A 72,089-nucleotide genomic window follows, 5' to 3' on the forward strand; every position below is an offset into this window, starting at 1 on the left:
GTCCTTGCAGTGTAATGTAAGTGTATCATATGTGTGTGAATGAGTGGGTACGTGGATATCTCCTCGGTGCTGATCTTTCTTCAGGGTGGTTGGCTCGCCATCTATCACAGCAGGAAGTTTGTCCTGAACCTCGAATTCTTCCGTCCTAAAAAAACCTGACCTGTAGACAGGTCACATAATTTACATTCAACACCGTCCATTCTCTGATGCATCATTAGGGATATCAAATGTCAAAAGATGTACACCATAACATCTAATTCTGACATAAATCTTCATCTCTATTCAAATCTTAAATCTCTATTTTAGTTGTACAACGTTCAGTCTTAAGTGTATCATTTATGAGAACTAAACATTAAAGTGCTCACACATTTACCTGTTCATGTGAACAGTGGTTCAATAATACTTATGGTAAGTAACCATTAACATTCAAAATATCATTTATAACTATATCAGAACCATGTGGAAAAAACATAACCGTACACATTTTGAGTTAGACACAGAGGTATTAAAGAAGTGTGCTTAATGTGCTCTTACACTATAGGCCTATTCATGTCAGAGAACTGCACCAAAAATTACCCTCTAGTTACCTTAAACTCAGTTGAAATAACATAACTTTTCAATAATTTGCATAATACAAAATAAAATATTCTTTTACATTCAGTACAACATGCCAAATTACTCTTTTCTCCTTTAAATTGACATGAGAAAAATTAAACACTTCCCTTTAATTACATACACATCAGCATAAAATAATAAACACAATGTGCATATAAAGTATTTCACCATTATTCACTTCAGTTTGCTCTTATAAACATAGTAGCACTACTGTTTTTTCAACATCCAGAAAACCAGAGGAAAATTGCACCATAGCATCTAAAAAGACACATTTCTCACCGTTGCTCTCCGTGTATCAAAGCGGAGCCTGCCGATGTCGGACCTCGCAGCGGCTCTCTGGATGAAAGGTTAGCAGTTAGCCTGTTAGGCACAGAGCTAGCATTAGCATGGACGATGGCGGTAAGCGCCAACAAGTTTTTTTTTTTCCCGCCGGATAATTGACTCGTCTTACCGACGTAACTCTCTCCTTCGTTCAGTCACTCGGCTCTGGACCTCCCGTGGGTGAGTACTCCGATTCTCTCTTTTCTCTTTTTTTTCACAGGTAAACTCTAGGTTTTTCTCCCGCTTTTCTCTTCCTCTTAGCAGGCAGCTACCCTCTCTCCTCTGGCTGAGATCGGAAAAAGACCGGAAGAGCAACGCACCTGCACTTTGCCTCTGAGCCGACAGGCTGAGCGTGGCCTGCGTAGCCTCTGATTGGCTGCTGAAAAACTAGGTACCCCTCGTGGGACCATGCGAGCTGAGCGGTGCATTCAAATGCAATAGGAAAATCGACACTCTGACGATGCAAAATAAATAAAGAAAATAAACAGTCTCTCCTTTTACTGTACTCTAATAAGTGTGTGTGTTTTACACCTGGCTACATACTACTATTATTACTATTACTACTACTGCTTTTACTATTACTACTACAACTACTACTACTACTATTATTACTATTACTATTACCACTACTACTACTACTACTACTACTACTACTACTACTACTACTATTACTACTACTGTTATTACTATTACTACTACAACTACTACTACTATTATTACTACTACTATTACTACTACTACTACTACTGTTATTACTATTACTACTACTACTTTTACTATTACTACTACAACTACTACTACTACTACTATTATTACTACTACTACTACTACTACTACTACTACTATTACTACTACTGTTATTACTATTACTACTACAACTACTACTACTATTATTACTACTACTATTACTACTACTACTACTACTGTTATTACTATTACTACTACTACTTTTACTATTACTACTACAACTACTACTACTACTACTATTATTACTACTACTATTACTACTACTACTACCATTACTATTACTACTACTACTACTACTATTATTACTATTACTACTACTACTACTACCACTGTTGTTACTATTATTACTACTACTAATACTGTTATTACTATTACCATTACTACTACTACTATTATTGTTACTATTACTACTACTACTACTACGACTACTACTATCATTACTATTACTATTACTGCTACTACTATTGCTACTACTCCTACTTCTATTACTACTACTATTATTACTATTACTACTACTACTACTTTTACTACTACTGCTACTACTATTATTACTATTACTACTATTATTATTATTACTACTACTACTACTACTACTACTACTTTTACTATTACTACTACTACTACTACTATTATTATTACTATTACTATAACTATTACTACTACTACTACTACTATTACTTGTATTACTACTACTACTTTTACTACTACTACTATTTTTAGTACTTTTACTACTACTACTACTCAAGGCTGGTGGTAGACATGGGCAGCAATTGTCTGTCTTGCCCACCCAATCAAAAGTTAAGGTAAACATTTATCCAATAGAAAATGTAACAGACTACACTACCACTGGGTCTTATTTGTGTTTGGGAGGTCAGCGTACAGCCGTCCTATTCCATCAGTGGTTGGTTGTCATCATTGTTTTGCATTTCTTAAGTGCTTCATTCACTCATACAGCAGCTTACTGTCTGTTGTCAGTTTCTGAGCTGTGGGGAAATAAACTTCCGTGGTCGCTGCTGCACCTGCTAAGGTCACTGCTGCACCTATCGAGATCACTGCCGCACCTATCGAGATCACTGCCGCACCTATCGAGGTCGCTGCCGCACCTATCGAGGTCGCTGCCGCACCTATCGAGGTCGCTGCCGCACCTGCTGAGGTCACTGCCGCACCTATCGAGGTCACTGCCGTACCTATCGAGGTCACTGCCGCACCTATCGAGGTCACTGCCGCACCTATCGAGGTCACTGCCGCACCTATTGAAGTCACTGCTGCACCCAACCTGCACCAAACTGGTCTGTTGGGGTGAAGAGGGAGCTAAGCCAAAAGGCGACGATCTTGATTTACCAGTCGATCTGCGTTCCGACCCTCACCTATGGTCATGAGCTCTGGGTAATGACTAAAAGAACGAGGTCACAGGTACAAGCGGCCGAAATGAGTTTCCTTCGCAGGGTGGGCGGGCTCAGCCTTAGAGATAGGGTGAGGAGTTCGGACATCTGGGAGGGACTCGGAGTAGAGCCGCTGCTCCTCCATGTCAAGAGGAGCCAGTTGAGGTGGTTGGGGCATTTAGTGTGGATGCCTCCTGGACGCCTCCCTGGGGAGGTGTTTCGGGCATGTCCGTCCAGGAGGAGACCTCAGGGCCAACCCAGGACACAGTGGAGGGAATAAACCTCTCGGCAGGCCAGGGTTTCTCCTGGAACATCTCGGGATTCTCCTGGAAGAGCAAGTGGAAGTGGCTAGGGAGAGGGCTGTCTGGGCTTCTGTGCTGAGGCTGCTGCCCCCAAGACCCAGACCCAGATAAAGCAGATGAAGACGAGTACGAGCACAAGTATTTTCTTTAGCCTTTTGGCCAAGTTTTAGTTGTTTGGGCAGTTGTTCTATTGTGCCACTTGTCAGTCTGAGTTTGAACTACAGTAGACTGCCTTCTTTTTGTATACATTCTGACCACAGTGAGAATAAGTTACTTTATTACTATTTAGTATGCATACTTTTATTTTTCAAGCTCATCCAATGAAAAGAAGTATGCATGAAGGACTTCTGAAATCATTTTTATTGTATATTAAAGAGTAAATGAACACAGATGAGCTGCCTGACAATTGAATTTCTCTTTGGGGATTAATAAAGGGATTCTTAAACTTAAATAAACCCCAAACCACTTCTTTTCAGTTCCGTCAGGACTGCAATTCAAATGATCAGCCTTCAGACCATTATTCAGCTTCACTATCACCTGGACACACCAACCAAGTAGACCACCTGTTATTTCAACCAGCCCACCATCATATGACCGGATAGAACCAGCCCTGCTACTACTACTACTACTACTACTACTACTACTACTACTACTACTACTACTGCTATTACTACTGCTACTACTACTACTACTACTACTGCTATTACTACTGCTACTACTACTACTACTGCTATTTCTACTGCTACTACTATTACTACTACTATTACTACTGCTACTACTACTGCTACTACTACGACTACTACTATTACTACTGCTACAACTACTACTATTACTACTACTATTACTACTACTACTACTACTGCTATTACTACTGCTACTACTACTACTACTACTACTTCTACTACTACTACTACTACTGCTACTACTACGACTACTACTATTACTACTGCTACAACTACTATTATTACTACTACTACTACTATTACTACTACTACTACTATTACTACTGCTACTACTACTACTATTATTACTACTACTACTATTACTACTGCTACTACTACTACTATTACTACGACTATTACTATTACTACTACTACTACTACTACCATTACTACTATTGATATTACTACTACTAATACTACTGCTACTATTACTATTACTACTACTACGAATACTATTACTATTACTACTACTACTATTACTACTACTACTACTACTACTACTACTACTACTACTACTACTATTACTATTACTACTACTACTACTATTACTACTACCATTACTACTGTTACTACTACCATTATTACTTTTACTACTACCATTACTACTACTACTACTACTACTACTACTAATAATAATAATAATAATAAAAATTAATAATAATACTAGTATGACTACTATTACTGTTATTACTACTACTACTACTACTACTACTACTACTACTATTACAATTGCTACTACTACTACTATTACTATTACTACTACTACTACTGTTATTACTATTACTACTACCATTACTACTATTACTACTACTATTACTACTACTTCTACTACTACTACTACTACTACCACTACTACTACTACTACTACTATTCCTACTACTACTACTACTACTACTACCATTACTACAACTACTACTACTACTACTACAATTGCTACTACTACTACTATTACTATTACTACTACCATTACTACTATTACTACTACTACTACTACTACTACTACTACCATTACTAGTACTACTACTACTACTAGTACTACTACTATTACTACTACTACCATTACTAGTACTACTACTACTACTACTTCTCCTACTACTAGTAGTACTACTACTATTACTACTCCTACTACTACTACTACCATTACTAGTACTACTACTATTACTACTACTATTACTACTACTACATTACTACTACTACTACTACTACTACTACTACTACTACTACTACTTCCCCTACTACTACTACCATTACTAGCACTACTACTACTAGTACTACTACTACTACTGCCACTACTACTACTACTACTTCTCCTACTACTACTACTACTACTACTACTACCATTACTAGTACTACTACTACTACTAGTACTACTACTACTACTGCCACTACTACTCCTACTACTCCTACTACCATTGCTACTACTACTACTACTACTAGTACTACTACTATTACTAATCCTACTACTACTACTACTATGGACATATAACTATCAGATGTATTTTAGTCTTTAAATCCCATGAACTGGTATCAATAATCCATTGTTGTGTTTGTGAGAACACTTTATCAGGTTGGAGAAGTTCAGTCTGTTGTAGAGGAAACAGGTGCATGTTCAGGGCTTTAGGAGAGGTCCTCATTAGGAAATAGTTAGGACCACAACCTATACCATATGTTGTTATTAAGAGCTCACCTCCAACCCAGAATGTGCATCTGTTTCTCCATCAGTTGCTCTAATTCTCTAACCTGCTGCTGTGTGAGGAACAGGATGTTTGACAGTACTGTACAGATGTGAGGCTTTTACTGCCTTGTTCAATGCTGTGTTTTTAGCATTAATACTCAGATTTAACATATTAGAAGATGATTAGATGTTTCAATACTTAACATCGTGTTGGTGACTATGTCGTATCATGGTGCTTGTCTAAATATCCTTATTTGTTGTACATATGTCTCATCTGTAGTATAGAGTTCGCTTTTGTATATTTCAGTAGTTTTACTAGCACTTTAGTGGTATATGTATATTTAATATTCTATCCTGTAGCTTTTTGCACATGCCTACATTTTTCAGTATTTTGTGTGATATTTTTATACCGTCTTCTTTGCACTTAGTGTTTTTGCTGCTAAACAGAACAAAGAGGCTGAAACTGATTTTCATTGTTCCTGTGACAATAAAGATCTATTCTATTCTATTCTATTCTATTCTATTCTATTCTATTCTATTCTATTCTATTCTACTCGATTCGATTCTACTCTATTTTATTCTATTCTATTCTATTTGATTGTATTCAATTCTACTCTATTTTATTCCATTCTATTTTATTTTGTTCTATTCTATTCTACTCAACTCTACTTTATTCTATGTGACTCTATTCTATTCTGTTCTATTCTACATTACTCTATTCTATTCTACTTTGTTCTATTCTATTCTACTCAACTCTACTGTACTCTATTCTATTCTACTGTACACTATTCTATTCTTTTCTGTTCTATTCTATTCTATTCTATTCTAAATGAGACTCAGCTCTTTCTTTCTGTATTTTCCTCCCAAACAGACCGTCTTATGCAGATGATGTTGAACTGTCTGTGTCCAGTCTTTCCACACCAGTCCTTCATAGACAGTTACCTGTGGAGTCAAACCTATGACAGTTTCTACATTTTGGCTGTCCACCAAAAAAAAAAAAAAAAAAAAAAAAAAAAAACAGCCAAACTGTCTTCCGCAGGCCTTCGTCTTCAGTTTAATGAGCTCCTGGACTGTCTGTCTCCTCCACACTGGAGCCTCACTGTCTCTTCCTGCCCTCTTTTTTCTGGATAAACTGTCTGCACAAGTTTCTTATGCTGGAAGTCTTCCTCTTGTCTGCCTAAACCGGACCGCTTTATGTTGTGGTTTAATTCAACAGTTTATTTGTGTGCATTTGTGTACGTGTGTGTGTGTGTGTGTGTGTGTGTGTGTGTGTGGCCAGTCTTTGGCCTAGTTTAAGTCTTTTATTCCCTCTGGGAGATGCACTGAAACTCCACATCATATTTATAAACTGCTCTCGTCCTCTCATCCTTCCCCCCTCCTCATCACTTCTCTCCAAATGTTTTCCTGTTTAGGCTGTGTTTGTGGTTTTGAACATTAGAGCAGATATTCTGATTTCATTCAAGCTGAACTCAACAGGCTTATATGTGGTGGTAAGTATCATTGGAGTGTTTAGAATAGGGGTGTCAAACTCATTTTAGTTCAGGGGCCATTTTCAGGTAAATTTGATCTCCAGTGGACCAAACCAGAAAAATAATAACATAATAACCTATAAATAATGACAACTCCAAATTTTTGTCTTTGTTTTAGTGTAAAAAAAAACAAAACAAAACATTAAATTGTGAAAATACTTACTTTTATAAACTATCAAAAAAAAAAAAAAAAAAAAGGAAAAAAAAAAAACCCTGAAAAAACTGAAATTTAAATTAAAAAACATAAGAAAATTTAGTGCAATTTTAACAATATTATTCCTCAACTTCTCATTTCTCCATGTGCATTATGGATCAGATCTACAAAGACACTAAACACTGAGGAACAGGCAGAAAAATTGTTAAAATTGGGCTGAATTTTCTTCAGACATTTCAGGTTCATATTTGTTCAGGTTGTTTACATTTTATTGTTACAGGATAGTTTGCAAATGTAAATATTTTCATAATTTAATGTTGTTTTTTTTGCACTAAAACAAAAAAAAAAAAGTTAAGTTGTTAATTCTAGATTTTTGGGGGGTTTAATTCAAGATTTTTTTACTTAATTGAAGATTTTTTGTTGTTGTTGCTTAATTCAAGTTTTTTTTTTTACTTAATTGAAGAATTTTTTGGCTTAGTTCAAGATTTTTTGCTAAATTTGAGATTTTTTTGGCTTAATTGAAGTTTTTTTTTTTTTACTTAATTGAAGATTTTTTTTTTTGGCTTAATTGAAGATTTTTTTTTTTTTTTCTTAATTGAAGATTTTTTTTGTTTGTTTGTTTTGTTTTGTTTTTGGCTTAATTCAAGATTTTTTCCTCAATTCAAGCTAATTTTTTTTTTTTTTTGTTGCTTAATTCAGTTCGAGACTGTGGAATTTTTCCACTTGTCAAAAACATCCCAGGGGCCAAACTGGACCCTTTGGCCTCTGGGCCACATGTTTGACACCCCTGGTTTAGAATGAAGATCTCTTAACCCATAAAGACCCAGTGCTACTTATGTGTCAGTTCCCAAATGGATTTTTCTCTTTGTTCAACCTTTGTTAAGTAATTTATGACCATTTATTATAATGTTATCCTTTGTATTTCACATTTTTCAGTGTAAATCAGGTATTTTCCCTAAATTTATTTACTGATCATGTAGATCAGCGTTTTTCAACCTTGGGGTCAGGACCCCACAAGGGGTCACCTGAAATTTCTTTTCAAGGCAAGTTTATTTGTATAGCATATTTCATGTATGGGACAATTCAAAGTGCTTTATATAAAACAAAAAGTCATCACAGGAGAGGCATAAAAATGCATTTAAGAGGAGAGAAAGTAAAATATAAAAACATTGACATTAAAATTAAAATAGACATTAAAATCATCAGTGATAAAATGTGATTTTAAAATTCATTTAAAAGACATTATTTAAGAGTTTCAGAGAAAGCTGCAGTAAACGATAATGTTTTCAGGCCTGATTTAAATCAGCTGACAGCTTGAGCAGACCTCAGGTTTTCAGGAAGTTTGTTCCACAGTTGAGGAGCAGAAGAGCTGAATGCTGCTTCACTTTGTTTGGTTCTGATTTTGGGAACACACAGTAAACCTGTCGCTGATGACCTCAGGGGTCTAGATGCTTCACAGGGAAATAACAAGTCTAGGATGTATTTCAGTCCAAGGCCATTCTAGTAATTGCTAAAAAAAAAAAAAATCCATCCAAAGACATACACTGATAACACTGGTCTACAATTTTTTTTAGAAATGATTTGCCTCAGACATTAAATGTGCTAAATGTTACGTATTTTAATAAGATTAATTGGAAAATAAATGACAAAAGTGCCGGTTTGCTGATGTTTTCAAGGTATATAATAAAGTGTTATTACACATATATATTGGTTTATGTACATTTATATAATAGTTTTATAAATCTTCCACTAAATAGAACCTATAAAGTGAATGTATTCTAATGTGCAGACAGTGTTTTGAAGTAGATCTTGTAGCTCTGAGACAAATATTCCTTTTGAGTCAAACCCATTCTCTCATTAATTCTTGAATTTCACATTTTGACCCAAGGCTGTATCTTGGAAAGTTCAGCCAACCAGCATTTTTTACTTGATTTTTCTTCATCAGTGACTCTCATGTGGTAAAATTTCATTACTTTTATTCTGGAAGCATTTTCCTTGCAGACCAGTGTAGGTTAATGCAGTGTTTTTCAACCTTGGGGTTGGGACCCCACAGGGGTCACTGGAAATTTCTAGAAATTGATGAAAATTAAAAATAAATAAATAAATAAATAAATAAATATGTAGTGAGTTGATACTGATAGAGACAATCCCAATCCATAAAAGACATGACAAACTGTGAAGCTGAAACTGAAGCACTGTGGTACTGTTTATCTCTCAAATGTTCATTGTGGTCAGTTTCAGATGCTGCAGCTCTTTCATAATTCATAGTTTGAATTCTTGTTTGTTCAGTATTAATTGTAAATCCAAGCTGGACTGACTGTACATATCCTGACCATGGAAAATCAAATTCTCACTTTGTGCAGTAATCTACACCTGGCTTTTCTGGCTCCGTCCATAATAATATACATTATATAGACTAAATGTCATCTTAAATTAACATTTATTTGCAACATAGTATAGCAAACTATTACATGATCAAAAACAAATTGATTTTAGCAAAAAAAAAAAAAAAAAAAAAGTCTCAATTTTGAATGTCTGGGGTTGCCAGAAATTTGTGACGTTAAAACGGGGTCACAAGCCAAAAAAGGTTGGGAACCAGTGGGTTAATGGGTTAATCTAAATCGCTCATAGGTGTGAATGTGAGAGTGACTGTTTGTCTGTATATGTTCAGCCCTGCAATGAGCTGGCGGCATGTCCAGGGTGTGCCCCGCCTTCACCCATAAGTAGCTGGGATAGGCTCCAGCGACCCTAGTGAGGATAAAGCAGGTTCAGAAAATGAATGAATGAATGATTAAAAAAAAAAAAAAAACAAACATTACCAATGAAAAATATATGGTGAGTTGAGAGAGACAATCCCAATACATAAGAAGAATATGTCATAATACTATAACATGTGTAAATAATGAGCTTTATACTTTATCCAGTGAGTGATACAGTTTGTGGATATATAGCGTTGATTGGTGGGTGGTTTTGGTAGTTATAAGTGTGTTCCCCCCGCTGTTGAGAGTTTTAAATATCAATATTACATTTATCTTGACAATGTTTGACAATAGAGTATAATGCAACTATTGACAACACAAACCGTACAGAAAACTGAGGTGATTGGTGTTTTTACTGTGACTGTTTTCTGTCTAAAAATAGAGCTAAGCTAACAGAGCTAAGCTAACAGAGCTATAATGTAAACAATCAGCTCATAGGTACACCATGTGAAGATTAGAAGACTCAATGTTATTTATACTACCTTTCAGAATGACCAGATATGAGTTGAAGATACCATACTACAGATGTGTGTATGGTATGAGCTTTATTATATATTTATTGTAGTGAGACACATTGATTTATTGGTTGTTTCGATAGTCCTGACTGTGTTCTGGTCCACAACTTCCCCCCGCCGTTGAGAGTTTTGAATATCAATATCACATTTATCTTGACTATATTTGACAATAGAGAGTATAATGTAATAACTACTGACAACACAAACCGTACAGAAAAGTGAAGTGATTTATGGTTTTACTGTGACTGTTTTCTGCCTAAATATAGACCTAAGCTAACAGAGCTAAGCTAACAGAGCTATAATGTAAACAATCAGCTCATAGGTACACCATGTGAAGATAAAAGACTCAATGTTATTTATACTGACTTTCAGAATGACCAGATATGAGTTGAAGATACCATACTACAGATGTGTGTATGGTATGAGCTTTATTATATGTTTATTATAGTGAGATACATTGATTTGTTGGTAGTTTCGATAGTCCTGACTGTGTTTTAGGACATGACTTTCCCTGCTGTTGAGAGTTTAGAATATCCATACTACATACCCCTCTAAAGTGATTTTTACTTTTATCCACTGATGAAGTTAAACTGACTCTTCTTCATCCTGACAGCAGATATGAGGTATACTAAGCCCGTTATTGTTTACTGACTCGATGAAACTGTCAGATTTTTAACCACCAGTCTGCTCCACTCTACCACAAAAAGTCCATCTGAGTCCAGGGACACAGAGAGGCGGCTGACTTCCTCCTCTTCCCTTTTTCTAAGTGTGTGTTGTGCCTACGGGCGAACACACAGCTCGCTAACCTCCACTGTCCTTCTATGACGAGGAGACACGGTGTTTGGTACGAGGGCAAAACAAGGCAGCTGTTGGTGTAAAAGGACAGCATCAAGCAACTGACAAGCAGAAAGAAGGAAAGAGAAGAAGTCAGAGAGGAGGTTATTTAGGTATTCATCAGCAGGGTGAGACTTTAAGGCTGGCCTGGTGTCCTCAAACCTGCCTGACATACCCAGGACACTGGGAGATTCAGGGCGCTGCGTTCACGGACAACCAGACAATCAGCTGATAATAGGGTTTTCAACATGAATGCGTTAACGTGGATTAATCCATCATCATGATTAATCTGATTAAAAATTTTAATGCAATTAGCCCATCTGCAGCACAAAATGACTCTGAACGTCTCTGCCAACACATTTGGGTCAGTTTGTCCAAGTAGAGTTAGCGTCGTGCATGTGCAGATGGGCGGTTGATCTGGTAGTGACAGGCAGCAGAACCAACCCATAAAGATGGAAGACACTAAACAGCACGTTGGCCCTGTGGATGGAAATATGAGGACAAAAAACCCCAAGACGGAACAGTTTCAGCACTGTAAAAAAAAAAAAATCCTGTTGTTTTTACAGAAAAAAAAACTGGCAGCTGTGGTTTCCAGAACAATACTGTAAAAAAAAAAAAACACATCCAACTGTAAATATATTTACAGAGTAACATGTAGATGTAACATTGGATTTCAATGGTAAATAGACTACACTTATTTAGTGTATTTCATACACCTTCATGGTGTCCAAAGCACTTTCCAAAGCCACTGGGAGAAATTTAGGCTTCAGTGTCTTCCATGGACACTTTGACATATGGACAGTTGGAGCCAGGATTTGAACCACTAACCCTTTGGTTGTTGGACGAGCCACTCTACCAACTCTACCAACCCATTATAATTTACAAATGTAAAATGTTAAGTTGTAAATGTTTACTTTTTTATAAAGAAAAAAAAGCCAATAGGCAGTTATTTCAAAATTATGGTCTTGCAATTTACACGGCACCACATTGTATTTCAATGTACAGTTTTATTTTCTAAAAACAATAGAAATACATCATTTCTACATACAAATCTAGTTTTGTTCACATACTCTTCCCGTAAGAACTACAGCTATATTTGATTTAATCGTTAACACAAAATTAAAAAAAAAAAAAAACAACAACTTTGCATTGTATTGTCACTTACAGTTTTTTTTATGTTGCAATTTTTACAACTTTTTAGTGTTAATTCTACAGTCATTTTTTAGTTTGAAGCTGTTATGTTGAAACTGTTGTTCAATAAACACGTTCAGTGCATATATATTCCCTTCTCTCTTGACTATTTGCTCATGCAAAATGAAACATGATTAATACAAATTAAAAATGAATGATAATCGTAATTAATCAAAATTAATCCACAGCAACCCTGTGATTACTCTAATTAAGCATGTGAATCATTTGACAGCACTAGTTGATGATGAATAGAGTTTGGACATGATTTGCTGTTTTTTTTTTTTTTTTTTTGACAGCGGGCAATCAGCAATACATACATTTTACACAATGTATTTATTATTTTTACAAATGTTTTTATTGTTGTGTACATTTGTCTTTTTTGTTGCCTTCTCTTTTGCACCATGTGGGGCAGTACTCCAGTTTAATTGTACCGTGTACGTAGTGTGATCGTACAATGACAATAAAGATTTATCTTATCTCTTATTTTTAGCCTCTTACTGGCTTTTCCCAACATATTACTATGACTTTTTCCTCAATCTATTAATTAAACAATTCCATTTTACTTTGCACATTACAGTTTATTGTGACACCTTAGTGTTTTTCTACCATTTCTGTTTTTTATACTTAGGATTTATTATCTATCTATCTATCTATCTATCTATCTATCTATCTATCTATCTATCTATCTATCTATCTATCTATCTATCTATCTATCTATCTATCTATCTATCTATCTATCTATCTATCTATCTATCTATCTATCTTCTGACAACTTTTTACTTGCTATACTTACTATACTGCATATGTTCATGGGGGATAGGAGTTTTAGGATCCTGAACATCACAGTATGTGACAAAAAAACAGAGGATGAAGTGATTTCCCATCATACCTAGTGCCTACAGTACAAACCTATGGGGGCAGTGTCATGATCTGGAGTTGATTCAGTTGGTCAGGTCTAGGATCAAGGAAGTTGTGTGTTCATAAAATGGTGAAAATAAATATTGTGACATTGCATAAACTTGTAAAAATATTTTTTTTATCTAAGTGTATTTTACATTTGTGTCAATCCACTTGGCCAAAACAGATAATAATGTCAAAAAATTATATTGGTTTTTGCATATCATTCAAATAAAACAAACACTATGCAGCAAGACAAAAACTAGAAGTCATCATTTTCAGCATATTTTTTTCAATAGTGTTTTTGTAGTTTTCTTCTTTTTTACCTTGTACATTTCCTATACTGCCTGTATATATCCTTATATGTTGTATTTCTTTGTAGTACAGAGTTGGATTTTGTGTATTTTAGTAGTGCTTTGGAGTTTTTTTGTATATTGCCAATACTTTTCAGTAGGCCTATATATTTTCAGTTTAATTTTATGTGATATTTTTATGCAGTCTCTTTGAAGATCTATTCTATTCTATTCTATTCTATTCTATTCTATTCTATTCTATTCTATTCTATTCTATTCTATTCCAGAAGTGTCCTACAAATGGCTGCTTTTTTTTAGTCTTCTACAATCACTTTTATATTACATAACTTTTTTTTTTTTTTTGACAGTATTAGTACTTCTGCTTCAGTAATCAAAGTACCATATGAACCACCGCTGTCTCTGTTAGGGATCCTTTAATGCCTAAGCCTACTGTGTTTTGACATAAAATCTAGTTCAATTATGAAGACAAAACTGCATGCCTGAGCAAAAAAAGTCAATCAATCAACAGACACATAAAATAGCGCTTTACTTAACTCTATCCTCCCCCTTCGGTGACCCTGAACGCAGCACTTAGAAAATGGATGCTCGGAGTGATGATGTTTCAGGCAGAAAACACCTTCAGCATGTTCCCCATCTGTTAGTCATGATCTATAGATGCTTGAGTGCCATTTTGGAGAAATCGTTACGTTATTGCTCCTGAAACAGCGACTCCAAGGTCAGTGGCAGATGCATTCTCAGTGTGAACACAGATAACCTCACGATGGTTCACAAATCTACTGTGTAACCACTGCCAGTGAGTTCCACCACCCGATCACTCACCTGATGTACACATAATCATAACAGATTGAAGCGTCTTGGACGCTGTAGTATGGGGGAGTTAAAGTCATTTTAGTTCAGGGGTCACATACAGTCCAATGTGACCTCAAATGGGCCAGACCAGTCAAATAATAACAGTGAAAAAGTAAAATTATATTATGAAAATGTTTACATCTACAAAGTTTCCTGAAATATGCAACCAATATCATGCCTCAGTTTATCATTTACACATGTGTATTACAACTTACAGATCACAGAGGATCTACAAATACACAAAACATTTAGTAACAAACAGAATATCAGTAAAATTGTCGTTACTTCTTTTAAGATATTTCACGTTGATATTTGTGCAAGTTATTTACATTGAACCTAATTGCACTGCTCTTCTAATCTTGTGTCTTAATCAAGTGTTTTAATATGTATATTTGGTATATATATATATATATATATATATATATATATATATATATATATATATATATATATATATATATATATATATATGTATATATATATATTAGGCCTGTAACGGTACACAAAATTTTTGGTTCGGTATGTTTTTGGTTTTGAAAGCCACAGTTTGTTTTTTTTTCTGCTCGGTATGGGAAGAAAGAAAGCCCCTCAAAGTGTCTTTAGTACATTTATGAATTTTTTAAACATTTTTCCCCCATTTTTTGGACACAATAGAATATAGAAAACAGGAATATAATTCTGCTGCTATAAATCAAAAATAAAATAAATTATTAATATTACTAAATGTATTTTAAACATTAGTATTGCACTTTTCTCTGACCGGTAGTTATGAACAAACAACAAAAATCAAATCACAGTTCTGTCAGTTCACATTCTGCATAAAAATACCAAAAAAATTCCACATGAAGTGCAACATTACCAAGAGGACAAACTGGTATTCTGTTTAAACAAACTGAAGAGCAACAATGACAACAAAAAATTAACCAAATTATTTATTTTAGGACAGAGAACAAACTGTTTAGGCCACTTTGTGTACATGCACGCGCGTGTGCAGAGTGCGATTTGTCTTTTTTTTTTTTTGGTCGGAGCCGGGGTGGGCGTGTCCATAACTAACATAACTAACGCTGTCATGAAACGAAAGTGAAACTTTATATACTTTCATCATCTAACTCCTGGGTTCTATTCAACTATAATACAGCGAATGGGAGAGAGAGAGAAACAGACAGACAGAGCTAGTGTAAGTGTTTTAGAACTACCGTAGTTCATAGGGGCCAAACAACGTCTGTCTTATCAGCGTTTCTTTCCTCGTTGTTGTCTTTCACCGGGACCTGAACTGATCCCAAACAGGACTGTAATGATGGCGGAGGGTCTTCAGCCTCTTCCTTCCAGGTTCACATCATATTCGTTCATTCATAGGTCAATGTGCGCGTCCTTCAATATGTCCGTGTGGAACTTGCGCAGATTTAAAGCTCTGCATCAAACGTCTTTCGTTCCTTTTTCTTTTTCTCAACAAACTGTGCTGTTTCGGTACAGCTGTGTACCGAACTGAACAGGTGTGTACCGTTACAGGCCTAATATATATATACATACATACATACATACATATATATATATATATATATATATATTATGGCATGCCGTTTAGGAAATTAATATATATATATTATGAAAGTCTGAATATATGGATTGAAAGTCTGAAATTCATTCAATATATATACACTTTCAATCCATATATTCAAACTTCATTCAATATATATCAGCTTTCATTCAAAATATTCAAACTTCATTCAATATATATCAGCTTTCATTCAAAATATTCAAACTTCATTCAATATATATCAGCTTTCATTCCATATATATCAGCTTTCATTCCATATATTCAAACTTCATTCAATATATATCAGCTTTCATTCAAAATATTCAAACTTCATTCCATATATATCAGCTTTCATTCAAAATATTCAAACTTCATTCAATATATATCAGCTTTCATTCCATATATATCAGCTTTCATTCCATATATATCAGCTTTCATTCCATATATATCAGCTTTCATTAAAAATATTCAAACTTCATTCAATATATATCAGCTTTCATTCCATATATATCAGCTTTCATTCCATATATATCAGCTTTCATTCCAAATATATCAGCTTTCATTCAATATATATCAGCTTTCATTCCATATATATCAGCTTTCATTCAATATATATCAGCTTTCATTCCATATATATCAGCTTTCATTCAATATATATCAGCTTTCATTCCATATATATCAGCTTTCATTCCAAATATATCAGCTTTCATTAAAAATATTCAAACTTCATTCAATATATATCAGCTTTCATTCCATATATATCAGCTTTCATTCCATATATATCAGCTTTCATTCCATATATATCAGCTTTCATTCAAAATATTCAAACATCATTCAATATATATCAGCTTTCATTCCATATATATCAGCTTTCATTCAATATATATCAGCTTTCATTCCATATATATCAGCTTTCATTCCAAATATATCAGCTTTCATTCAATATATATCAGCTTTCATTCCATATATATCAGCTTTCATTCCAAATATATCAGCTTTCATTCCATATATATCAGCTTTCATTCCAAATATATCAGCTTTCATTCCAAATATATCAGCTTTCATTCAATATATATCAGCTTTCATTCAATATATATCAGCTTTCATTCAAAATATTCAAACTTCATTCAATATATATCAGGTGATTTTTACGTGTGTCCGGTAGCAGGGAACTTTGAGCGCACTCCGTGCGCACTTGGCACGCTATTAAGCCCGAACCAGATCAAACGCGCATCGGATTTTCCTCATGGTGCTGACTGCAGAGTGGCCATTACTCAACCTTTCCGTTCTGTTCTTCTTGAGTGTTGTAAAAGCTCTATTTCCTTTGACCAGCAGAGGGCGCCTTGTGCATCAGTAGGTGTCGGTCGTACACACACGGTCAGTTCGGCCAGTACGTGACAAAGCTGAGAACCTGTCAACAAGTCCGCACCGGTTAGTAACCACATCTTGTGTTTTGCAGGTAAGCTGTTCTAATTGAACACAGACATAGAACCGTAGTATTTCTTCTGAACTACCCTCTGAGGGGACTCGTTGTGAAGCTAAAGCCCAGTTGTGTTCGGCTATGAGCTAATGTGGTGGACGCTGCTCAGTGGAACTCAGGTCCAAAAGAACATGTTGTATGTGTGTGATAGAAACTACCATGAACTAAAGGAAGAGTCACACATGGACAAGAGTTACAGAAGACACACACTCTGACCAAGACATGTCAAACATATGAGTGTTTATGAGTCTGATTACATGTGTGGACCTCGACCCATGCTAATGCAGTTGCTAAGCTAATACCGTAGTTGATGACCTTTAACATGTGCGTATTGGTTCAAACTAGACCAAGGAACTGTGTTACTAAAGGATAGATATCAGATCACTGTTAAATGGTATGGTATCAATACATTCAAATACAATGCTTTAAACTCACAGTTCAAAGGGTGTTTTAGAGACTAAAAATGGTAATTAAAACAGGGAAAAGACAGGCTAACAGCAATAGTGAGTGGTTTATTAAGTTCATTAATCATTTGTGTCAGAGTAAAGTGCAGAAAGTGATATTTGTCTATTTATAAGCTTGAAGTCATGTGTAGAAACTGTACTTGACCCTGTGATAAGTGTCTGTAGTTCATCTATGGTCTAGGTGTATTAGCCAGAACTAGTAGTGGATAGTAAAGGATGACAAACTGACACAACACCAGACACTCACTATGATGCCATCTCAATTAGAAGACTTTTGTGTTGGTATATCTGTGCCAAATTCACTATTTTAAAGTAATTATCACTCTGGGGATGAGTAAAGCATGTTGATTTTTTAACAGTATGGTTTGTCATTTAAATTCATTTTAAATTGACGCACTACTGCCCACTGACAATTGCAATGCTTTATTTGAACGCCGATGCTTTCCCCAAGGTAAACCAGCATATGAGATGGACCAGGCTCATCCAGACTTGGGCTCCAGCCTGTCTTTTGGGTAACTCTGAAGGGGCAGCCACATCGTCACACCAACATGTCCACAGACAACACAGATGTCATCTGACAGTGTCCAGGAGATGTGAAGATGAAGCCAGAGCTGCAGAGGAAGACCAGCGTGGGGGTTTTCACTAAAGGCAGATGACAACTTGATGCAAAAGACGTGGAAGAGACACATGTTATATCACACCTTAGAATCCATGCAGAAAGGGTAATGTGCAAGTTGTGTAGCAAGTACTGTTGGAGGACACCAGTCAGTTTGTTGCTTCCATGTGAGGGTGAGGTTACCTTTCTAAAATAGTTGATGTTTGTTGTATATTACTGAACATGTGCCCAAGTGTTGTTGTAAGGCCAGAGGACACATGCACTTGTTGAGTGATTGAATAAAAAAAAAAAAAAAAAATCTCCTGCAAACTGCAGTGTAAAGTTGCTTGTGCTTTTATCAAATTATCAATTTTGAATCACTGAAATTCAAGCACCATATTTCAAGTACCAGGGTAATACACTGAGTCAAGTAAAATCTTAAAAATAAAGTATACACACAAAGCTCTGTGTATTTACCCATAAAGGCCCAGTACTACTTTGGTGGCAGTTCCTAAATTAATTTTTATTTAACCTTTCTAAAATGATTGATCACCATTATAATATTATCCTCTGTATTTTGCTTTTTTTTTTTTTTAATGTAAATCAGGTATTTTCCCATATTAAATTCACTGATCATGTAGGTGTTCATAAAATCTCAGATTAAAGTTGAGGATTATTATATCTCTGATATTTTATGCACCTTATATATCATGCTGATTATCATATATCATACTGTTTATCATAGAATCATATGTCATACTGCTATCTTGGACTGTTCAGACTGTATTTCTGATAATTCTGCACATTAACATCTGACTTTTCTCAGGCAGTTTTGCACATGCTCTGTGCCATGTGTCTGACAATTTACACAATTACCAGATGTTGCACATTTATTTAAATATAATTTTTTTTTCTCTTGGTAATACTAGTTTATATTTTTATGCCTTTTTCTATTGCATGTCATTTTTAATTAACGCTTTGTTTTGGTTTTGTAACATCCTAGTTTAATTATTCTCTTCAAATTTTTTATACTTAAACTCTTGTGGCGTTCAGTGTGAATGGCAAAATAAGATTTTCCTTGTACAGGGAAACCTGTTTACACATGGCAATAAACACTTTGAATCTAGAATCTTTAGTCAAAAACAGAGAAAACTAAAGAAAAAGTGACTGTCAGTGAAATCTTTCAACTGAAAATAAACCCAGTGTCTCCATCCACTGTCATTGATTCCAAGTGAAAGCAGCCTCAGCCCCACAATGTAATAAAATTGGTGAGATTTGCTACATTCATATGGTATAAAAATTCAAGAAAATGTGAAATTAATCCAAGTATTAGGATTACAATACTCAGATTGGTTAATGTAACGAATTATAGTACAGATTACTTTTTGGGAGTGTAATCTGTAAAGGAATACATTTCAAAAGTAACCCTAACCATATGGATTGTGCTTTCAGGAAGAGGAAAATAATGATCACTTTTTTTTTTTTACTCGTGTTCAATTACAAGCTATTTCTGGAATGACATAGACTGGCTGAAAATGGATAAAGTAACTAATGTAGAACAAGTAACATAATTTTCCAAAGGAACTCTTCACAAGTTGTTACATAATTATGGGTAAATACCACATTCATAAACGTAAATACAAAACAAAAATTATTTCCTTTGTGTGTTGAACATTGAGCTAAGAGCCTAGTTTTTGTCTTTGTCACTCCTAAAGGACTCAAACGAAAATGGAAGCCTTTTATGTGCAGATGTTTCTAAATATCTATAACTTTGACAAAATGCGCTTTTGTGTATTGTCGTTTCTCTTTCAGTGACATACATATTTAATTTGTTAATAAGCAGCCTTGCTAGTCCCTTTTTGTCTTTGTGCTGCATCCCATCGAGAGTTTTGTACGTTTAAAGATGTAAATAAATAAAAGTGGCGTATTTCCGGGTTTGAGTGGAAGTCACATGGTCTGAACGGAAGTGGAGCTCCATTTTCTATGGACTTCCACAGCTAGACTCTCTTGTTCTGAAAATTAAAAAAAAAAAAAAGTTGTTAAGACCACTGATTTATTTACATTTTATAACTTTAAAGTAGAATTTTTTTCCATACATGTATTTGTCCCCTGGCAATATTCTGTAATTTTCTGTTCTGTTCAATCGTTGTTTACTTTGTTATATCTTCATTATTACCTCCGCCAAGGAGGTTATGTTTTTGCCAGGGTTTGTTTTTTTGTCTGTCTGTCTGTTTGTCCGTTAGTGTGCAACATAACTCAAAAAGTTATGGACAGATTTTGATGAAATTTTCAGGGTTTGTTGGAAATGGGATATGGAAGAAATGATTAAATTTTGGTGGTGATCGGGGGTGGGGGGGCCCACGGGGGGGCCCATTTCCAACAAACCCTGAAAATTTCATCAAAATCTGTCCATAACTTTTTGAGTTATGTTGCACACTAACGGACAGACAGACAGACAAACAAACAAACAAACCCTGGCAAAAACATAACCTCCTTGGCGGGGGGGGGGGGGGGGGCACTGATCAGCCTTGGCGGAGGTCTGCGCTCTCCGAGTGCTTCTGGTGTTGTATATGTCATAATTACTATGTATTTTTTACGAAAGCAAATAAATACGTTTAGTTTAAAAAAAAAAAAAAAAAAACCTAGACCCTCTTGCAAATCTTGAGTAATGGCCACTCTGCAATGCATGATTGGAGTTGGTACTTGCACCATGAGTAAAACTCGTGCGTTTGATCTGGTTCGGGCTCAATAGCGTACCAAGTGCGCACGGAGTGCGCACGGAATTAGGTTTGAATATACTGAATGAAAGCCGATATATATGGAATGAAGTTTGAATATTTTTAATGAAGTTTGAATATTTTGAATGACGTCTGAATATTTATAATTAATTCTGAATATTTTGAATCAACTGAATATTTTGGATGGAGTCTAGCGCCATTTTGTGTTTTGATGTGACCACAATAACCACACCCATGTGGATGTTGGTGCCCATGTGACACCATGGAGTCTGCTCGGAATCTTGTTTCAGCTATTTTAAGTAATGAAGAGATCATTAATACACTTGCGAATGCATGTACTACAAGTCCAAATAATGTTAACAATACTAATGCTAACCGTGGGCAGTATGCCAGTGTGGACGAAGAAGTGCACTCACTATTTAATCGTGGAAGACCGCCTGCAATGAGCCCTAGAGGCCTGGCCCTGCCAGTTCCAAATGCGCCCTTTACCTCCGCGGTGCCCTCCGCAACAAGCCGTGCCTACAATCTTCGACCGTTCAACCGGAGGGGCTCAAAATTCAAGAGGTAACAATCTAAATTGAATTGTTGTTAAGAGTCGAAGCTTTTGTTTAGCCAGAAATAACCAGTAAACTGATAAAAACAGTTATTTTTTTACCGCTACTAGGTTATCGTGTGGATTATGTTTAAAGTAGGTAACTTTAGTTAAGTGGTTGAAGAGGTTACCGGTACGCAGTACGAAATGTAGGCCTCCAGCGTTAGCAATTCTTAACGATTCTCTCATTTCCCAGCATGATGTCTGGTTTTCCACACGAACCAGACAACGGGACCTCCAGAGTAACTGGACCATAAACCACTGTTGGGATTTGTCTGTCACTCACCAGGAGTGGACAGAATGACCAGAGTGGATCATATCATCCTACATGTTTTAAAATTATCATGGTCTCAGAATATTTAGTTCTGGAAAATATAATTGTGCTTCACTCTCTGTGTGTTTACAACGTTGTATGTGTGACATTGTGAATGATCTAATATGGAAAATGGTCAAACAAGTCCTGTTATGACCTGCTGAACTACTTTTCCCCACTCAAAAAACCCCTCAGGAATCAATAGGAAAATTAATAAGGAATTGGAGTGGTATGCAGAAAGGACAGTGGTATTGATATTGAAAAAATCCTATCAATTCCCATCACTAGGACAGAATATTAACCTGGAATTGGACTTATTCTAGTGGATTAAAAATTAAATATCAGCACTTCCACCAATGGGTTCACTTTTCCACATTTTATCATGTTTATTCTGCAAAGACAGTTTCAAAGGAAGAATATTGTTGCAGATACATTATGATACGGGCAACAAGCTATTGCTGCCATCATAATAGAGAAATCTTTAAATTTGATTGTGAAAAACCCTTTTATTCAACATGAGGGGGATCAGTATTATTTTTCCTCTCGAAATCTGTGAAAATATTTTGATCAACTGTGGTGGAAAGAAGTTTTTGGACACCCTTTGCATTTGGGATACATATTGCATTAAGAATCACTCTTAAGTCACTGAAGACTGTCAAGTCCTGTTCAATTCTCTAAACCCACATTCTGCACATGCTCCACTCCATCAAGGTCTAAACTGAAGGTTTCAGTCAATTAATGAAACACATCAAGGACATGTTGAAATTAAAGAGTTTAGTTTTTCTTCCTGTTAACACTAAACAAAATTTAATCATTTGCAACTGTGTCTGTCTGATGCAGCCACATATGTTAAAACACAAAACATTTTTCTGCAAATATTACATGATGATAAAAAAGAAAATGTCACAGGGAGCTCCACTGGTATTCAACCTATTAAAGGTGTTCCTGGAGAGGGCATAAATCCAAGGGAAAGAGAAATCAGGGCACTTACTATGGTGGGAAAACTTGACAGGGCTGGAGTAAAATAACACCTATGCATATAGGCACGTGCCTTCTTCAGAGTGTTACAAAGACAGACATTTATTTATACTAATGACAAAGAAAGACACTCATTTATAGTAATGGACATCAGGTGGGACAGCCAGTGAGGCAACTGTGAAAAGTTTTTTTGGGCACTAGGTGGGAGTAATTTTCTTGTGTTTTGAAAAACAGGATATGTCGGGGGTGAAAAAAAATAAGTAAGAAAATATTAAAGCAAATTAAAAAATGTAATTAAAAAATAAATTAATTAAAAGAAGAAAATTTGTAAATAGAAATAAATAAAATAAATAGGTAGATAAATAAGTGCAGAATAATAATCATAATAATAATAATGATAATAATAATAACAACAAATAAATGAAGGAAGAAAAAATAATCCACTAGGCTTCTCTTTGTTTGAGGCGTTTGACTGTCCCCACCCCTGGCATACATTATGATGGCTTCAATGTCAGAAACCATCAGAATCGAGTCATTTGTATGATTAGCCTACTGGATCTTTGTCCTCAAAGCCATGTGGCACCCAGGTTTGAATGGAGACTTCGATTTGTCACGCTATTTATAAATTATTTCTCAAAATGTTGAATTTCAGATTTGTTATTTTATTTTTTAACTTTTTAAAAAATATATATTTTTATTATATATACTTTGTATTAGTTTTTTTGTTTTTTGTGTGTTTTCGTATTTTTTTAAATTTATTTTTCTTTCTTTCTTTATTATAATTTTTTTCACTTATTTATTAATCAATTTATTTTATTTATTTCTCTTTGTTTTTTTAGTCTTTTCTTTTTTGAATTTATATGTATTATATATTTTTAAATTTAATTTATTTTTTATTTTTAGTTTTTTTATTTTATTTAAATTTTTTTGTATTGTTTTTTGGGTGCTTCTTGTATTTTTTTCCTTTTTTTTCTTTATTTTTTTCCCCCTCCGACATATTCTGTTTTTCAAAACACAAGAAAATTACTCTCACCTAGTGCCCAAAACAACTTTTCACAGTTGTCTCACTGGCTGTCCCACATGAAGTCCATTACTATAAATGAGTGTCTTTCTTTGACATTAGCATAAATGAGTGTTTGTCTTTGTAATACCCTGAAGAAGGTGCATGCTGATACATGTAGATGTTATTTTACGTCAGCACCGTCAATTTTTCCAACCATAATGAGTGCCCTGATTTCTCTTTCACTTGGATTGCATGATGATATTTGAGATTGTGCAAAGTCTTAAAAGTGTGGGACAACTTTTTTCCACAACTGTATGTATGCTGTGATAAATAGCCTAATCGTAAAACATTAAGTACATCTTTAACACTGTTTAATGTCGTGGAATACATTATTGTTTTTTGGTTAATTTTTGTAAGGTTTCAGGAACAATTAAGCAGTGTGGCTCAGTCTTTCACCAAAGAGGTCATTCTCCTGCCAGACCATACATCTACACATGTGCCGAGGCGTGACAGTAAAGCTTGGCTTTTTGAAAATGGACATATAAAATCTGCCTTGGAATTTTCCTGTGACTGGGACGCTGACAAAGTAATGCAGACAATAATGATGGCTTTCCAGCCAAATGTGGAAGGGTGCAGGTAAGTTTTTGATCTGTCTTGTCACATTTGTTACCTGTTTGATAATGGTATTTTTGCAACAGTAACATGACATTCTGTAGTTGGAAAGGTTTTGAATTTATTGTTGTTTACATCCCTTGTGGCAGCTGCTCATTTCTGACAAGCTGGCAAGGATATGTAACTACACAATTTTGGTTTTGACAAACCATTTTTGGTTAAATTTCTTCTCACAACTAGCTTTAAAATTGCATTCAAATGAGTTGAACTGATTAACTGAAATTGACAATGTAGCCTCCATGTCTGTGTGCAAACAAATGTACTGAAACTAAAACCTTTCCATAGGTTTCTGTAGTGTACCTTAACAAGTTTCATATACAGCATGCTTTTCTTTCATTCCCTCAGGTTACAAATCTTGATGCCGTGCCACTACAAGTTAGTTCAACCATCCCTTAGCTCTAATCAGACTTTGAATGGACACCTTGTGAAAAAACTGTTTCATCAGAAGTCAATTTATGTCAGGCCTGACAAGGTCATTCTAAGTGAGGAAAAACAACCTGTGAGTAGTGCTAAAGATTTCAAGAAATGTGACAATGACAATTGCAATGTATTTTTTGCTGGCTATTTTGAAATACTGTTATGCTATGCTCTGACAAAGTTTGTTAGTATAATTTTATTGAATGGATCCATAAAGTTTGTTTTACTTCTCTGCTATAATTGACAGTTATGTTCTGAGGAAGACAACCGGACAAACAGCCATGATTTTACAGAAATATCAGAAACTGACAAACATGGTAAATATAATTTTTTTCTACATGCATCCACAAAAAAGCTGAGAATGATGTTGGTTCTTTCACAGCTGGCTGTGCAGGGTAATGTGCATATGACTTTAATGATGAAGGCTTAAAAGCAATTGCAGGCAAGTAGTTATAGGTCCCAGTTAGAGTTCAGGCACAGGTATATGTAGCAACTCCAAAGCAAAAATACAAGGTAAGAAACCAACATTAGGCTTGTTAAAGATGAACTGGACCTTGACTGTTAAAGTGGCCAAGACCATGGGGTGTGACAAATCTGCAGTGTTCTTGATTAGTTTTCAGCAGCCTTCAGTCATTGCAGGAAGTCACAGCAACCCTTACATCCTGTTAAATCAGATTCTGCTCCATTAAAATGTAATCGGACTTCTGTATCAGTTTGTCTGCAGTGTACAGCTGTTTCAATACTGACAGGGTAATCAATTGAAATGTGAAAAAGGAATGTATTAAATACATTAATACTCAGAGGACAATGGCTTTCACTATTAATCAGTCGGATGCAGTCAGGGCTTTACATCTGTACAAATGTGAGAATCGACTAAACGTCACAATCAATAACACAATATGTATACTAACAGCATAAACTTTTGAATCGGAAAAATCAAAATCTGTCCCTCAGAAATGACATGGTTATGTAAAGTGTCATAGTTCAGTCAACAACCAATCAGGTGAGGGCTAAGTGTTTCCCATGTTCTTGGTCTGCAATTGGTTCAGAGCAACTGCAGCACCTGGCTCTAAAAACTATGGTTTTGTGAGGCTGTCATTGCTCATGCGTGTAAGACATTGGAGCAAATTGGTGTAAAGTCAGACGCAAATCTAACAAGCCTATTGCAACTTTTAATCTATTGCTAAATTCATGCATTGTACAAGCTCAAGATGTGGTCTGATGCTGACGCTGTTACTCAAATGTTACTCAAAATCTAAATATTAATCTGTTTTACTATGTTCTTGCAGTCACTGAAAGCATGCCTGGCATTCCCAAACATGTTGTGTCGGCCAACTCCATTGTTGAGGCCCCATCCTGCTTTAGTGGTGATCAAGTTGTCTGGTGTGTTGATACCAAAGATATTTCCACCGATGCACCCTCCATCTCAGCTGACACCCTAACACTGTCCACTAGTGCTCCTGTCATTATTGATGAAGAGACTCTCACCCCCTCCAGTGGAACTTCTGCTGTCTCCAGCAGCAACACCCATCACTTGCTGATCTGTCCCACTGCCAGTGCTAGTGCTGACACTCATTTGTCCTCCACCAATATCTCCAGTGTGTCTCATGGTCTCAACCAGCCCAGTGCATCTGGCAGTAGTTTGTCCAGCACGTCCTACAGGTATATCTTTTTAAAAATGTTCTGGTCTCTTTTAATGGTCCGGAATTCATAACTATTGGCCATATTTACAGTCTAATTTTTGTATTACAATAGATGTTCTTTACTTGATACTGTGATTCTCTAGTAACGCACTGTCCGTTGGCGTTATTAGACCATCAACATCTTCGTCCTGTGAAACTGTCATATCATATTTGTAGCTCTATGTCATTATAAAATGATACTGTTTTATTTTGTAGTGCATACCTCGACCTATTTGAGGAAGAATACCACTCTGATGACCCTGATCTCCAGGAAGCCATTTCAAGGTCTTTGGATTGCAGAGTAAATGAGAGGTTAGTAGAAGATGGTATATAAAGTGTAATTTATTTAAATTGTATTGCAGTATAAAACTTTGTGTGGACTAGTACAAAGATTAACTAGACAGCTGCAAGGTAACTATGATTAGCAAGCAGAATTTTAAGCATATGAGTGTTAAATGACAAAAAAACAACTTTTTCATATATGAAAAAGACCATTGAAGCAAAGATGACGGTGAGTCATCACTTGGTCCCTTAAAAGCAGGCTGCAACCCAAGTTGGTCAGAAATATCTTTATGTATACCTTTTTTTTTCTTATGAGATATGCATTCATTTCTGAAGTCATATTATCAACATTTATTTTAAAGCCATGGTATAAAATTTCTCAGTGACAATTATCCATGCTAGGATAATTTTTATGATATGCACATGTGTGATTTGTAATCAGTGTTGTAAGTGATTGCATTGCTCTTCACACTTTTTGTGATAAATTACTAGATAAGGTAATTCAAGATAAACAAGAGAAAGTAAAACTCTGACCTTTTTCTATCACAAATGTTTTTGTAAAACTTTAGTAAACATTGCTTACAATCTTAGGAATATTATATTATAGCTCAGTGGGCGAGTTAATATCATTTGCACTAACTACATTGTGTTATGAAAATTTCAGTGATTCAAGGATGGCTTTAGAGACAATTGTGGAACAGATTTCTTCAAGGGTCATTGATGCCTGCACTGTACGCTTCAATATCATAAGAAGAAATGTGTGGGATGGTGCATCCAGAGCTATGGGCAGATCAAATTTTTCACCTGAGAAGAAGGTGGATGTGAAGTTTACAGATGACTATGGAACATCTGAGGGTGCTGTGGACAATGGAGGACCTACTCGGGAGTTTTTCCGACTTTGTCTTCATGAAATTAAGGACAAAATTGGCATATTTGAGGGTCCACCTAATGCAAAAGTCCTCACATGCAACGCTAAAGGTACTTCTGAATAAATTAGTTTATATTGCTGCAAGAGGACACTATTGCATTTCTTTTGGCTTAATGGATACATTGCATCTTAAGATTTGTGAGGAAATGTAAATACTTTGGAGTTTTCTATTATACTGACACTGGGAAAGGAGCTTTGGCATAAAAATTAACCAGCTTTTTGTACATGTGACTTTTTTTTTTTTTTTTTTTTGGATGTAACCACTTTTTGTGATGTTTACTTTCATTTGATAACAGTGATGAAAGACAATGGATACTTCTATGCTGGTCAGATCATGGCAATGTCAATTGCCCATGGGGGACAGAGTCCATGTTTCCTGTCTGAACTCTTGTACGAGTGTCTTCAAAAGGGTCCAGACAATGTAAAGGTCACAGCTGAACATATTACTGATGAAGAAACAAGGTCACAGGTGTTGTCGGTGAGCACATTTTTCTGATTCTATTGAATTTCTAATGCAGTTATTTTGCCTGTACACATTAACATGCAAGGTAAACGGTAAAGCTAATAGTCGTTGAAGCTTCTAAGTAATGGGGTCAACGAAAAATCACTACCTTCCTATCATTTTGTTTTTAGATCTTACAGGCTGAGACTGAAACGCAACTGCAAGATGCCGTTGCACAAGCAGCCAGCTTGATCAACCTTGCTGGTCACAACGTTCGCATAACACTTGCAAACAAACAAGAGACTGCTTTGGACTTGGCTCACTGGTATGTCCTTCAGCGGACCCGTGCACATTTTGAAAGGTATGTTCTTGTCTGAGCACATAATGGTACATTGGCAAAAAACAAACGATTGTTAGTTGTAGTAAAATGGTAGAAATGGAAAAGATGAGAGAAAATCAAATACAAGGAAAAAGCTTAAGTTTTGTACAAAGAATGCTACTGCAGGGTATATAAAAGATTCAAGATATATAATTTTCTATAACACCAGTCCAAGCAGACATATAATTTTCTGCAATTCATTGAAGGAACTTACTAAATTAAATATGGACAAAACTTGCATCACAGGTTTCTAGTCACAAACACATTAGGATTTATTTTCTTTTGACTAGGTTCAGAGATGGCCTAAAATCTCTAGGTGTCCAAGATGCTCTCCAGAGAAACCCTATACAGATGAAGTGTCTTTTTGTGAAGGCTGAAAAGGCTTTAACAGCGACAGATGTGGAGAATCTCTTCCAGATCATTCATTCTGAAAGGGGAAGTAATGCATTCCAACGAGAATGCCGGGCCCTGGCTTTCTGGCAAGACTACCTCCAGGATGCTGAATGTAAGTTTTCAATTTGCAGTGTTTCAATGTAAGACATTGTTTAGGCTGAAGCCCCAAAGGGGGCAGAGCCATGTTGATTTTGTGTTTACTGTTGTCTGCTGAGGCTATTATTTCCATGAGCTGGAATTAACTTCTGTCTTCCAAGTTCAGGTGTGGTGATGTCCGATTCTTTCTTCCCTGTCCTGTTCTACAAAAACACCCTAAAGATTTTTTTTTCTTAATAAGTGCACTTATTAATATTGTGCTGAAACCAGATGTGGTTTTTCATTTTGGATGTCATAATGTAAGTGTAGTTTCTTTTCTTTTTTTTTTTTAAAGCTTACATGAAAGCAAAATGTGCTTTACTTACAAGTCTGTTCTAGCTGTTCTCCAATTTATCTTTATCCACATAGTCTTTATTTACACATTACTTCTGATCATCAGTAATGTCATTGTGTAAATATTATGTGAAAGCACCAATGATAACCATATATTATTGCTGCAATATCAATATTGATGCATTTGGTCAGTAATATTGTGATTCTACTTTCTCCATATCACCCAACCCTAGGATACCATAGAGGGCCTCACCTGTGCAAAGGTTACAATATTGTGACCTTCATTATGGCTGTGTGTAAATAATAGGTTATTTATGTATCAGCAGACCATCCAGCACTTGGTGTTAATCAATGCTATCTTTCCCTGCAAATTAAACACTTTTTTTTTTTCTGGCATTATAGCAAACCCTTAGACATTACTGTCATGGCAATAAATAAAAAATCAAGTGGTGGTTAAAGGGAACTACTCGCCCCTCTTACCTGTCTTTAGTATCATTCCAGATCAGGGGTGCCCAATTTTGGTCGAGAGCTACTATCCTACTTGTTTTTAGATGTGTCCCTGTTCCAACATATTCGACGGTCGTTATCAGGCTTCTGCAGTGCTTAATGATAGGCTTATCAAGTGAATCGGGTGTTTTTAGAAGAGGGATAAATCTAAAACTAGGATAGGATAGTAGCACTCGAGGACCAGGATTGGGCACCTCTGCTCCAGATGTATAATTATGTACTCTATAAAAAGACAAGTAGACGTGGTTCTCATCTACTTTTGTTTTTTGTTTTTTTTTTTCACAGTTGAAAAAGATGTCCATCTGGAGGATATTCTTGTGTTCTTCACTGGATGTGACAGCATTCCAGCACTGGGTTTCTCCCCAAAGCCAAGCCTCGAGTTCATCACCTATTCCCGATTTCCAGTGGCCAATACTTGTGAAAACATTCTTCGCATACCAATTCATTTAGTCTACTCTGACTTCAAAGCTGATATGAATTTTGCCATACGGAATTCACCAGGATTTGGAAGAGCGTGAGGTATTATGGAGGGCTTGAAGAGGTTGAGCGCTTGAGTTATGAGGAAGATATGTAGTTCCTGTTTCGTTTAGTTTTTTTGATGCAAATTCAGCATTTACTATAATAAGAATAGGCACAAATAGTCAAACAATTTAAGTTAAATTTGATATATCTTAAGCCCTGGTTTTGTGTTTAAAATTTAATAATGTGCAGTTGAACTTTTTTTTTTTTAAATGTGAGGCACTTTGTTGACCACTACTGAACAACTATGTTTGTCTCCACCCCTGGCAATGTTGGTTGATTAGTACCCCTACAGGGAACTGTAAACAAAATACACAAATTAAGCATTAAAATTTATAAAATCAGTTAGTTTAGGTTGTGACAATGCCATGTTTAAGGTTTGGATTGTAAAGGCATAATTTTCAATAATAAGGTTGGTTAGGAAAAGGTCAAAGGGTTAAATAAGAATATAAATGACAATGGTCATAGTTACTATCAAACACTGGGTTAGTTACAAATGGTGTTTACATTTTGTTTGAAATGGGAGACAAACAATGGCCTCCTGTAATGTAAAGCTCAACCCCCATTTCTATGGCAGACGGTTCCCCCTCATGCGTTGTGCATTGGATCTCTAACAAAGTGTTCTATATTCCTGGTTTGCATGTACTGACTTATTGTCCTTCAGTATCTGTTGTGAAATAAAGGCACACCAGACTTTAGATGTCATTTCTTTTTATTTCAAGTTAAGTATACACATTTTTAGATCTTAAAAAGCAGGCTTCATCTTCAATATGGTGCAATAACACATTATGCATGATACAAAATACACACTACATTCAGTATTTATATGGTCATAACAATTTGGTTTGTCATGAAACAAGTGTATTTTAAGCTGTAAGTGTATTAAGAATATACTACTTCTGTCCAAGGACCTGTAGACTCTTGTCCATCTTTGTCCTTTAAAAGGCACGAGTGAAGGTTAAAATAGTCTTTGCAAATCGAGTGTCTTACAAAATATCAGCATAGAACTTTGATTTTCTCACAATAACGTTGTATAATGCACTGGTCATCTGTCTGACATCACCGTAACTACTGTGAGATGAACAGCAACGTATTGGTAGATTAAACATTTATTTCAAGCAGGTTACATGCTGAGAGAAAAAGTTCTATCCCATGATTTCCATCATCCTCCAAGGGATTAATTGGCCCCAACTCAACATCCCACTGGTGATCATAAGGGTGTTGCCCATGCACCTGATATGCTGTTCTTTGATGTTGAGGAAGTTGAAGCATTCCAACCGTCCACAGTTGCAGTGGTGACCAGCTTTCCATTGTTCGTAAGCTGTGGTTGTTCCACTGTCTTACAAACTCATCCACAGATCTATTTATCCTTGGAAGGTAAACATGGTGAAGAGCCCTAATATGAAGTGGATCAGTGCCATCTAAAATTCCAAAATTTTCCATAAAGAGGAAAAGGTCTTTAAAGTATGCTGACACAACCCTGTTGAGTTCTCCCCATAATCTTTCAATTCTTTGATTATGAACACTACGTCCAACCATAAAACTCCCCCTATTTGCCCCTCGATTTTGTATCATAAACCTTGCAATATCAATATTCTCACTACCAGCATCACCCCTGACATGTTGTGGGAGCCCAAAAACATCAACAGCACGCTGGAAAAGTTGTAATGCAGTTGATGCTCTGTTGTCTGTGCAGCATCTCAGGTAGGTAATGCAGCGACTATATCCATCAACTCCTCCATGAAAGACAAATCCCCATGGATTTATCTTGTGGTTTGTGTCAATATGCCTAGAATAAGAGGAAATGCATCATTATTATTTTGATTATTATGAACCACATTGAATATACTGTATATCAAAATGTACCGTCTTTGACTCTTCTAGGCTATTGCTACTTGGTGATAAAAACTTCCCAACCCCAAAGATCATGCATGTGTACAAAGTAAAAAAATAATGTAGCACCTTACATTATAGCTCAGTAATAATGTAGCAATTTATGAAAATTTAGAATAAGTACTTGACATAATATTGCATAAATTATGTTTATTGTTGTAACTTGTTACCTGACAAGATTTATGGTTGTTTCTGTGTAACTGCCATAAATCTGCCTGCAAAATACTAAACTACCTTTTCAGCATTTTAGGGGCAGTAGTTCAATCACCACACATCAGCACTTGCCCCTTCCTAGTCGCTACTGAGGTGCCTTTGGCCTTTGAGCAAGGCTCTTAGCCTCAGCTGCTCCAGTGGTGCTGCCAATTGCCCATCTGATCAAACTCTTTATAAACTGGGCAGCTTGTGTAAACCCTCAGTCTCAAAGCTTCTTACGACTGTCATGTGTTGTTCTTTGGTTGCTCATAAGCCATTCTTAGTGTCGCATACTTGAAGATATTTTTATTTTAAACACGCAGAAGATATTTTTATTTCAAACACGCAGAGATTTTACAGCATAACATGAGTAACTCTACTGTTACTTCATTAGTGTAATACTACTACATATTTCTGGTTGGCAGAGTGCTCACAAACATCAAACTCCATCTGGTGGGGAAACTGGGTTACTACATTAGTACTGCACGCTTATATTCTACTGCAAAACCAGTAGCTTCCCCTCTCTTAAACCTTTTTGAATACTGTAAATAAAACTTTTTTAAAAAAAAAGTATAATCTTGTAAAAATATGTATATAGTGACTTATACCTTAATGAAATTTACAAATCAACACATACCACACTTGATTTGGGATAGAAACATTGTAGACCCTCCGCTGAATTGCCCTCCGTCCTCTTAACATTCTTCCTACTGGATCGACAATTCTTAATCGCTCTCGCACTCGCCATCGTTGAACTCGGATTCCTCTCCCTCTCAAACTACCAGTGATGTAAGTCTCTCCAGAGCCAGGGGTTTGTCTAAGAACCTCATTGATAAGATAATCAAGATCATCATTTGAAATGTTATTGAAATTCCCGTAGTCCAGTAAACCAAGCTGTGTCCTGTGGTTGTACAGTGTTCGAATGTTGACAGACAGTATTCGAGATATGGCCATCCAGCTAAATCCTAAGTCCCGCATGTTAGTCAGTTGAGCAGCTGTTATGTTGTACCTTAAAAGAGAAAAAAATAAATAAAATGCGTTAATGTGTGTGTAAATACTTGCTTACAAGTAACACTTCTGCATTAAAAGAGTTACACTCAGCAGCCAAAATTATTCAAATTCACTTACTTTGGTCTTCCTCTCTGAGATGCAGAATGCGTGTCCATACAATGCCTTTGTATATCAGCTTCTGCCTGAAGTGTTATTTCAGCCAACATCTCCTGAAGTAACTCGTAAATTCTTTCAAGATTCATGCATAATGTTCTTTCAACAAGGTTTTGTTGAGCATTATTACCCACAAGCAATAAGAACATCGCAATAGTGGTAATATGATCCTCAAGGTGACGCGATATAACCTCCAAACTGTTTGTGTCATTTGGAGTAGGGCCAGGTGATGCAAAAAAGTTGTCGAGTTCAGCAAAGTATTGGAATATTCCAACTGAAGCCATGTTGCAAAGCCAGGGAATTCAGAAGAGTATCACTTTGACGACAAGTAAATGACTTGAGTTCACTCAGTATTCTTAAATGTAAGTATACTTATTCAAACTTCGTTCTATATATATCAGCTTTCATTCAAAATATTCAAACTTCGTTCTATATATATCAGCTTTCATTCAAAATATTCAAACTTCGTTCTATATATATCAGCTTTCATTCAAAATATTCAAACTTCGTTCTATATATATCAGCTTTCATTCAAAATATTCAAACTTCGTTCTATATATATCAGCTTTCATTCAAAATATTCAAACTTCGTTCTATATATATCAGCTTTCATTCAAAATATTCAAACTTCGTTCTATATATATCAGCTTTCATTCAAAATATTCAAACTTCGTTCTATATATATCAAGTAATTTTTGCATGCGTCCGGTTGGGTGTGAAATCGAGCGCAATCCGTGCGCACTTGGTGAGCTATTGAGCCCGAACCAGATCAAACGCACAACGAGTTTTACTCATGGTGCAAGTACCAACTCCCATCATGCATTGCAGAGTGGCCATTACTCAAGACTTGCAAGAGGGTCTAGGTTTTTTTTTTATTTTTTAAACTAAACGTATTTATTTGCTTTCGTACAAACTACATAGTAATTATGACATATACAACATAATGAAGATATAACAAAGTAAACAACGATTGAACAGAACAGAAAATTACAGAATATTGCCAGGGGACAAATACATGTATGGAAAAAAATTCTACTTTAAAGTTATAAAATGTAAATAAATCAGTGGTCTTAACAACTTTTTTTTTTTTTAATTTTCAGAACAAGAGAGTCTAGCTGTGGAAGTCCATAGAAAATGGAGCTCCACTTCCGTTCAGACCATGTGACTTCCACTCAAACCCGGAAATACGCCACTTTTATTTATTTACATCTTTAAACGTACAAAACTCTCGATGGGATGCAGCACAAAGACAAAAAGGGACTAGCAAGGCTGCTTATTAACAAATTAAATATGTATGTCACTGAAAGAGAAACGACAATACACAAAAGCGCATTTTGTCAAAGTTATAGATATTTAGAAACATCTGCACATAAAAGGCTTCCATTTTCGTTTGAGTCCTTTAGGAGTGACAAAGACAAAAACTAGGCTCTTAGCTCAATGTTCAACACACAAAGGAAATAATTTTTGTTTTGTATTTACGTTTATGAATGTGGTATTTACCCATAATTATGTAACAACTTGTGAAGAGTTCCTTTGGAAAATTATGTTACTTGTTCTACATTAGTTACTTTATCCATTTTCAGCCAGTCTATGTCATTCCAGAAATAGCTTGTAATTGAACACGAGTAAAAAAAAAAAGTGATCATTATTTTCCTCTTCCTGAAAGCACAATCCATATGGTTAGGGTTACTTTTGAAATGTATTCCTTTACAGATTACACTCCCAAAAAGTAATCTGTACTATAATTCGTTACATTAACCAATCTGAGTATTGTAATCCTAATACTTGGATTAATTTCACATTTTCTTGAATTTTATACCATATGAATGTAGCAAATCTCACCAATTTTATTACATTGTGGGGCTGAGGCTGCTTTCACTTGGAATCAATGACAGTGGATGGAGACACTGGGTTTATTTTCAGTTGAAAGATTTCACTGACAGTCACTTTTTCTTTAGTTTTCTCTGTTTTTGACTAAAGATTCTAGATTCAAAGTGTTTATTGCCATGTGTAAACAGGTTTCCCTGTACAAGGAAAATCTTATTTTGCCATTCACACTGAACGCCACAAGAGTTTAAGTATAAAAATTTGAAGAGAATAATTAAACTAGGATGTTACAAAACCAAAACAAAGCGTTAATTAAAAATGACATGCAATAGAAAAGGCATAAAAATATAAACTAGTATTACCAAGAGAAAAAAAAATTATATTTAAATAAATGTGCAACATCTGGTAATTGTGTAAATTGTCAGACACATGGCACAGAGCATGTGCAAAACTGCCTGAGAAAAGTCAGATGTTAATGTGCAGAATTATCAGAAATACAGTCTGAACAGTCCAAGATAGCAGTATGACATATGATTCTATGATAAACAGTATGATATATGATAATCAGCATGATATATAAGGTGCATAAAATATCAGAGATATAATAATCCTCAACTTTAATCTGAGATTTTATGAACACCTACATGATCAGTGAATTTAATATGGGAAAATACCTGATTTACATTAAAAAAAAAAAAAGCAAATACAGAGGATGATATATAATGGTGAGCAATCATTTTAGAAAGGTTAAATAAAATTAATTTAGGAACTGCCACCAAAGTAGTACTGGGCCTTTATGGGTAAATACACAGAGCTTTGTGTGTATACTTTATTTTTAAGATTTTACTTGACTCAGTGTATTACCCTGGTACTTGAAATATGGTGCTTGAATTTCAGTGATTCAAAATTGCTAATTTGATAAAAGCACACGCAACTTTACACTGCAGTTTGCAGGAGATTTTTTTTTTTTATTCAATCACTCAACAAGTGCATGTGTCCTCTGGCCTTACAACAACACTTGGGCACATGTTCAGTAATATACAACAAACATCAACTATTTTAGAAGGGTAACCTCACCCTCACATGGAAGCAACAAACTGACTGGTGTCCTCCAACAGTACTTGCTACACAACTTGCACATTACCCTTTCTGCATGGATTGTAAGGTGTGATATAACATGTGTCTCTTCCACGTCTTTTGCATCAAGTTGTCATCTGCCTTTAGTGAAAACCCCCACGCTGGTCTTCCTCTGCAGCTCTGGCTTCATCTTCACATCTCCTGGACACTGTCAGATGACATCTGTGTTGTCTGTGGACATGTTGGTGTGACGATGTGGCTGCCCCTTCAGAGTTACCCAAAAGACAGGCTGGAGCCCAAGTCTGGATGAGCCTGGTCCATCTCATATGCTGGTTTACCTTGGGGAAAGCATCGGCGTTCAAATAAAGCATTGCAATTGTCAGTGGGCAGTAGTGCGTCAATTTAAAATGAATTTAAATGACAAACCATACTGTTAAAAAATCAACATGCTTTACTCATCCCCAGAGTGATAATGACTTTAAAATAGTAAATTTGGCACAGATATACCAACACAAAAGTCTTCTAATTGAGATGGCATCATAGTGAGTGTCTGGTGTTGTGTCAGTTTGTCATCCTTTACTATCCACTACTAGTTCTGGCTAATACACATAGACCATAGATGAACTACAGACACTTATCACAGGGTCAAGTACAGTTTCTACACATGACTTCAAGCTTATAAATAGACAAATATCACTTTCTGCACTTTACTCTGACACAAATGATTAATGAACTTAATAAACCACTCACTATTGCTGTTAACCTGTCTTTTCCCTGTTTTAATTACCATTTTTAGTCTCTAAAACACCCTTTGAACAGTGAGTTTAAAGCATTGTATTTGAATGTATTGATACCATACCATTTAACAGTGATCTGATATCTATCCTTTAGTAACACAGTTCCTTGGTCTAGTTTGAACCAATACGCACATGTTAAAGGTCATCAACTACGGTATTAGCTTAGCAACTGCATTAGCATGGGTCGAGGTCCACACATGTAATCAGACTCATAAACACTCATATGTTTGACATGTCTTGGTCAGAGTGTGTGTCTTCTGTACCTCTTGTCCATGTGTGACTCTTCCTTTAGTTCATGGTAGTTTCTATCACACACATACAACATGTTCTTTTGGACCTGAGTTCCACTGAGCAGCGTCCACCACATTAGCTCATAGCCGAACACAACTGGGCTTTAGCTTCACAACGAGTCCCCTCAGAGGGTAGTTCAGAAGAAATACTACGGTTCTATGTCTGTGTTCAATTAGAACAGCTTACCTGCAAAACACAAGATGTGGTTACTAACCGGTGCGGACTTGTTGACAGGTTCTCAGCTTTGTCACGTACTGGCCGAACTGACCGTGTGTGTACGACCGACACCTACTGATGCACAAGGCGCCCTCTGCTGGTCAAAGGAAATAGAGCTTTTACAACACTCAAGAAGAACAGAACGGAAAGGTTGAGTAATGGCCACTCTGCAGTCAGCACCATGAGGAAAATCCGATGCGCGTTTGATCTGGTTCGGGCTTAATAGCGTGCCAAGTGCGCACGGAGTGCGCTCAAAGTTCCCTGCTACCGGACACACGTAAAAATCACCTGATATATATTGAATGAAGTTTGAATATTTTGAATGAAAGCTGATATATATTGAATGAAAGCTGATATATATTGAATGAAAGCTGATATATTTGGAATGAAAGCTGATATATTTGGAATGAAAGCTGATATATATTGAATGAAAGCTGATATATATTGAATGACGTTTGAATATTTTGAATGAAAGCTGATATATATGGAATGAAAGCTGATATATATGGAATGAAAGCTGATATATATTGAATGAAAGCTGATATATATGGAATGAAAGCTGATATATATTGAATGAAAGCTGATATATATGGAATGAAAGCTGATATATATTGAATGAAGTTTGAATATTTTTAATGAAAGCTGATATATTTGGAATGAAAGCTGATATATATGGAATGAAAGCTGATATATATTGAATGAAAGCTGATATATATGGAATGAAAGCTGATATATATTGAATGAAAGCTGATATATTTGGAATGAAAGCTGATATATATGGAATGAAAGCTGATATATATTGAATGAAAGCTGATATATATTGAATGAAGTTTGAATATTTTGAATGAAAGCTGATATATATGGAACGAAAGCTGATATATATGGAATGAAAGCTGATATATATGGAATGAAAGCTGATATATATGGAATGAAAGCTGATATATATGGAATGAAAGCTGATATATATTGAATGAAAGCTGATATATACTGAATGAAGTTTGAATATTTTGAATGAAAGCTGATATATATTGAATGAAGTTTGAATATTTTGAATGAAAGCTGATATATATTGAATGAAGTTTGAATATTTTGAATGAAAGCTGATATATATGGAATGAAAGCTGATATATATTGAATGAAGTTTGAATATTTTGAATGAAAGCTGATGTATATGGAATGAAAGCTGATATATATTGAATAAAGTTTGAATATTTTGAATGAAAGCTGATATATATTGAATGAAGTTTGAATATTTTGAATGAAAGCTGATATATATGGAATGAAAGCTGATATATATTGAATGAAGTTTGAATATTTTGAATGAAAGCTGATATATATTGAATGAAGTTTGAATATTTTGAATGAAAGCTGATATATATGGAATGAAGTTTGAATATTTTGAATGAAAGCTGATATATATGGAATGAAGTTTGAATATTTTGAATGAAAGCTGATATATATTGAATGAAGTTTGAATATTTTGAATGAAAGCTGATATATATTGAATGAAGTTTGAATATATGGATTGAAAGTGTATATATATTGAATGAATTTCAGACATTCAATCCATATATTCAGACTTTCATAATATATATATAATAATTTCCTAAACGGCATGCCATAATATATATATATATATATATATATATATATATATATATATATATATATATATATAATGATTTTTTTTTTTTTCTGTTGTTTTGATAATTTCTTTCCTGCTACATCTTATTATCCTTGAATGGAGCGATACTAACGCCCAATAATTGGGATTAATAAAGTATTCTGATGCTGATGTATTGTGAAAGGATAGTTTGAAAATGTGAATATTTTCATGTAATTTAAAATTTTTTACTCTAAAACAGGGAGAACAAAAAATGGGGGTTGTCATTCTCTACAGCTTAATATGATGGTACACTGTAGACCTGAATAAATTAGCAGAACTCAAAAAAAAGTGAGACAATCAGTTGCCACATTTATTTTGAGTTCATAAACTCAAACATTTGAGTATATCAGAGCTTAAATGTTTGGAGTTTATATTAAATGTACTTTTAAATTATAGGTAAATTAAATTACCAATTTGGCCAAGTCAGAATATTCATTCATCTTTCTCATTGCAATAACTCAATATAACTTAATAATTTCAAGTATGAAAACTCAGGATTTCATGTTCAATGAACTTAACATTTATTAGTTTTTTCTTTCGATCTTCTGATTTTACATAACTCAAAAACATAAACTTGCTGAAACTCAAAATCATTTACCTTCAAACTTAAATATTTGCAGCAACTGATTGCCTTAAACATATCAAGTACTCCTGATTTAAAAGACCAAAAAAAAAAAAACACATCAAATTAAAAATCTAATTTTTTTTTTCTATTCAAAAGTTTTGTGGAAACTTTTCTTGCCCATTCTTTTAAGATGAACATGTAGTAGTGGAAAATATTCAAAATCAGAAAACTGTTAATACAACATTACCAGTTGAGTTTAGAAAGATTATTGCCCACACCTGTGCCTTTTAGCATTAAAAGAAACACAAATAATATTTGAAAGAAACAAGTACAAAGGAACACTTTGGGCCATCTGGTTGTAAACTTGCAGTTTCAAAACTGTACATTAACAAGTACAAGGAAGTGTGCAGCCTTCCTTTGGCTATCTGGTTTAAATCTAGCAACTTCAGGGTGCACTGTGTAGCTTTAGAAAAGAAATTCAAACTCAACTCTACTGGTCCGACCCACACAAGACGGAACTGGGCTGAATGTGGAACCTGAACTAAACAGATTTTGACACCCTACTAATTTTTGCATTTCACAAATTCATCCTGTGGACCAGACTGGACCCTGTGACGGGCCAGTTTTGGCTGACGGGCCGTGTGTTTAACACTTCTGGTTTGGTATAATTCCTCTATATTCCCTCGTACCATTGCTCCAGTTGGGGATTGCCTTGGATATTTAACCTTTATTCAACCAAACAAGCTGTTAAAAGGCTAATTTGTGTTTACAGCAACAGCTTAAGGGAAAAAAAAAACACAATTGTAGAAGGAGGGTGGGTTACACACATTCAAATACTCATCAGTTAGCAGTTAAGTGCAACTGCTGTTTCGCATTCAGGGGGTTTACAGTCTCTTTCTCAAATGACAGAGTTCTGTAGAAAAGCTTGTTTGATAATTGAGCAGACTGTGGAGATACTGCTGTGCTCTGACATTCTTACATTTAGTCGAAACAAAGCGGTCTGTGCAAGGTACATCTAAAGGCGGAAAACTTGTGTAATATTTTGTGGATGCCAGCTGCTTGGATATAAGAGTATTATTTCTTTTTTAAAGCCTGCCCGGAGGCTATGCTATCCACAAATCTGTCACAGGTCGATTCTGTGCACAAGAACGCAGCACCAAGAGACGGTGTGTACCTCAGAAGGCAATTATCCACCCTATCCTCTATTAAATATGGCTTTTCACACATATGAGGACCTTCCTCAATCATGTTATAAGATATATTAAAAAATATGCATTGAATAATAATTCAAGTTTTAAGGGGTTATATGTACTATTGGTATTCCAAACTCTTCCAATTACAGCTAAAGGAAAACCCACTAATGAATCAGTGCTGTGTATCCACTCTTTGTTTACACACATCTGTATTATAGTATCATCAAGAGACTGTAATGTGTTAGTTGGATATGTGTGGTGGTCGGTACATGGTGGTGGAATGATTGTCTTTGCTGCTTTAGGTGTGTATATGGTGTACAATTACTGTTTTTGGGTTGTGTTATGTCAAATGTTTTGTGAGTGATGTGCTGTATTCTTGTGGCTGAATGGTTTTCCTGTGAAGAACAAATCTATCTATCTATCTATCTATCTATCTATCTATCTATCTATCTATCTATCTATCTATCTATCTATCTATCTATCTATCTATCTATCTATCTATCTATCTATCTATCTATCTATCTATCTATCTATCTATCTATCTATACATACATACATACATACATACATACATACATACATACATACATACATACATCCTCTTACTGGCTTTTCCCAACATATTACTATGACTTTTTCCTCAATCTATTAATTAAACAATTCCATTTTACTTTGCACATTACAGTTTATTGTGACACCTTAGTGTTTTTCTACCATTTCTGTTTTTTATACTTAGGATTTATTATGTATAGTGTGTTTGCTCTTGTATTCTATGTTGATCTATCTATCTATCTATCTATCTATCTATCTATCTATCTATCTATCTATCTATCTATCTATCTATCTATCTATCTATCTATCTATCTATCTATCTATCTATCTATCTATCTATCTATCTATCTATCTACCTACCTACCTACCTACCTACCTACCTACCTACCTACCCACCCACCCACCCACCCACCCAACCATTCCATCCATCAATCCATCCATCCGTAAACACGCAGTAAGCAGTAAATCTCAAAAACCCCAATTTATTTCAGTTAATGAACTACCGCCCCAGTTTCTTTAACTTTAAACCACCTCAGTACCAAAAATCTGTGGTTACCTGGACAAAAGGCTGCGTGTTCTAGAGATTTTTAGACCAACGGTGGCTCTGGACTACTCCATTTAGGCTGCTTATCAGGGGGGGGGTTGCGTAAGTTAAATTAACTCACCAGTTACGTTTACGATGGACGGACCAAACCAGGAGAAAATGAAGAACTCACCAAAAAAAAAAGGTTTAAGGTTTTAAAAAGTTAAAACAATAGCTTGATTTATTGCATCAGGCAAAAATAGCAAAAGTTACAAAAAGAATCTAGTATCAAACACACATTTCGTCACAATGAGAAAAAGAAAAAAACCCGCCAAAAAGAATTTCCTTTATGACCTTTTTATAGTCTTTAGTGACTCTTGGAGACTCCCATTATTCAATGACATCATTCGTCGTACGCTTATTATTGGTTAATGGTAGTTACTGGGCAGAACATGTCAGTCACTCCATAAGCCAGTTTTAAGAAAAGCACATGCTTTTGCATGTGCACAGCTTTTGCTTAACACCTGCACTATTAGGCTAGCATTTCTTGACCACAAAATTTCCCCAGGTTCAAAATCTGTTTTTTCTGCTCGACTTTTTTAACCACAACTACTTTCTAAAGCTATAAAATTAGATCTTTTAGGTAGAATATGACCTTTCCTCCAAGTTCAGCAGAGGCAGGTGTGAGTTCATCAAAACCACACACACGCACGAATCAAACCTGACACTGACTGTTCAGTACAAATAAGGATACATCTGCAAAAATAAAAGACTCTTGTAACATTGAACTTGTAACATTACATTTTTTCTTCTCCATTTTGGTTCATGATGTATGATTTATGATGTTCATCCGACATTTTTTTAGAGCCAGATTTAAAGTCACACATTCAACTCCCATTTAATATGATCTGTATCTCACATCCGTCCTTCCATCCGTCCTTCTATCTATCTATCTATCTATCTATCTATCTATCTATCTATCTATCTATCTATCTATCTATCTATCTATCTATCTATCTATCTATCTATCTATCTATCTATCTATCTATCTATCTATCTATCTTTTCTTCCTCAAACAAAAATTCACAGCCAGTCATTTTAACAGTTGGTCAAAATACTGTACAGTGGTGGATAAAAGTTTTTGGACACCTCATACATTTGTGATTTATTGCATTAAGAACCACACCTAAATCAAGTATAGTTCCATTCTCCAAACCCATATGCTCCCTTCTGCATGTGCACTGTTCTGAGGTCAAAACTACATGTTTCAGGGATAATGATCCTTTAAACACGTGTGGGGCATAACATGTTGAAACTGTTAAGAATTTAGTTTTGTTTTTCTCGTAACATTTGTTTGTGTCTCTCTAATGTTACCACACCTTTTTTATTTTTTTTATTTTTTATTTTTTTAACAATTTTTATTTTTCAATTTTTAACAGTACAAAACAGTCTCCTCAGGTTGAGGAGTAGGAAAAAAAAAAAAAAAAACAGATGAAAAGAACAGCCTGTGATGGTGTCAGAATATTAAGGTCCCTTAATAGATACATTTGTCTCTGAATGTCAGCCACTTTCCCCAGTTTTTCACGAAGAGATTTTCTTTTAACTTCAGTTTATATGTAAGATGTTCCATGACAAGTATATCATCTATGATTGAAATCCATTGTTTAAAAGACGGAGCATCAGTCTTAAGCCAGTTCTTTGTTATGGCCTTTTTTCCGGCCACCAGAAGGATCTTGACAAGATATCTGTCTTCTTTATGCACTGATTCTTCCAAATGTCCAAGGTACAGAACAAGACAAGAATTTGGGATTGCATATCCCAACACCTCACAGAGAGCTGAGTGAACCTTCCCCCAGAAGGGTTGGATATTTGAGCATTTCCAAAACATGTGTGTGTGATCTGATGATGTTACCACACCTTTTGAAACACCAAAAGGATTTTTCTAAAAATATTTCATGATTATATTTGAGACTCAGTTGAATTTTAAGCATGTCCGAAAACTTTTTTCCACTTCTGGAACACTGTGTCTTACAGTCTTCACTCGCTGATAGTTTACATTATTGCTCTGTTAGCTTAGCTCTGTTTTTAGACCGATAACAGCCACAGTGAAACCACAAATCAACTCCGTATTCTGTCTGATTTGTTTTGGCTGTGGCTGCACTAAAGATCTGTTTTCCAATTGTCCAAACAAGATCAGAACTGTCACAACTTAGGCTGAATTGTAGATCAACAATGAATTTATCAAAGATAACAAGATAATAATAATGTCAAAATTAACGCATTTATGCAGATTAATTCATCATGATTAATCTGTTTAAAAATTTTATTGCAATTAACCCATCTGCAATGCAGAATGAGTCTGAACGTCTCTGGCCACACTTTTCAGGCAGTTTGTCCAAGTAGAGTTAGCATCACGTAAGCACAAATGGGCAGTAGAAACAGGCAGAAGAACCAACCCATAAAGATGGAAGATGCTAACCAGCAGGTTGGCCGTCTGGATGGAAATATGAGGACAAAAAAACCCAAAACGGAACAGTATACTGAAGTAAAGTACCGTACTTTCCGGACTATAAGCCGCTACTTTTTTCTCATTTTGAACCCCACAGCTTATACAGTGATGCAGCCCAAGTATAGATTTATACAGGCTAACGGCCACCAGGGGGCGCTCTAGCAGGAAGCGCAAAAGTGAGAGACAGGTGGAAGAGGTGATGCGGAGAGGAGAAGTTTTAATCTTAACTTTTACCAATCATTTTGCATGTCATGCACAAACCCTCATCATGGAAAACACACGAAGAAATGCATATTTTGCAGCTTTAAAGTTAAAAGCAATCAATGTGTCTGTCTAAGAAGGAAATAGAGCTGCAGCACGGAAGTGCCATTGAGCAACAACGGAGGAGAGACTGAGAAGGAGTGTGACGGAGAATTTGAGGATGTTCAACTCCGACACTGAAGAAGACGACTGCAGTGGTTTAAAGAGCAGAAGGAAGATGAAGATAGCGATCACTGACTTTTCTGGGTTTTTGAACCAGCCATGTTCCTGCCGTTTTACTGCCGTGTTACAGGCACTGTTTGGAAAAAAGCAGTTAAGGTATGGAAATAAATATTTAAATAATCTTTCTGTTTACCATCTTTCTGTGTAAATATCTCATGTCACAACATGGACACCTGCGGCTTATATTCCGGTGCACCTTATAGCCCGGAAAGTACGGTATTACACACACTCTGCTGGAAGAAGTTTTCTTTTCACTGAGCCACTTCCATCTTAAAATACCACATTAACTCAAAGAATACGTTCGTCAGGGATTCTGCTAGCACTTCGGCTACCGTGTCGCCCAGCTTACGACAAACACATTGGGTGCATTTATATTCCCTTTTTCCTTGAGTCTGTTTTCTCATGCAAAATGAAATGTGATTAATATAGATTCAAATGAATTATATTTAATTGTGATTAATTGAAATTAATCCACAGCAACCCTGTGATTAATCTGATTAAACATTTTAATTGTTTGACAGCACCAGTAATAATATCACATGATAACTTTATATCTTCATAAGCCTAATAATCAACAAGAAGAAACGCTGTGATTTCATCATCAAACTCCATACTTTTCATTTACAGCTGTGTCCAGTGGTGATATCAATAACAGTGCTTCTACCTTTTATCACTTTGTCACTTTGTTTGACTCTAAAAGTTTTTTCTTAATGGTTCTCATCCCATCTCATTACTCTCTGATGTTTTTTTCAAAGGCCTTATAGCATTAGTTTTCATCACCATGGGAGACTGAGTGACTCACTACTCCCTCTAGTGGTCACAGGATATTGTCAGTCAGCGTAAACATGTTCCTAATACATTGGTTTCTGTGGCATAATTTGATAGATTTTTATTCTCAAGACTCTAATGATAATATTAGGTTATTTTTCAATGTTCCTCCATCCTCACTGAAAAATATGACATTTCTAAATATGCAGATGTTAATATCTACAGTTCACCTGATGGGCATTAAATGTATCCTGCCTCCCTAAATGTGCACTCTCAGTCTGTGTGCACTAATGGCTTCAGGTTTCCATATATCACTGGAAAACTCCTTTCAGCAGATGAAGGTGAGAAAGAAAAGCAACGTGGCTCCACAGGGAAAAAACACTGAAAAATATTGCTTTCTGAATAGCAGCGACTTAAATTTATCAGGTTTTACATGCTGTATTTACAGTTATAGCCCTTCTTTGACCACTTCTCAGGATAGTGAGCAAGTCCAGAGTGAGACCAAAACCTCAAAAGATGCATTCAAGGACAAATGGATGGAGAGGGGTTTTACTACGGAGGATACTCTACATCACAGGTGTCAAACATGCAGCCCGGGGGCCAAAACCGACCCGCCAAAGGGTCCGGTCTGGCCTGTGGGATGAATTTGTGAAATGCAAAAATTAGACTGAAGATATGAACAATCAAGGATGTTAAAATCATTTTAGGTCAATTTAATCTGAAGTGTGTCAGACCAGTACAATACTATCATAATAACCTATAAATAATGAAAACTGCAAATTTTTGTCTTTGTTTTAGTTTTGAAAAAAGTTAAATTACACAAAAATGTTTACATTTACCTACTAGCTGTTTAGAAAAAATGTGAATAACCTGAACAAATATGAACATCCTGGAATGTGTTAAGAGTAGTGTGTCTTATGTTATCAATAATCTGCCTGTTATTAAATGTTTTGTGTATTTGTAGATCCACTGTGATCTGTAAGTTGTAATGTATAAATGATAAACTAAATGTAATATTGTTGAAATTGCATGTATTTTTTAAACATAATTTTCAGGTTATTCATATTTGTTCATGTTACGGTTCGTAGATGTAAACATTTTCATTATGGAATTTGGCTTTTTTCACTCAACAACATAGAGAAAACTTTGACTCAGAGTTGACATTATTTATCAGTTCTCATCCTATCATTTATATTATTATATTATTTTACTGGTGCAGCCCACTTTAGATCATATTAGGCTGAATGTGGCCCCTGAACTAAAATGAGTTTGACACCCCTGCTCTACATATATACAGTATTTATCCACTCAGACTCTACCTGCTGACTTGGTGATTCCATCCATCACCCATTCCTCTGTCAGAGATAATTCCTGACAGTTCTGTGAGTGTATGGGTGGAAAACACACATATATTCAAGTCACATATGAAGAGACGCACACATGCAATTACTGCTAGAATCAAATAATACACACAAATAGTCTCCCGGTGACCTTTTTGGCATGCATTCCTGCGCAAATGAAATCCTGATTTGCCTGACAGTAATTTCCATCTGCTCAGTGTAGGTTTTGCTACATGTGCGTTTGTGCGAGCGAGGCTGTTGTGCGTGTGCGTCACTGGGGGTGCACGTCTACGCACTCTTGCTTACAGAGAATAACTGGCCTCAATAAAACTTTAATCAATAGATGAAATGACTCAGGTAAACAGAGCTGCTGCGTCTCCGTCTCTGCGATTGTGTTTGACTGCATGTCTGCAAACGAGTAAAAGAAACGAGGTCAGGTAAGAGTGTCATCGATTTATAGCTGGCGTCTGAGGAATGAAAAAGCCATTTATTATGCAAGCCCATTAGTAATGTATGCATATCTGTACGTCTGTGAAGGAAAAGAGAGAGAAAGCTGGTTGGGGGGCGGACAGAGTATCATCATTAATATGGCTCCTCCATTAGCCTAAGTGCTTCCGTGACAACATAATGGCCGTCTCCCAGACAACAGGGTCACCGTAGTTATGAACACGCCCGGCAACGGCTGATGTCAATGTAGCAAAGTGGGTCCCCGAGTCCCACTTGGCTGGAACGATTGCTCATATACAAATGCATACACACACTCATCCTGGGTGGGGCAACTCACTGGGATTTGAGAGGTTTTTGAAGTAATCAATAATGAAAGAAGGGATGATGGAAAATGAAAGAAAAAAGCCCAATGAGTGAGTGAAGGAGGCTAGAAGGAAACAGTGAGTGGCTGAAAATGAGGGAGATGGAGAGCGATGGGCAGCGATGCACTTGAGAGTTGTTTCCAGTAAAGAGCAGTTCCAACAAAGTTATATAGGCTCCTTTTCCTCCAAAGCACCTCGGTGGTAATGTTATCCATTCCATTATAAACTGATGGACATAGAGGCGGTTTGTGCTAAGATGTTTTTGTAATTAGTTCGTACTTACTGTAACGTTTATGTGGAATAACAGGAAATAAAGAAGTGATGTGGGCATACAAAGTAGTGGAGAATTGAAAGGATTCTTGAGAGTTAGTGCACTGAGCTATTGGATGAGTCTGGGCCACGGGATGTACAGTAGATGTACAGGATACAGCTGGAGAAGAGAAAAGAAGAAGAAGAAGAGACAGAAGATATGATGATGTAAGATAAGAAAAGAAAAGAAGAGAAAAGGTAAGATAAAGAAAGGAGAAAAGAAAAAGTAAGATAAATAAAAGAAAAAAGAGAAGAGAAGAAAAAAGAAAAGAAAAGGGAAAAGATAAGATGAGAAAAGAAAAAAGAGAAGAGAAGAAAAGAAAAGAGAAAAGAAGAGATAAGATAAAAGATAAGATGAGAAAAGAGGAGATAAGATAAGAGAAAGGAGAAGAGGAGATAAGATAAGAGAAAAGATAAGATGAGAAAGAGAAAAGATAAAAGTAGATAAAGAAAAGTAAGATAAGAATAAGAGATAAGCTAAGTCGATAAGAGTGAGAAGAGGACAAAGAAAAGAGAGGAAAGAAAAAAAGATAAGAACGAAGAGAGATAAGAAGAGGAAGATAAGATGAGGGAAGAGAAAAGAAAAAAGATTTAAGATGAAAAAGAGAGAATGAAAAGAGAAAAGAAACCAGAAGAGATAAGAGGAAAAGAAAAAAGATCAGATGAGAAAAGAAAAAAGAAAAGAAAAAAGAGAGAAAAAAAGAAGAGATAAGATAAGAAAAGACAAAGGAAAAGAAAAGAGAAAAGATGAGATGAGGAAAAGAGAGAAGAAAAGAAAAGAGAAAAGAAAGAAGAGGGACAAGAAAATATGAGAAAAGAAAAGACAAGACAAAAGATAAGAAAAGAGATCTGAGAAAAGATATAAGAAAAGAGAAAAGATAAGAAAAGAAAAGCAAAAAGAAAAGAGACAAGATCAGAAAAGATCAGTAAAGAAAAGACAAAATAAGAGATAAAATAAGATAAGAAAAGAGAAAAGATAAGAGAAAAGAAGAGAAAACAAAACAAGAGATAAGAAAAAGAAAAGTTGCAAGGGTAGTCTGAAAAGTTGCTTATCAATCAGTCAATCAATCAATCAAATTTTATTTATATAGCGCCAAATCATAACAAAAGTTATCTCCTGACACTTTACATATAGAGCTGTTTGAAACCAGACTCTCAAGTCAGTTTACGGAAACCAACAGAATCCTCCAGGAGTAAACACTAGTGAGTGGTGACAGTGGAAGGAAAAACGTCCTTTAACAGCAGAAACCTGGAGCAGACCCAGACTCCTGGAGGATGGATGTCTGACAGGACCAGTTGGGGTTAAAGAGACAGAGTAAAGGAGAGAGAGAGAGAGACAGGGGGTGAAGGGGGGGGGGGGCACAGTGATGTAATGGATGCACAGAAAACTGAACTTGAAGTGATAAAAGTAGAACAGCTGGTGCTGGTATAATTGGGTGCTTCTATGAAACTGGGTTCATTTTGGTACCTGACACTTTTCCAGCTTTTTAGACCCAATAATAAAAGAGAAATTTAGACATGTTTCTCCCAGGGTGTACCTAATGATGACCTCAGATAAATGCAAAAAAAAATTATACTCTTCCTCTGAGCCATCCTAAAATTCATGAATTTTTAATAAAGTATTGGGGCCAAAAATAGGACCAAAATTGGACCATGAAAAACTACCTAGGTGTCAGTGCATTTGATCTGGAAAACATGGCTGTAAATGGTCTTATATACCGCTATAAATAAAGACACTGCGTTAAATTTGATGATCCTAGTGGTTTTTCTATTCCAGACTTGCAGGTTTTTCATGAATCTCAGTCTCATTTCAGGTTTTGTATGTAACCCATCGTGTCCACTTGTGTTACATACAGAACCTGCTCAGTTAAACATATAAATCGTGAATGATTTTGCAACAGCTGTCATTTTTGTGAAACATTCTGCTTTGCATAATTAGTTCAATTCCCAAAATGTACCTGTGAGAGAATAAAGAGATATTCAAAAAAATAGTAGCGTGTAATTTTCGTGTCCTCTTGACCGTGTTACATACAGATTTTTGTATCAAATATAATGTAAAATAATATAAAAATATCTTTTATCTGAAATTTTTTTTTATTTTCTATCTCAGTATTCATTTTTAAAAAAGACCCAAAGTGCTTCCAAACTTGCTTCATAACATTAGTCTACATCTGGTTTGAATTTTTAGCCCCATGTCCTGTTTTTAGGGACCAGTTTCATAGAAATACCCAATTACTAATGACGATGAAAGTTGCTAAAGTGCAAAGTTAGCATCAATGCTGCTAATGAACCTGCTCCAGCTGTCACAGGTAACAGTGTTCTGTCTGCTACACCTGTGTTTAGTCACATCCACCTCTGTGTGTGTTTAATAAGGACTGTAGTTTAATGGAGAATAACAGCGGGCGCCTCATAATTATACAGGGCCGCTTTCTACTTCCTCCTCTGTGGTTGAGTGGATGGCGAGTGGTTCTGACACCTGGAAACTAAGCCTGGAAACCCATGGGGAACATGAAAGTTTCATGATTTTTTTTCTTGCAGGTTGACCTGTACTCAAAGATTAGAGTCATAGGTTGATGACATGCCAACAGACTTATTATCAGCTGAATGAAACATCAAAAAATGTGGCTGTGCAAAAGATGAATGATTCATAACTTCATAAACGTTCATATTCTCTTGCACCTTGTTTAGCATAAGCTGCCGGCGTACACTACATATATTTATTCCATGGTCACTTGTCACATTAGGTATTTATAGCGTCTTAAATTCTTGCCTTGTCATGGCTGAGTAACATGACAAACTACACACTCTTACTCTGATAAGTACAGACACAATTCATACCCTGCAGCTCCATCAAATAAAGCAACTGGAGTGTTGTGTATGAACCTGGCAAAGAACTGAAACTGATGCATCTATGTCCTCTAGGAAAAACCTGGAAAAAAAAAAAAAAAAAAAAAAAACTAGAGCCATTCCTGGATCACTCGAAGGCGACGGTACGGGCTATTAATCCTCTGGAAAGAACGATCACTCTGTGTGTTTATATCTGAGTTTGTCGGTGCACTCTGTCAATGTAACACAAGTGTCAGAACCCATCATGAGAAATTTAGATATGGTGTTGTGAAGCGTCCCAGATGTGGTGTCAGATGTGATCCTTTCTCAACAAGAGAAAATGATCAGTTCTCCTAGTGTCTGTTGCTTTCTTTCCTAACATGACCAGATGCTCTGTACTAGGGACAGATCTGGCTGTAACTGAGCTGACATGGTGTATTCCAGGTGTGGCCCCCATGTGGCTACGTCAGAAACACATAAGGAACATACGGAAGTATTAATGTTTTTTTTTTTTTACTTTTAAGATTTTGCTATAATTGTTGAAGGCCTAGAGCAGGAGTGTCAAATGCAGTTTAGTTCAGGGGTAGGGCTGGGTAAAAAAAATCAATTTAATCGATCTTAGATCGATTTCGTTTTAATTTTGTGTAATCGATTGAAAGTGGATGAGATCGATTTTTCAGAGCAGGACCAGGAGTACGCGGAAGCTCTGTCTTGCGAACACCTGATGGCTCTGGTGCGGAAAAGACGCGGAGGAAGGGTGGGGAAAATCCCTCCGCTGGAGGTCCACCCGGCCTCAACTCCAACTCAAACCCTCAGTGTGAAGGAACTGGCCGCCCTGAGGTTCTCCGAGGCGAGTCGCAGAAGCCAGTCATTCTTGGAATAATAACTTGGATGAATAGTAAAGCGACAATGTCCAACCGCTATACTAACGCCCCCCTCCCCCCCACGCTCCAACCATCTATGATAGAGTGCAACCCCCCCCAGCCACCAGGCATAAAACAGAATAAAGATGACAAAGAAGGCTGTTCTAAGCCACAGTAGAACCATGGGAATGTTTCTTATTTCAGAGCAGATTCAGCTGCTTACTGCTGAAATGTCATATTTATTTCCTTTCTAATATCAATATTGATACCAGTATTGATGGGTTGCATGACTGCGGTAGTCAAATAATCAGGTTACAACTCAAAATTGTACTTTGGTATCACTGAATTACCTAAATCAGTGGCGATTTCTCATAGGCTGCAAGGGAAGCTTGGCTTCCCCTAAAATTATGAAAATTAAATGGTTAAATATGTACAGTTGTGTTGACATTTCATTGACTACAAATGTGTTAGAACACGTTCATCTCACAGACGAGTTTGTTCAGAATCAGCTTTATCACAAATCAATGGACTCGATGTTGTTCACTTCTCATACATTCCCGTTGCGCTGTTTTCTCATACGATCTCTGCTCAGTGCATTTGCCTGTAGACGCTCAGCGTCCATGCACTTCAATGGGACCGAGTGGAACAGTTTTTTCATTGCCTCAAAATTGGATGGTAATTTTGCCACAATGTTGTCCCGCCCCCGGACTCTCAGCGTCTCTAGGAGTGAATGGAGCTGTTCAGTTTAACACTGTTGCACATTCTGCTTATGAAATTGAGAGAGAAACCACTTCGAAATTACTCATTCATTTCTTGCACTGTAAATTAAACACACTCATTGTACTTCCTTGTTTCAATTTAACATAATTTCAATGTTTTCTTGTTTCAGTTACATAATTTAATCATTTCTTGTTCAAGTTTAATATTGTTTTGTAGATAGTTAAATCAGTCATACTGTTGGCTAGGTTGGAGTGAACTAGCTATCAAGTCCCTGGAAAACACGCCTACTTGGTACGATATGGTCACTGACCATTTTCTTAAAAAGGAACGGAGGGCCGAATTTATGTTGAAATAACCTGACAATTTTTTTGATGTAAGCCGAAAATGAGCTTCCCCTCTCTGAAAGACGAGCAGCCGCCACTGATCTACAAAAAAAACAAAACATTTAGTAACAGGCAGAATATTGGTAAAATTACACTTATTTCTCTTAAGACATTTCAGGTAGTTCATATTTGTTCAGGTTAGTCACTGTTTTGTGCATTGTCATAAAGTCATTTTAGTATTTTACTGATCCGACCCACTTGAGATCAAATTGGTCTGTACTGTATGTGGCCCCTCTGAACTAAAGTGATTGTTAATATTGTCAGTGTAATTTTTGCATTTCACAGGCCGAATTGGACCCTTTGGCATTGTTACGTTGTCCGATTGTGAAAATGTACAGCCTATACACAGAATAAAAGTTTTTCTTTAAATTTCCTCAGCCAAAATGTGTGCCACATATTACCTCAGGGCCATTTTTCTATAGGTCTACACATGCCAGTATATGCTAAATAGCTGTATAATTGTATAAATAAATGCAAGGAAATGCAAAATTACAGGGGAAAAAATCAGGTTACTGCAGAGGAGCTACCTTGAGGTCAACTATAGATTTTTTTTTTTTTTTTTTTTTTTTTGGGACTACAGACAGATTTCGTTTTCTTTTTTTCTATCAAAAATGGCTCTTTAGATTGTACAGGTCGCTGATCACGTCGGCTTTAGCTCAGCCTGAGTCTGAAGGGTCTGACTGTGGCTGAATTTCAATAATACTTTAAGAAATCAGAAATTGCTCTATCATTACTGTACATTTACAGAACCGTCAGTGTCGAGTGCTGATGTTGAAGACTACACCACCTTCTTCAAACATTCTTGGAAAAGTAATTAAAAAAAAACTAATTAAATGGAGTTCATTGTATTGATCAAGTAATAGTAGTTTAGTCTCTATTTGTTTATGTTCATTTCTGGCAGAATGGTTGTGCAATGGTGATACAACTAGTACAAAGGTGCTATGACTAGTTAATCCTTGTTATTTAATTTAACCCATGAAGACCCAAACAGACACTGGCGACCAAAACCATCTACTGATCTGAACTGTTTAATACCTGTTGATCCATTAATCCTATCAATACATGTAAATAATTGGTGTAAAATACAGTTTGTCATCTTTTCATTGTCATCAGATATGACCCATTTGGACGTTCAGAGGCTCCGTAGTTACCATGGAAACACAGTCATCTTCTACAACATTGATTCGCCAATAAAACCCATGGAGTTGGATCAATGACAGTGGATGGAGATGCCTTTTTTGCATTCAGTTATTGATATATTTGTTGAAAAAGTTACTTTTTCATCAGTTTTCCCTGTTTCTGACACAATAAACTTCTAATTTACCCTGAGCTTTTATGAACATCTACATCAGGGGTGTCAAACTCATTTCCTTTCAGGGGCCACATTCAGCCCTATTTAATCTCCAGTGGGCTGTACCAGTAAAATAATAACAGTGAAAAAAGTAAAATTATATTATGATCAGGTTTACATCTACAAAGTTTCCTTAAAAATCTAAATAACATGAACAACTTGAACTGTCATAAGAAAAACAAGTGCAATTTTAACATTTAACAATATTCTGCCTCGGTTTTTCAGTTTATCATTTACACATGTGCATTAAAATCGCACAAAACATTTAGTAACCGGCAGAATATTGGTGAAGTTGCATTTACTTTTCTTAAGACATTTCCGTTTGTTCATATTTGTTCAGGTTAATCACATTTTTTTGTAAAAGTATAGTTACCTCCGCCAAGGAGGTTATGTTTTTGCCAGGGTTTGTTTGTTTGTCTGTTTGTTTGTTTGTCTGTTTGTTTGTTTGTCTGTTTGTCTGTTTGTCTGTCCGATAGTGTGCAACATAACTCAAAAAGTTATGGACAGATTTGGATGAAATTTTCAGGGTTTGTTGGAAATGGGATAAGGAAGAAATGATTAAATTTTGGTGGTGATCGGGGGGGGGGGGGGGGGGGGGCACTGATCAGCCTTGGCAGAGGTCTGTGCTCTCCGAGTGCTTCTAGTTTGGTAATGTAAACATTTTTATGTAATTTTGCTTTTTTACACCAAAAAAAAACAAAGAGAAAATTTGGGGTTGTCATTATTTATAGTTTACTATGATAATATTTTACTGGTCTGACCCACTTAAAATCTAGTTGGACTGTATGTGGAACCTGAATTAAAATGATTTTGACGCCATTGATTGTTAATATCTTCAGTGTAATTTTTGTAATTTTTCACAAATTCATTCCGCGGGCCGGATTTGGCCCCCGGGCCGCATGTTTGACACCTGTGATCTACATGATCAGTGAATTAAATATAAGAAAACACCTGATTTTCATTAAAAAATGCAAAATACAGAGGACAGTTTTGTAATGAATGGTGGTAAATCACTTAAGAAAGGTTCAACAGAGAGAAAAATTCATTTGGGAACTACCACAAAATTAGCACTGGGTCTTTATGAGTTAAAATATATTTGGTGATGAATCTGACACTGAAAGTAAGGAAGAGGCAGGAATAAATAAGCCGTTTCTTCCTTCTTTCCTTTCTCAAACTGTGATTATGAGTTGATTCATATGTACACTTATGTTAAAATTTATTGTATTTTTTTTTTTTTTACTTTTTCTGTGATTAATGACCATTGATGGGTGCATATGGAATTGACTTCTTACTTTTATAGTTTTTTTCAGTTCTTCTTTCTTTTTTACTTCAAAGTTTGAGACAAATAAACAAATAAAATAATGAAAATAATCATTGCATTTTAACAGAAGGGAGCCATACGTTGCAAAAATAACCTGATATTGAGAAGGGATGAGGTTGCGGTGTTTGTAGAAATACTATATTTTATTGTGAGGGAGTAAACGGTGTTATCTGTAATAGTGATAGTGTACAAAACCATAAAGAGAAGAGTGCAAGAGTTGAGGAAGATATAGTAGAGGTCTTCAGCGATTAGTTCATAACACTGAACCACTGCAAGACTGGAATGTTGATTACAAAAATGATATACAGAGGAGTGAAAGATGTCTGTTTGTCTATAACGCCCTGAGAAATTGAAGGAATATACTGTAAAAGTGAACGCGTGTGCACAGAAACACACATGGAATCAGCTGTGTTTGTGTGTTAGAAATGTACAGAGCAGCAGGCTGGGTCCCACAGGCAATAAAATCTATATTTCAAGAGCTGCAGAGCTGTAGACTTCTGCCTGCTGCTTTGAAGACCAGCACTGGAGGGGTGGGGGAGTAGAGGGTAGGGGTGATGGAGGTGGAGGTGGTGGTGGTGGTAGTCAAAGGGGGGTTAGGAAGTACAGGCCAAAGACTGGAGTGAAAGAGATGGATTAGAGGAGGAGGTTTAGGAATGTGACACGTCTAATGAATAGAGATAGATAGGATGTAAAAAAAAAACCCAAAAACAAATTTAAAAAATCATGATGATCATAATCACCAGATGCACGGAGAAAGAACAAGAACAAGCAAAATAGCGCTCCACAGGATAGATGGCATCAGACAGCGCTGCTCAGCAAATTAGAAATCAGATTAAACAGAAATGATGACGTCCTTATCGACTGTCTAAATATTCCCTTTGACACACACTCCACTTTTGTGAGGCCTTATATAGATTACACACAAAATGTATGAGATTTATCACCTGTTCCGTTCTCTCCGTGTGTGCCTCAACATCCAGATCATTGTCCTAATAAAGTGTTCCAGAAGCTTCGCGTCTCATCGGCCGTGTGACTTATTCCAAGCCGCATAAATAATCGCATGTGAGTAATGAGGATAAAAAAATATTGGGATTACTGTAACCTTTGATGTGGTGGAGTGATATCTAATTTCTTCCTTTTATGGTGAGTGTATTGCCTGCTGCATCAGTCATTTAGTGAAATGGCCTCCATCCTCTGCATATGTGTTTATAAGGACTAAAAAATAGACGCTGATGCTGCAAAAAGCCCAGTAATAGATGTTTTAGGTGTGTGGTTAAAAGGAAAAAAAGTTCCATAAGTAATATTTCACTGGATCGCCTTGACATCCTTTATGCCAGTGATTCCCAACTGGTGGGTCGTGGCCCAAAAGTGGGTCGCAAACCATTTTCAGCAGGTCTGGGCAAAAAATAATGTAAAGAAACAAATCCTGTGGTTTATTTATTTATGGTACAGGTGTCAAACAATGCGGCCTGGGGGCCAAATCTGGCCCACCAAAGGTTCCGTTCCAGCCCTGCAGGATGAAAGTGCAAAACTTAACCTGATCAGTCCAGGTTGTCCAAATCATTTTGGTTCAGGTTCCACATACAGACCAATGTGATCTACAGTAAAACAAAAACAAAAAATAAAATAAAATAAAATAATGGATTGGATTTATATAGTGCCTTTCTAGACACCCAAAGCGCTTTACATTATTGACCCATTATTCATTCGCTCTCACATTCACACTCTGGTGGTGGTAAACTACATTTGTAGCCACAGATGCCCTGGGACAGACTGACAGAAGCGTGGCTGCCAATTTGCGCAATTTGTCAGTATTCTCTGTTAATAGACAACAGTGCAAAACTATAAAATAACTACTTTTGTCACACACCACCAAACATTCATATACCAGCGTGAGTGGCACTGGAGACAAGGAGGATGAAGTGTCTTGCCCAAGGGCACAACGGGCTGACTAGGACAGAGCGGGATTCAAACCACCAACCCTTCGGTTATTGGACAACCTGCTCTACCACCTGAGCCACAGCCGCCCCTAAATAATAACAACACAATAACCCATAAAAAATGACAACTACAAATTTTCTTTGTGAAAAATTATGTGGAAAAATCTGAAGTGAAAAAATAACATTACACTGTGAAAATATTTACATTTACAAAACTGTTCTTTCACAATAAAATGCAAATAAATACATAAATAAAAACAAAGATGAACAACCCGAAATGTGCAAATTTAACAATATTCTGCCTGTTACTAAATGTTTGGTGCATTTATGGATCCACTGTGATCTGTAGTTGTGTTAATAATAAGAGATGGAATATTGTAGAAATTGTTCAAATTTTAGTTCCAAACTCCAACATTTTAACAATATTTTGCCTGTTACCAAATGTTTATGTAACATTGTTTGTAATAATGCACATGTATAAATAATAAGTTGAGGTATAATTTTGTTAAAATTGTACTAATTTTTCAAATTCAGTTTCTGTTTTTTCAGGTTATTCACATCTTTTTTTTTGGTAAAATGTAAATATTCTCATAATTTAATTGGGGTTTTTTGTACTACAAAAAAAAGAAAAACTTTGATTTGGCATTATTTATAGGTTATTAAGTCATTATTTTTCTAGTCTGGCCCGCTTGAGATCAAATTGGGCAAAACATGGCCCCTGAACCAAAATGAGTTTGACGCCCCTGATTTATGGAGTTGAGCACTGTTCATTCACACTCCCCAACAGTAGGTGGCGGTAATGTGCTGTAATGTTAATTAACACCAGATATGTCAGAGCATAAAAGAAGTTTCTGTTCATTTCATGGTGAAACTCCGGTATGGTGACTGCAACATCAGATATGGTTTGACCTACACTGGACAAAAACCTCAGTGTGTTTAATGCTTGAGCAAGTGTTCAGAGAACGCAAACCTCCGCCAAGCACCCCGAACGGTGTGCATGTGTGGATCGACTATTTCTTTTTAAATTAAATAGTTTCGAGGTTGTTCCATACAGCAGAAAAATTGCAGTCAAACATGGTGATACATTTTTATAGGTTTTACATTTTTATAGTTATAGTTTGATTGAATTAAAAGATTTGAACTATAGGTCTTCAGTACAGGGGGTCTGTAGTTTGTTTATTTATTTATTTATTTATAATGAAAAATGTGTCGTAAATGGGATTTTCAATGTTAAATTGAAATGTCCACAGAGTCCACATTCCACAGTGGACATAAGCTATGGGTGGATCAAATTACAGGCTAATCGGAGTGGTTTTGAATTTTTTTTATGAATTTTCGAAAATTGCTCAATGATGAGAGATAGGAAAATTTCACATTTTGTGACCTTGCTGTGACCTTGAACTTTGACCTACTTGGCCCAAAATTTAATGGGTTCATCTCAGGGCCTAGGCCTATCTGTGGGTACAATTAGGTAAAGATGGTTGGAATTGTTTTCCCGTAAATTTGCAAACAAACAAACAAACAAACAAACACACAAAGCAAAGTGATCACAATACCTTCTGGCAGAGGTAATAAATGACTGACTGTACCTTAATTTTTAACTGAATGCACTTTTTGGTATCAGTTAAAATATATTTAATTTAATGTTAACGGGAATATTTCTATATTTACCATCGCCACCTGCTGGTCAGTTTGGTTTATCATTAAACTTGTCTTCTCTGTTTTCATATTGTGATATTTTGTATTATCTCAGGTTCAAAGCACACCATCTTTTTACAAAATACATTTGAGAAATTTCACTTTTATCAATTTGAGTCACAACTTGTCATTGAGGGGTGATAGTGGGTCCTGAAGCCGGACCACTTAAACCACACAATGTTTATGCTAGTTCAACAAATGTCATAACACTTTTTACATTAATAGTTGTATTAATTGTTTGCTAAGATCTTGTTTTAATGATGGGAGATCTGGACCTTTGTGCAAAGTCTCTTCCAGTACACCTCAAAGATTCTCAATGTGGTTCAGGTCCAAACACTTTTCATGCTGAGTTTGTGTTGGGACAGTACAGTATGGTTTGGAATGGTAAGGCCCGGCCAGGTCATACCCTCACCAAGTAGGAGGGGTTTGTAGCAAGGTTATTATCATTAACGAAAACTAACGCAATGACGTAAAGTAGAAATGAAACAACATTTTCGTTAACTAAAAGAAATAAAAACTATAATTAAAAGAAAAAAAACAATAACTAACTGAAACTGTATTGTGTGTTTACAAATGAACTAAAACGTATAAAAATTATGGATAAAATTCCCTTCATTTTCGTCTTTGCCTACGTCGGATTGATATGAAATCGATTTATTTCCCTCAAGCAATTTTAGCTGCTGGCACCATATGATATTTAACGGTCCGTCACTTCTCGTCACTTGCGGTTTAGAGTCATCTTTTCGTCCCCACTCTACCTGGAAACATGGAGACTAAAGTTGGGAGAAAGCAGCAGAGTCCTGTCTGGGATTTATTTGAATACGACGGAGAAGAAGAGAAAAGAAAAAAAAAAAAAAACTAAACTAAAACTAAGCATTTAGAAAATAAGGAAAACTAATAAAAACCAGCAAACCTGCTCTAAAAACGAATTAAAACTAACTGAATTAGAGAGAAAAAAGTCAAAACTAAATAAAACTAAACTGTACTGAAAAATCCAAAACTATTATAAAATGGTTTTTTAGGTATGATGTCATACCAGTGTCCCAACAACAAAATACAGCCAACAACAATAATGGAAGAAAACCAGCAGCAAGGAGTGACATTTTTCTGTCACCCAATCAATGGACTGTATAGGGTGATGCCCGTTTAGCTCCGTCCCCTCTCTATTATACCATTTTCCCACAGACTTCTGACAGAAGCATACCAGGAAATGGTATGAGTCAGTTGTTTGGGCCCCTTTTAGAATGGAAACACTCAAAATAACATACTTTACTGTACTGGCCTGAGCTGTAAACCTCCATAAAAACACAATAAATGATGTCTCATGCTTCCTGAACCATAATGCTCTGTATCAAACTTATGGTTATTTAAGAAAATTCTATTAGTCACTGCAGGAATAATCCTCTTTAAGGATCTGACCTATTTACTGAGTTAATAGTTGGATGGTATCAGACAAAAATGCTATCATAATGATCATATCTGCTGATATTCCATAACATAATCTAAAAAAATCATCTCTCTCAGTCGTCGTATATTGTACTGGTGTCAAATATTATCATGTTTTTGCTATTTTTGCTTTATTTAATAGTTCTAGTGAAGACAGATTTAGATCCAGACTCAGATTCAGAATACTTTATTAATCCCAGAGGAAATTGTTGTGTTACAGTTGTTCCATGCAAGTAAAAGAAAAAATAGCAGGAAAGAAATGATCAGTGTTATAAAAATATATATCTGCTAAAATTTACTTAGGGGGTCAAATGAGTGGCCATTTTTGTCAAAAAAAAAGTTGTAAGAAATACATAGAACTGTGTTGAAATAATGCTAATACATTTGTGCACAGACTACTGATATTATTTGACAGTGGAAGCTATATTTTCAGAAATATTAGATTTTGAATAGCATGTGTATGTGAAAACTTTTGCTGGTGGACGGACATGACATTACCCATGATGATCTGGTCAGTACCAGTACTTTATTAGTAATAAACTTATATACTTACTATTGCTAATTCTCCTCTTATTCATAAATGTTAGTATTGTGGATCTAAAACAGTAACAGCTGACACAAAAACACAAAATGTGGCAGTGGACGGATGTGACATGGTTGTTACAGATCCCATCATACTGATGCTCGGCAGCAATGTCACCGTTTCCACAAATGATCCCTGTGCAAAAACTAGTATCAAAATTATTTATTGTGTAGTTTATCATCATACTAAAGAGGAAATAACAATATAGAATTGTTATTTCTTTATAAAAATGCTTATTATTAGTGAAATGTTGATTTAAAAAGTGACGTGTGACATTCTTAATGTATGTATTGGTGTAACATAAGCAGGATGGATCAGCACCATACTCCATATTGCAACCTGTAAAAATAAAACATGTGATATGTAGGATAGAATCTTCTAAGAAAAACTGGGGAATCTAAAAGAACAGAATATTTGTTTTTCAGGTAAATTCAGTTCAAATATAACTTGGCCATTTGTGACATGAAAATATAGCATTAATTGTGATGAAACTGGACATTTTTGAGCTGAAAACATAGTTCATATGACCATCAACATGTTGAACAGAACTGAAATCCTGTAAATTTGCATAACTTGAATTTACCAACACAAAGTTCCTTCAGGGATTCACTTATATTGATTTCTTATGCACAAAGACAGAAATAAGACCTCTAAGCAAATTTTAGCCGATATACATATAAAGCTCTAAATATACACACATATATATATACAGGGTGGGGAAGCAAAAATTTACAATATTTTGAGGCAGGGATTGAAAGACAGTGTATGACCAATTAGTTTATTGAAAGTCATGAGAATTTATTTGCCACAAGAAAATTGACATAATAGAAAATGTTTTTATTCTATGTGTCCTCCTTCTTTCTCAATAACTGCCTTCACACACTTCCTGAAACTTGTACAAGTGTTCCTCAAATATTTGGGTGACAACTTCTCCCATTCTTCTTTAATAGTATCTTCCAGACTTTCTCGTAATAGTTTTGCTCATAGTCATTCTCTTCTTTCCATTATAAACAGTCTTTATGGACACTCCAACTATTTTTGAAATCTCCTTTGGTGTGACGAGTGCATTCAGCAAATCACACACTCTTTGACGTTTGCTTTCCTGATTACTCATATGGGCAAAAGTTTCTGAAAAGGTATGGATAATAGTGCTAGGTATGATTATGACATCAATATACGTTTGGTTTCAAAACAATTGACGTAGTGCCTGCTGAGAAAAAACAACTAAATGTTCATTGTAAATTTTGCTTCCCCACCCTGTATATACACCTCTAAAAATATATATAACCAAATATACATAATAAAGAACTCTATTAAAACACAAATAGAGCAGCAAGTTTTACAATATGCAGTAGACAGATATTATCAATTTAATAAGTTAAAGAAGTATACATACAGAATGACGAGCAGGAGGAGGCCCAGGTGAAAATTTAGCCCAGGTCTGCACAGTAAGGCTTCAGCCCTATGGGATTTTTGCTCTACCAGGTGAATCACCAGGGTGCCCCCAAATATGGATATTTTTTTACCCCGCCCCCTGAAGGAGAGGCTAAGGGTATTGTTTTTGGTTCGGTTTGTTTGTTTGTTTGTTATAAACCAAACTGAGTTTATAGATTGCCAGTAATCCAGAATAGATCTGATTACATTTTTGGGAAAAGTAGGTCAAAGTTCACATTTTTTCTGAATTTTTAAAATCTTTTTCCATTTACTTATAATGGGCAAAATTTCAAATGTCTATAAAAACATCCATTTTGTCTCAATTTACTTGAGACTTCGCACATATATAGCGGCAACCGATATGCTGACATCAGCACACGCATAGACATGATGACATCAGCTGGCAAAATAAACTACAATACTCGTACGTGCGAGGGGCGGGATTTGTTGTGCCTGGCACCGCTTGTTATTCAAATGTTCAGATGCTCTAAACATATTCTCCTGCCACTTTAATGGAGTCACTTCTTCTTTGATGATGATGGCACATGTGAATATGGAAGTTACTAAAGAGGCACTAAAGATAAGATGTGAAGACTTGAAAAATTTAGTGAAACTGACTCTATAATGCAATGAATAAATAAATGATTCCTGCTTTTTTCCTTTTATAGAACAGGATGTATTGCAGGTGATTGTCTTTCAGTGCCTGAAATATGGCAGATTCATAATGTCATGATACCATAGCTTGTAGACAACATATGCTAATAGTATCGGTGTCATGCATTACTCCAATCCCCACCTCTATTCTTCATGTACTTAGACTTAAGACGCTGAGTGGGTATTAAAAGCCCAGTGCATAATGATAAATGACCTTTTGCTTCTAATGCGTGTCAGTTTCAGGTAATTGTCTCTGTGATATATTTCACAGTGAATGCACACCTTCACATACAACAATTTAAACAGTGTGTTCCAACAATCATAACTAACTATGTACAGTATATGTTCAGGAACAGCACCCATGGGACCAGTGTAGATATACGAGCCGGTCGGTTTATGTGATGGATGTTCAAATGATGTCCCCTCTGACAATAAGACTTTGAAAAATGCAAATGTGAGATATTGCTATGCCTGGAAGATAACATCATGGGACAAGAAGTTAATATAGAAATGAATAATTAGAGCTATTCATGCATTTGTATGATTCGTCCTGGTGGCTCACATGAGAGCCGACCCATACTCTGTCTGAATTTACAATATGCTTTAGGTCATTATTCCAATTCCAGCTGCTATCCCAGGAGAAAACCTCTGTCAGGCAGACGGTGGGGGAACTGTTCTGACCACTTTCATGAGAAAAAGGATCTCTGGTAACCAATCCAAACCCTGCTGTGTACACACGAACATGCATGAATCAGAACAAAAGTGGCAGAAATATTCTGGCATGATGTGAAGATACACATCAAATATTTTCAGAATAGACTATGAGAGTGTTTGTGTCTGTCTGTCTGTCTGTCTGTCTGTCTGTCTGTCTGCAGATTCCCACAGTTTCTGGATGTGCGTGGGTGCTTGCTTGTTCGTGTGTGTGTGTGTATTTGCGAGTGTGTGTGCTTATATGCTTTAACTCATTGCAGTGTGGATGGTTATGCTCTCAAACAGCACAGTCTGGTTGCATAGCAACAAACGCACCCCACTTCCCTCCATCCCCTCTCCTTTTTCTTCTTCTCTTCTGTGTGAACGTTTGAAGTACAGTGTAACCTGAAAACATTCTTAACGCTTGCACACACTTACCTTTGACGGCGTCGCTGTGCTTAAATGACATCATCGTGTGTGTTTGTGTGCCACATTCACCTGTTATCTATGGATTCCTTAGAGCCAAACACATGAAAGAGCGAACGAGAGGAGGAAGTCCTCCTCCCAGCTCTGCAGTATCACCAACAGAGAGAGACAGGGAAGTCAAATCAAGCCTGCAGTTCAGCTTTATACTGTGGGTGAATATTGATGCTTTTGCTCTGAATATCTGCCAGTGCTTTAAAATCTGCCCTACTCTTACACAGTAGCTTACTTTTTTCATCTTTTGCCTTTTTTGCATTCTTTCATCCCTTCTTTCTTCCCCCTCCCTCCCCTCTCTCTCTCTCTCTTGGCTTCTTTCACTCTCATGCGCATACACTCATGCATACAGCCTCAGCTTGCAAAAGCAAAGTGGGAATTCTGCATGTCTTGACAATCACATTACCCCCCTAACCACTCTCTGCACCCTCCCCACCCTCCCCTGTGGCCTAGTTAGAGAAATACACATAAGTTCTTCATTTACCCCTGCAGATAAAGTAGTACAGAAGATCATTCACTCTACTAACAGATGCTGTGACACTCAGTTTCATCTTCCGTTTGACTGCTGTGATACCATTCTGATGATGCCCCATCGCTACTGGCATTGGATAAAATGCTGCTGCAATGTATTGATATGTGCGACACATGCGGTCTGGAGCTCCGCTATCATCTGCGTATTGAACATTAATCAGGACATGGTCTATTATTATGGGCTCAGATTAAAACAGCAAACTGACAACGAACTGCAGCTTCAGACTATGCTGATCTGTGTGTGTTCAAAGATAATGCACCATGTGTGTCTGCTTCATATGTGTGATGTGTGTAGTCAGAGCCATGTTGGCAGATTGTGTACAGTTATGCATTCAACAATATGAGAAGATTGGATTTGGATAAACAGGATTGTAATGTGGCATCTCAATGTGCAGCCAGCGGAGATGTTGTTATGACCCAGTAATCCAAACATTAATAAAAGGTTAAATCCTGCCAGAGGAAGGCAAAACAAAGTAGGATCGGTGCAATGCTAATACTGTCAGAAACACTGTTCTACATAAAGGAAGGGTTTGTACAATGACGGGAGTTCAGAACATTAAAGCAGTTTGTTCGGCGACTCAGCATATTGTGTTGTGAATTCAAGATGGCGGTCTTTATGATTATGTGTGGATTATGTTTTTATATCCAGCCTTTATTGAGATGGGAAACAATAAAACAATAACACGGTGACAGGAGCCCACTGCAATAAGTACAAAGAGCTTAATTAGGTCTGACAAATAGTCCCACTGAGTCACTGTAAAGCAGGTAAACAATCAAATATGAGCCTGTGGGAAGTAGATGTTAGAAAACATAATTTAACATATTAATCTAGACCACAGGTGTCAAACATGCGGCCCGGGGACCAAATCCGGCCCGCGGGATGAATTTGTGAAATGCAAAAAATTACACTGAAGATATTAACGATCAGTGTCAAAATCATTTTAATTCAGGTTCCACATACAGACACATACAGTCTAATTAGATTTCAAGTGGGTCAGAACCAGTAAAATATTATCAGAATAACCTATAAATAATGACAACCCCAAATTTTCTCTGTTTTTTTTTTTTTTTTTTTTTTTTTTGGTGTAAAAAAGTAAAATTACGTGGAAAATTTTTACATTACCAAACTATACTTTTATAAAAAATGTGAATATCCTGAACAAATATAAACAAACGGAAATGTCTTAATGCAATTTTACCAATATTCTGCCTGTTATTAAATGTTTTGTGCGATTGTAACACACATGTGTAAATGATAAACTGATAAACTGAGACAGAATGTTGGTAAAATTGCACTTGCTATTCTTAAGACAATTCAAGTTGTTCATATTATTCAGATTTTTAAGAAAACTTTGTAGACAGACACCTGATCATAAAATAATTTTCCTTTTTTCACTGTTATTTTACTGGTCCGGCCCACTTTAGCTCACATTGGGCTGAATGTGTGAACTAAAATGAGTTTGACACCCCTGAACTAGACAAATTATAGACACTGAGTTTATATTTAGATGCACTTCTCCCAAATCCGTTTAGTATTTAAGAGCATTTATTTGCAGAAAATGACAAATCAAACTAAATAGTGTTTTCAAGCTGTAAAGAATGCAAACAAAAAACTTCATATTCAATTTAAGCAATTAAATACTTTAGTTTTTAATGTAGGAAGGAGTTCAGAAATCAGCCATAGTCAGGACAACTTAAGTCAAAGTAAACTGACGTCATCTGCTGTAGGTTAAATTTGGCAGCGTGGCTCCGTCCTGGGAAACTCCAGCCCTTTCACATTTTTACGGGACCCTCTAGGGAACTGAACAGAGCAGTGTCTATAGGCGACTGTCCATTTTAAGGATTTGACATATGTGGCATATTTTAGGACAATTTTGCCTTTAGGGAAGGTGAGAGGGAGAGAGAAATAGAAAATAACATGAAGCCACAGACCTTAGTTTTGAAGTGAGTGGTCAGTCCATTTACAGCTGATATTAAAGAAGAAATGAAAGTCTAAATACAGTTAAAGGAGTGATATTTAGCTTTTTTAAATGGAATTATGCATTTTAAAACATTTCCCTGTGGTCTACATCAACTGTAAATGCTATGCTTGGGTCTGAATTCTTCGTTAATTCAGCTCCACAGGTCCATCTTCAACCCTATTTCTGAGTAATGACACCAGTGCTGGCCCTTTAAATGTAAATGAGCCACTTCAGGCCCCACCCCCTCCAGGTTGTTGACTGTAGTGCTCTGTCCGGTTCAGCCACTTGTGTTTGTTAATACAACCAACAACTGAAGATTTTAGGTAATTATGGAGCCGATTTAGGGCCATAAGTTTTGTATATGAAAATATAAAATTTGAAACTGAAAATTTAAGTTTTGATCTTGAATTTTGAAAAATACAACAATGTAGTCCAATTAAAAATAAGTGTATGAAAAGTTTTTTTCAGGTTAAATATAATTGATTCACTTCAGTAATTCTTTTGAATAAGTTATTTTCATGTTTCACTTTCATATGTATTTTAATATTTGAGGTTTTATTATTTTTTTAGTTGCATGTTTTATCTTTTCAGATTCAGATCTTATTTTTTATGGTTTCAAATCTTATTTTTTTTTTCACTTTCAGGTCTTTTTTTTTTTGCTTTCAAATCTTTTTTCAGTTTCAGATCTCTTTTTTTCACTTGTTCAACTTTTGGCCCTGATGTGGCGTGGAGGGCGTGGCCTCAACTGAGAGGGCCGTGTAATCATGAGTGACAGCGTAACAAAAATCTTAGGGACCTTCCCCGCTCATGTTGCCTTCAGGGAACATAGGAACGAAAACAATTCAGACTCAACACTTTATATACACTATATTCACGTGAAAATAAATAATTTATTCAAAAGAATTACCAAAGTGAATCAAAATTATATTTAACCTGAAAAAAAGTTTTCATACACTTATTTTTAATTGGAATACATTTTTGTATTTTTCAAAATTCCAGATCAAAACTTAAATTTTCAGTTTCAAATTTTACATTTTCATATACAAAACTTATGGCCCTAAATCGGCTCCATAGGTAATCGGCTTGTAGTTTGGACATATTTTCAATATGGACTACAACCGCTGCTGCTGACAGACAATTATGTCGTACTTGGAGTAATGTTCGTCAGAAGTCTTGACGTTATATGTGCAAATGTTGTGACACAGCTAGTTATAGACATAACAAATTAAGCGGGAACTGAAAAAGGATATAGAAATCCACTCAATTTTTGCCAGAATGAAAATAAAGATACCTGGAGATACATGGAGGCTTCAAATTCAAACTTTATGAACTATGAGGGTCCAAATACACAAATAAATGTTCCAAAGACTAGTAAGAGTGGGTTTAGCAAAATATGACCCCTTTAAAAATCAACTTAGAAAAATGTTGACTTTACCTACTGTACAGGACACAGAATGGCTTTATTATCATAATAATGTACACATATACGTCAAAGCTGTTTTTGCTAAAAAAAAAAAAAAAAAAAAATTATTTTCTTTATTATTTATTTATTTTTATTTTCTTCTACAAGTAATTTTAATTGACAAAACAAACCCTACACCAACTATGGATGAACCACTACTGCATGTAATGGGACTAGTACAAAGGCTGAACCCAAATGCAAGACCAGAACACAGATGACCAGTTGAGAGTGTTTATTAAGCACAATCACAGTAGTAAAAACACAGCACAAAATAGTTAACACGTCTGTGAAGGCGTGTGATACTGGACTCTTCGTCCGGGCTGTGAACGGAGAATATGGATGGTCAGCACGGCCGAGCCGGAGGATTCCCGTCAACCCCCCGACTAGGGCAAAACAGAGGATAGTCAAAAAACAAGCCAGGTCATACACAGGAGGGCAATTCAAGAGGCAACGGGACATGAGGGAAAGGCTACTCACGGTCAGGGTCCAGGCGAGGGTCAAAACACAAGGTAACACGTTGGAGGCTGAGGTAGTCAGGGAATAGGCAGAATCAGAAGTCGATGTACGAACCAGGTCAGAACCAGACGAGCAGGCAGACAAGGAACAGGCAGAATCGGTGGTCGGAAGGCAAAAACGGGTCAAAACGGGCAGACAGACTGACAGGTATCCAAAAACGCTGGTAAGTGAGCACACAAAGGTAGAACACAAACTGGCAAAGAAACAGGGGAAAACACAGGGTTTAAATACACAAGAGGGAGGGAAGACAATTGGACACAGGTGGAGATAATCAGGGTGGAGTCAGGTAATCAGGAGCAGGTGAAACAATCAAGGAGGGGAAGTAAAGACACCAGACATGACACAAGAGGGAAACTTAACAAAATAAAACAGGAAATGACAGAGAAAACAGAAAAGACAGACACAGTCTGGGAGCAGACATGACACTGCATATATATAAAAATGAATGCGTTAAGGTAGATTAATCCAACATTATGATCAATCTGATTAAAAATTTTAACAGAATTAACCCATCATGACTCTGAACGTCTCTGGCAAAGCATTTGGGGCAATTTGTCCAAGTAGAGTTACCGTCACGCATGCGCAAATGTGCAGTTGATCCGATAAAGATGAAAGATGCTAAATAGCACGTTGGCCCTCTGAGTACAAAAAAACAAAAGACAGAACAGTTGACCGACATAAAGTATTATGCACACTCTGCAGGAAGGATTTTTCTTTTCACTTCCAGCTTAAATTACCACATTAATGTGAAGCATACGTTAGTCGGGGATTCTGCTAGCACTTTGGCTAACGCATTGCCCAGCTTGGACAAACACGTTAAGTGCAGATATATTCCCTTTTTTTTTGAGTCTGTTTGCTCATGCAAAATGAAGCGCGATTAATATAGATTAAAAATTAATTATATTTAATCGTGTGTATTTCCATCTACTATTGTTATACAAATATCATTTAATTATCATCATCATCATTATCTGGGCATAAATGTGCCTTTCTGTTCTGCACATGTAAACATAAACCGACCTGAATTTGGAATATTTATCTTGAAAAATCATTTTTTAGATTTATTTATTTATTGAGACGTAATCTTGTTAAGATTATTTGACTTGTTCCAAGAATTTTCATCTTGTTCTACTCCATTTAGATATTACAACTAATTTTAAGCAATATTTATAACAAAACAAGCTACACCGATGTGAGATAAGGATGGTGGACACAAGAACTTTTTGCCCTCAAGAAATATTTACTTGTTTTATGCAGTTTTACCGATACACATCTACTGAGTCATTACATCTTCTTAAGACCATAAATTTTTATAATCCTTAGATAATATCTTTTTTTATTTTAAGAAAACTCGATAAGTACAATTTTCTTACTTCACTGACAGATACTTTTACTATAAGTAAGACATTTTAACTCAATAATGACTTTAATTTTCATATTTTTCTATAGGCCTTTTTTGCTGTGTATTCATTATATCTTTTTTCCAATTCACTTTTTTTTTTTTTTTTTTTTTTTTACAACTGATACCACATTTCTTCAATATGCTACATTTTACATGTCCACCAAGAATTTTTTTTTATTATATCAATTTTTTTTTTGACGTTCACACCTAGGTTTTTGCATGCCTAAATGGAAGGCTTGATGAAAACACATCTACTAACAATAACAATCTGACATTATTGGATTAAGTCAGATGCAGCATGTAAAGGAGGAGCTGGGGTGAAGGATGGGGAACAGAACAGTTTGCAGAGGAAGCCACTGCTGTGCTGAGATCGGGGGTTGACCTTGACTTCGTGTCCTGTGTGAACTATCGACTCAGTATTTGATGGAGTAACCCTCATTTTCAATTACAGCTTTTATGTGTCTTGGCGTGCTCTCCAGTCTTTCACACTGCTGTTGAGTG

General features: G+C 35.9%; 2 protein-coding genes and 1 long non-coding RNA gene across 3 annotated transcripts in view; 1 reads left to right on the forward strand and 2 right to left on the reverse strand.

The window, feature by feature from the left end:
* The window catches only part of LOC115424647 (uncharacterized), a 1,609-nt gene extending 382 nt beyond the window's left edge, over positions 1-1,227 (reverse strand). The window contains exons 1-3 of the long non-coding RNA XR_003936116.1: positions 1,067-1,227; positions 895-975; positions 1-145 (exon numbers count right to left, since the gene is read on the reverse strand). The exon at positions 1-145 is cut by the window's left edge and continues 382 nt beyond it. This is a non-coding gene — a long non-coding RNA (uncharacterized LOC115424647). The remainder of the gene's footprint in view (positions 146-894; positions 976-1,066) is intronic.
* Positions 1,228-21,730: 20,503 nt separating this feature from the next.
* On the forward strand, positions 21,731-31,828 carry LOC115423409 (G2/M phase-specific E3 ubiquitin-protein ligase-like). The gene is made up of 11 exons (XM_030140182.1): positions 21,731-22,184; positions 24,924-25,142; positions 25,524-25,677; positions 25,843-25,912; positions 26,885-27,257; positions 27,494-27,589; positions 28,224-28,537; positions 28,784-28,965; positions 29,121-29,290; positions 29,599-29,813; positions 30,923-31,828. The coding sequence occupies exons 1-11, from the start codon at positions 21,883-21,885 to the stop codon at positions 31,153-31,155; spliced, it is 2,328 nt and encodes a 775-aa protein (XP_029996042.1). The 5' UTR covers positions 21,731-21,882; the 3' UTR covers positions 31,156-31,828.
* LOC115424840 (uncharacterized) lies at positions 31,446-34,672 on the reverse strand. The gene is made up of 4 exons (XM_030142241.1): positions 34,370-34,672; positions 33,879-34,250; positions 32,736-32,945; positions 31,446-31,455 (listed from the first exon to the last, which is right to left on the reverse strand). The coding sequence occupies exons 1-4, from the start codon at positions 34,552-34,554 to the stop codon at positions 31,446-31,448; spliced, it is 777 nt and encodes a 258-aa protein (XP_029998101.1). The 5' UTR covers positions 34,555-34,672.
* Positions 34,673-72,089: the final 37,417 nt, after the last annotated feature.

The sequence above is a fragment of the Sphaeramia orbicularis genome, chromosome 8, assembly GCF_902148855.1.
Source record: "Sphaeramia orbicularis chromosome 8, fSphaOr1.1, whole genome shotgun sequence".
Taxonomy (NCBI): domain Eukaryota; kingdom Metazoa; phylum Chordata; class Actinopteri; order Kurtiformes; family Apogonidae; genus Sphaeramia; species Sphaeramia orbicularis.

Excerpts from the sequence above, each read along its gene's own strand:
- LOC115423409 (XM_030140182.1), top strand. The coding sequence starts at position 21,883 with ATGGAGTCTGCTCGGAATCTTGTTTCAGCTATTTTAAGTAATGAAGAG. Across the intron at positions 27,258-27,493 it reads TTGTCCAGCACGTCCTACAG|TGCATACCTCGACCTATTTG; the intron begins GTATATCTTTTT and ends TTTATTTTGTAG. Across the intron at positions 29,814-30,922 it reads CTACCTCCAGGATGCTGAAT|TTGAAAAAGATGTCCATCTG; the intron begins GTAAGTTTTCAA and ends TTTTTTTCACAG.
- LOC115424840 (XM_030142241.1), bottom strand. The coding sequence starts at position 34,554 with ATGTTCTTATTGCTTGTGGGTAATAATGCTCAACAAAACCTTGTTGAA. Across the intron at positions 34,251-34,369 it reads TCTCAGAGAGGAAGACCAAA|GTACAACATAACAGCTGCTC; the intron begins GTAAGTGAATTT and ends TTCTCTTTTAAG. Across the intron at positions 32,946-33,878 it reads TCTATCCCAAATCAAGTGTG|GCATATTGACACAAACCACA; the intron begins GTATGTGTTGAT and ends CTCTTATTCTAG.